We start from the raw sequence: 72,089 nt of genomic DNA on the forward strand, positions 1-72,089 counted from the left end.
GACCAAGGCACCCTGAAAGCCCCTTCCTATAATTGGACAACCCTTTTATAGAGTGGCAATAGATTTGGTGGGCCCTTTTTCCAAACCCACAAGGCATGGCAAGAAATATCTATTGGTGGTGGTGGATTTTGCCACCAGGTACCCAGACGCAGAAGCACTGAGATCTGTAGAAGCCCCTGTAGTGGCAGAGGCTTTATTAAAAATCTTTATGAGGCTGGGTTTCCCTCATGAAGTGCTGACAGATCAAGGCAGTGTATTCATGGGAGAAGTGATGCAATGTATGTGGAAATGTTGTGGTCTAAAACATCTAAAGACCACTACTTACCATCCTGCCACTAATGGGTTAACAGAGAGATTCAATGGAGTTTTGAAGGGCATGATAAGAAGCTATGTTCAAGATCACCCACAAGACTGGGATGAACGTTTGGGATCCTTCTTATTTGCATACAGAGAAGTCCCTCAAGAGTCAACAGGCTTCTCACCCTTTGAACTAATGTTTACTAGAAAAGTGAGGGGACCTTTGGAACTGCTAAAAAATTCATGGGAAGGAACTCTGGGAGAGTACAAAACTTCTGTAGTAGATATTGTATTGGAATTCCGCAATAAATTAACATCAATGATGGAAGTAGTGAAAGAGAATTTGAGTCATGCACAGGAGAAGCAAAGTTACTGGTATGACAGAACAGCCAGAGAATGTGTGTATGATGTGGGAGATATGGTTATGGTGTTCATACCCAGGAAACATGACAAATTACAGGCTAACTGGGAAGGACCATATACCATCAGAGAAAGGCTTGACACAGTGACATATGTAATCACCACAGACCAATTAAACAAAAGCAAAGTGGTTTATGTAAATATGTTGAAGCCTTACCATACCAGGGATGCACAGGTGTTGCAAGTTACCTTATTCCCTGAGGGAAGTGGGCCTGAACTTCCAGATTTGGTACAGGAAAGCAAAGACAAAGGAGGGGTAGATCAAGTGGAATGGTCAGAGGAGGCAGAGGAGGAAGTAAAAGAAGAGATTCTGAGAGTTTTGAAAACCTATAGGAATCTCTTTAGCAACAAACCTGGCCGAACCAGTATAGTTATACATTCCATTGATACTGGAGATCATGCCCCAATCAGATCTGTTCCGTACCGTGTGAATGGGAAAGTTTTGAATGAGATCAAAAAGGAGGTGGAAGATATGCTGGAATTAGGAGTGATCAGGGAATCCATCAGTCCCTGGGCCTCAAGTATTGTCCTTGTTCCGAAAAAAGATGGAACGACAAGGTTTTGCATTGATTATTGGCTAATCAATAAAATTACTGTCCCAGATGCGTATCCTATGCCTAGGGTAGACGCAATGTTAGAGTTATTGGGGGCAGCAACCATTATCTGTACACTAGATCTCTGTAAAGGATTTTGGCAAATGGAACTAGACGAGCAATCCAGAGCCAAAACTGCCTTCAGTACACCAGATGGGTTATATGAGTTTGTGACCTTACCCATGGGACTAAGGAACTCACCAAGTTCATTTCAGAGGCTAATCAATAGTGTGTTGCGAGGCATGTCAGATTTTGCAGTGGCCTATATCTTTTTTTTTTTACAATAATTTTTATTCAAATTTTCATAAAACATACAAAACAAAATCATAAAACATTCAAAGACAAAAAACAAAACAAAACAAAAATGATTAAACAAAAAAATAAAATGTTGACTTCCCATTTGTCGCAGATCAAATCAGTTGTAGGTCTACAATATATAACAATCCTGTCTCTTAAATTATATTATAAAATCACTTTCCTCCAGTAGTTATCTTAATTAATCATCAAATCTCATAAACATTACTTTATTCTTTCCACAAAAAGTCAAAGAGAGGTTTCAATTCTTTAAGAAATATATCTATCAATTTTTCTCCAAATAAACATGTTGATTAATCCATCTCGTTAATAATAATAATAATCTTATTGTCATAACCATAGTCCAAATAAACATATCGATTAATCCATCTCATCAAAATATGTTAGGTCCAATAATTTCAATAGCCATTATTCCATTATCCATATTAATTCCATCTTCCATCTTCAATAGTCCTGTTAAGTCCAGTAATTTCAGTGTCCAATCTTCCATTATCAGTATTCCATAATAATCTTGCTGTCATAGCCATAGTCATATAATAAGAGTCTGATGGGAATTTCCTCTATCCCAAATATTTTCTTGCCATCAATTCTGAATAAGTTGCTGAAATATTGTTGTAAAGTCATATCTGTGTTCTTCTTTTTTACAAAATGCACTGGCTCATCTCTTGAGAGTTTTTCCATTGTCACATGGCTGCAGTTAATTCCATAGATTTTCTCTATATCAAGCTCCATCACGTCATTCCAGTCCAGAAGATTATCCAAGCCATTGATAACTTTATCTCTAATATCTTCATTAATTTCTTCAGAGATAACGTTAAATTCCAAACAGTAGATTTTATTTCTAATATCCATAAACTCCAGATCTTTTTCCAATTCCACATTTGTTCCAATCTCCAGGGCTTGTATCTTCCCTTTATTTTTTCTTTTCTCATCTCTGATCTCATTCTCCTCTCTCACAGGATCCCCTATTTCTTTAAGCTCCTGCGTCATTTTGCTCAGTTCAATTTTCAGCTCCTTACTGCCCTGTCGCAGGGTTTGTTTCGTTATCTCAATCTCATCCATTATTTTCTGAAACACAATTACTTCCAGATTCTCAGCCACTTTCTTGATTGCCATTTTTAAAACCACGAAAACAAAACAAAACAAAAATAAAGAAGAACCACTTCTTATTTCAGCAACAATTGGGTTAATATTCCAGGCTTGATGACATCACAGTATAAACAGAGCAGCCTGCCTTATCTCTCTATGTTCAAGAACACAAAACAAATTTAGTTCCCAGCATCAAAACAGTTAGTGGCGTCGTGAAGAAGCAGATTCGTCAAAATAAAATAGACCAAAAAGAGAATAGTCCCAGACAATATAATGTTCCTCGGAATAGAAATCCCTCTTCTGTTTATATCTTTAGAATGCACTTCCAGGACAGCTTTTTGCAATAGAAACAGAGATAAGCTGTTAATTTCGTGAATAACAGAGAAGAGTTATAGCTCACCCAGAAGTTCTTTAAAGCTGATTCATTTGACAAATCTCTTTTTGCTGCAACAATTTAAACCAAGTAAAAAAAATAATAGAAAGAAGGGTGCTTGCCTGTTAGTCCGTTTTCTCTTTGAAGAAAAGATAAACGTATCGCATTAATCAGATAGAGCTTGTTCGGAAGTCCGTCCGGCATTGCTGGCTGGACCTTTTCTCGTAAATTAATGAAATCCAGTCCTCCCAACAAAAACAGGCTTTTGAGGTTGATCTCTACGTTTCTCCCTGCCCGGGAGAAATTTCATCAGTCAAAAAAAAATGTTCTGACTGATTTATATCTGAATAAGCTTCTTTTGAGGCGGGAGCCTGTCTCAAAAGCAGGCACAAGCAAAGTCACCCTTCCCGGAAGTGAGATTTTGCAGTGGCCTATATCGATGACGTGGCCATTTTTAGCAAGTCGGTGCCTGAGCATGTCCAACACCTGACAACAGTATTGGAGGCCTTAAGAAAAGCAGGCCTCACAATAAAAGCAAAGAAATGCCAGTTTGGACTAAAGGAAGTAATCTATTTAGGACATAAGGTGGGGAGGGGGAAAATCACCCCCTTATGGAGCAAGGTGGAGGCAATACAAGCGTGGCCGATCCCCTTAACCAAAAAACAAGTAAGGGCATTTCTGGGTGTGGCTGGTTTTTATAGGAAGTTTGTGAGAAATTTTGGGGAAATAGCAACCCCCTTGCATGAATTGACCAAGAAGAAGTGTTCTGAGCGTGTGGTATGGACGGATGAATGTCAGAAGGCTTTTGATCTGCTGAAGCAAGCCTTGTGCCAAGGACCCATATTAATAGCACCAGACTATGAGCAACCATTCATCGTGGCTACAGATGCGTCAGACCTCGCGCTGGGAGTCGTCTTGCTGCAGGAGAGAGAAGGCACCAGACATCCAGTGGCGTATCTGAGTCGCAAGCTGACGCCGAGGGAGAAAAACTGTTCGTCGGTCCAGAAGGAGTGCCTAGCGGTCGTGTGGGGACTGAACAAGTTGCGCCCATACGTGTGGGGACGAAGATTCACAGTGACTACGGATCATCGGGCCTTGTTATGGTTGCAGACTATGAAAAACCATAACACTATGCTGCAGAGGTAATCCTGGGCCCTACAGGACTATCAAGTGGACTTCCAGTTCATCAAAGGCAAGGACAATGTACTGGCCGATGGACTTTCCAGGCAAGTGGCTGGGACTGCAGTGACGTGACCAGACAGAGGAACAAAGAAAGACATTTTCCCCATAGAGACTTTTATTTGTTAACGCGACGTATAAATCCTGGAACAGGAATAATACTCTGCAGTTGTTTAAGGGGGGGGAAATGTGATGTTCCTATATATTAGTGTATATATGGTAAGTGCTGGTTGTTTAGAGTATACATGGTAAGTAGTGAAAGAGGAGGGGGAGTGAATGGGCAATAGAATGCTTGATGATTGGCTGAATGTTTAAAATGGCTGACAGTATAAATGAAAGGATGACAGGTAAATCTGGGGGAATGTGAGGTGGTGAATTGTGGAATCTGGGGGGGAGAAGAGAAAGAGTGAATTGCTTGGTGGGGTTTGAGAGAGTTGTTTGCCAGGAGAGAGTGAAGAAGGAGGGAGGTGGAGTTCGGATTAGTATTGAGTAAAACCATATGCTTATGTGCCTTAAGAAGAAATCTTGTTAATCTTGTTAGCTTTGTTATCTGTAATAAATACTTAATTTGGTTTACCAAAGGCCTGATCCTTGGCTGGGGTTTCACAGACCAGAAGGGAGGGTAAGGTAATGACCAAGGCTGAAGGGGAACTGTAACAAATATTCAGGGTCTCTGGGAATACTAGTATTGGGACGTTACTGGTGGTTGCCTAGCAGGGGGATCTGTTGAGATCTGTGCTAGAGCGGGGAGAGAAATCATAAGAGAGAGCGGTCCGGACTGGTGGAGTCCCTGGTGGTGCCTAGAGACAGGCAGTAACCACAAGCAGGTAGGAACCTGACAGGGAGAGCTAGGGAAGGACGCCTCACAAGTGGTGTCAGTAGCGGTGGGATACGAACAACAGAGAATCCAGATACGAACCAAAGAGAGTCCCAAAGACACGTGGTGACAAAGGAGACTACGTCACAGGTGTTGGCTGTAGCAGTGAGATACGAATACTAGACAATCCCTAATAGTTGTGTGGCAAACAGAAATAACAAAACAAGATTTCTTGTGAGAGTGACTGGCAAAGAGTGTGTGGCAAAGAGTGAGTGAACTCAAACACCATGGCTCTCCCAGCTGTGCCCACCGGGGTACTTGGTCCAGCATCAGGGTAGATCTGAGGGTCGGGGAGGGGGGGGTTGCTGTGGAGTTCCATCTCCCTCTCCAAGCACCCTGTCCATATGACTACTGGTCTGGAGTGTTTGCATCTTGTGTTGGGTCAGTGGGACAGATTAGGGATTCTGTTGGTGTACCACCCACCCTGCTGCCCAACGGACTCCCTAACTGAGCTGACAGAGGTGGTTTCGGATGTACTGTTGAGATCTCCCAGACTGTTGGTACTGGGGGATGTCAACATTCATGCCGAGGCCGCCTTGTCTGGAGCGGCTCAGGACTTCATGGTTTCCATGACAACCATGGGGCTGTCCCAATATGCTATTGGCCCGACGCATGTAGCAGGCCATACTCTGGATTTGGTTTTCGCAACTGGACATGGATATGATGATCTGAAGGTAGGGAGCCTTACATCAGTCCCTCTGTCATGGACAGATCATCGCTTGTTGAGGTTTAGGGTGGGGGATCTGTTAAGATGGTCCGCCCCCAGAAACTAATGACTTCTGATGATTTTCAAAGGGCTCTGGGGAGCTTTCCGGCTGATAGGGCTGGCTCTCCTGTCGAAACCCTGGTCGAACTGTGGAATGCAGAAATGACCCGGGCAGTTGACATGATCGCCCCTGCGCGCCCTCTCCTGTGTAGAGCTCATACAGCCCCATGGTATACTCTGGAGCTGAGAGCGATGAAACAGTATAGGAGACGGCTGGAGTGCAAATGGAGGCGAACTCCTGATAGATGCAATCATGCACTGGTAAGTGCCTACACTAAGTTGTACTTAGGGGCAGTGAGGGCAGCAAAAAAGCAATATTTTGCTGCCACTATTAAATCATCCATCTGCCGTCCAGTGGAGCTTTTTAAAATTGTCCAAGGGCTATTGCTTTCTGGCCCTAGGGACACAGTGGAATCATCTGAGGCCCGCTGTAATGAATTTTCTAGGCACTTCCAGGATAAAATCTTTTGCATCCGCCAGGACTTGGACTCCAATGTTGTAGCAGTTGAATCAAATGAGGTGTCCAGAGCACGGTCTTGCCTTGATTTTTTGGATGAGTTTCAGTTGGTACAGCTTGAGGACGTTGACAAGGTGCTTGGAATGGTCCGTGCAACCACTTCTAGATTGGATCCTTGCCCCCTTGGCTAATAAAAGCTAGCAGGGCTGGAACTGTTGGCTGGGCCAGGGAAGTGATTAATGCCTCATTGCGAGAGGAAGTGGTCCCTAGCTGCCTGAAAGAGGCTGTAGTAAGACCTCTTCTGAAGAAATCGTCCCTGTACCCAGAAAACCTTAATAATTACAGGCAGGTAGCAAATGTCCCATTTCTGGGCAAGGTCCTAGAACGAGTGGTTGCTGGCCAGCTCCAGACACTCTTGGATGAAACCGATTATCTGGATCCATTTCAGTCGGGTTTTAGGCCCGGTTTTGGCATGGAGACAGCCTTGGTCGCCCTGTATGATGACCTTTGTCGGGAAAAAGACAGGGGGAGTGTGACTCTGTTGATTCTCCTTGATCTCTCAGCGGCTTTTGATACCATTGACCATGGTATCCTTCTGGGGAGACTCGCTGATCTGGGAGTTGGCGGTAGTGCTTGGCAGTGGTTCTGCTCCTACTTGGCGGGTCGTCTCCAGAGGGTAGCACTTGGGGAGCATTGCTCGGTACCCTGGGTCCTCCAGTATGGAGTTCCGCAGGAGTCAGTTCTGTCCCCCATGCTTTTTAACATCTATATGAAGCCCCTGGGTGCGGTCATCAGGAATTTTGGAGTGCGTTGCCATCAGTATGCTGATGACACGCAGCTCTACTTCTCCTTTACATCTTTTTCAGGCTGAGGCTGTCAATGTGCTGAACCGTTGCCTAGCTGCGACAATGGACTGGATGAGAGCTAATAAACTGAGGCTCAATCCAGACAAGACTGAGATGCTGTTAGTGGGTGGTTCTCCCGACCGGATGGTGGATGTTCAACCTGTTCTGGATGGGGTTACACTCCCCCTGAAGGAGCAGGTTCGTAGTTTGGGAGTTCTTTTAGAACCATCCCTGTCACTTGAGGCTCAGGTAGCCTCGGTGGCACGGAGTGCCTTTTACCAACTTCGTTTGGTGGCCCAACTACGCCCCTATCTGGATAGGGAGAACCTCGCTTCAGTTGTCCATGCACTGGTAACCTCTAAATTAGATTACTGCAATGTGCTCTATGTGGGGCTGCCTTTGAAGACGGTTCGGAAACTGCAGCTCGTGCAAAATGCAGCGGCCAGACTGATAACGGGGACCAGGCGGTCCGAACATATAACACCGATTCTGGCCCGTTTGCATTGGCTGCCTATATGTTTCCGGGCCTGGTTCAAGGTGCTGGTTTTAACCTATAAAGCCTTACACGGCACGGGACCACAATATCTGGTGTAACGCATCTCCCGATACGAACCTACCCGTACGCTATGCTCAACATCGAAGACCCTCCTCCGGGTGCCTACTCAAAGGGAAGCTGGGAGGGTGGCAACAAGAAAAAGGGCCTTCTCAGTGGTGGCCCCCGAATTGTGGAATAGTCTTCCTGATGAGGTACGCCTGGCGCCAACATTGCTATCTTTTCGGCGCCAGGTCAAAACCTTCCTCTTCTCCAAGGCATTTTAATAAGTGTTTTAATATGTGTTTAATATGTGTTATAAATGTTTTAAATTTAAAATTTTTTAAGGAAGCCCATTCTTAATGTTGTTTGAATTGTTTTAAATATGTGTTTTATTGTATTTTGATATTGTCTGTTGTGAACCGCCCAGGGAGCTTCAGCTATGGGGCGGTATATAAATTTAATAAATAAATAAATAAATAAACTATGCCCCGCTTATCCATGCTGTGCAGGTAAGTGGGGCTTCATTTGCGAGTGAAGGGGCAAAATAAGACAAGGACACATCAACTTGGGTTGAACAAGGGCCACTTTATTAAACTATACAAAAACACCTTTTAAAGAGACCTGCAGAGGGAAACCTAGGTGCAGAACTATCTATAAGCAAGCATCTTGCCATACAGCTCACGGGCGACCAGCCCCTGCTTGAGACAAGGGCAAGCCCCATCTGCTTACCCCTTCCGCCAGCCACACCCAGTAGGTGAGTAGGGGGGCCTTCTCAGGTCACCCCCCCCAGGGCCGCACAACCCTCGGGTGGATGAGTTAAGTTGGCCCCAAAAGCAGCCCATATCCTGCCCTCAAGCCGCAAAGCTCTGACAGACAGGCCTCTGGAACCGCCAATCACCTCCAAAGGTGCCTAAGGGGGCCACCGAGCTGTCCTTACCTATTTCCCTTTCCGCACCTTCCCGCCACAAAAAGGGGACAAATCTCTATTTAGTCCCCTTTTACCCACTGCCGAGAAGCACCTCTTGCAGACACCTCTGTAGGTCTGGCAAAAAGACGTTACCTGCGTCAGACAGGTGAACGCCATCGGCCCTGTACAGTTCACCCATCCAATGCTGAATGCAGGGTGTGAAATAGCCAACCCCCCCTGCCCCAGAATAGCCAACCGAATTTGCCGGTTGACCTTCTTTCGCGCTTGGTCCATCCCTATCGGGCTCCAGACACCACGCCAAACCCTTCACGGGAGTATGTCTGACCAAAGCAGACGTACCCAAGCCAGACATTGCCTTATTAACTGCATGCCATGCATGCCTGCCAAACTGAGGGCCATGCCCTTTCATTGCAACTGAGGGCCATGCCCTTAAGTTACTGAGGCCATCGTTGCCTCCTGAACTGCATGTCCACACATGCCTGCCAAACTGAGGGCCATGCCCTTCCGTTGCCTCCTGAACTGCATGTCCGCACATGCCTGCCAAACTGAGGGCCATGCCCTTCCGTTGCCTCACCAACTGCATGTCCGCACATGCCTGCCAAACTGAGGGCCATGCCCTTAAGTAACCGAGGCCATTGTTGCCTCCTGAACTGCACGTCCGCACATGCCTGCCAAACTGAGGGCCATGCCCTTCCGTTGCCTCCTGAACTGCATGTCCGCACATGCCTGCCAAACTGAGGGCCATGCCCTTCCGTTGCCTCCTGAACTGCATGTCCGCACATGCCTGCCAAACTGAGGACCATGCCCTTAGGTAACCGAGGCCATCGTTGCATCCCAAACTGCATGTCTGCACATGCCCGCCACCTGAGGGCCTTGCCTCAAATACTGAGTTGGGAATGACCACCACATATGGAGATGTCTGCACTGAACCAAGCTGGGACAAAGTGGGTAGGAGCCTGTCCCAAAGTATTCCTCGCCAGCCAAGCCACCACACTGCAGCCCATTTACTGAGGCCTAACTGTAAGCCCAGGATAGGGTGCGCAGCTGCTCCATCCCTGTCCAGCAACATTGCCGGTCCATCAATGTTATACAGGTACAACTCCCTTCCATGGAGACATCTGATTGCTGGAGGGCCCGTCGAGACAAATCTCCCTTGGATCCGGCCACCACCTCACCTATCCTAAAAGCTCCAAAAACCAGCATAAGGGCTGCTGCCTGGAATAGTCTGGCTTCATAGCTTGAGGAGCATACTGTTTTTCACTGGCCCACCATACTCAATAAAATGTCCCGTGAGAAAGGTCAACGGGGATCAAGGGTGGCAGGGTGTTCTCTAGCCCACCCAGCTAACATACGGCGGACTCTGAAGTCCCTGGAATAAGTGGGAAAATCATCAGCTTTTACCTCGAAGTGCTTGGACTGAGAGGCCCAGTCTCCAGCCATTCACTAGGCAATCCCAGGAGGTGACTCACTGAATAGGCCACTCTGGTGCATAGCCCTTGCCAGCCCAGAAGTCCTGGGAAAAACCCCTCCTGCATTCTGATAGCTGTTGAGCATGCTGGGGTGACAGACCAGCTTATGGCCATCTTTGACTCTGCTCCCCAATCTCCCAATGTGCAGTTGCACAACACAGCTGAACCGCTCCACCTGAGTCTACCTTACCATGCCCCAAAAGAAAACATTAAAATCTGGGCACTAGAGAACAAAGGAACAGACAAGGGCCATAACCCTACCTAAAATGGACGGGAGAGTTCCCAAGCCTCACTGCCTATAAGTCCAAGCCTGCAGCCAGCACAAAACCCCCGATGCATCCACAGACTTCCAGTTCTACCTCCCAGCCCTACCTAGAGATGCTATGGACCTTCAGCCTGCAGTTCAGAGGCTCTAGCCCTGAGCTATGTCACGTAATTCTACAGCAAGTTAGTTAGTTCTTCCCCAGGAGTGTGGGAAAACTAGACCAAATGTTTTGGGCAAGAATATAAAATGTAACCTGCAGTTTGGCTCTAATTTCTTGATCAATATTTGATCACAACAAGCATTAAATTATTATACAGCCACAAAGCTGAACCTGTAGTAAGGCTGTGGAAGCCCTGCTACGACCTCATAAACCACCGGAAAAGACCTCTAATACCTGGAGGGCAGACAAGAAACACTTTCTTGGCCTAACTGTCATGAAACCCTTACTGACTGACCACATGAGTATGATTGGTGGTGAATTAGGTGGTATGCCCAGGAAGGTTAACACCGGGCAGGATGGTCCATTGACACAGCCATTAAGATGAACCAGTTACATAGCCATTCCATAATCTGTGACATCAGGTGTTAACATGCATCCAAATTTTTTTTTTACCCTCTCATCCCAACAGCCCCTTCAAGGAAGGAGCTGAAGCGCTCCATGCGAGAATAGAGCAGCCTATATGTAATGCTGTACCTCATAGAATGTAGGCTTCTGGACAGTGAAGTGTTTCCAGAAAGACAAGTAATGGGTTAAAACTGTGCAGCTGTCCAAGGACAAACTGCAGCTGGCACTGAACCAAAAGTGTATAAAGCCTTGGGAGACAAATCTCAAGGTGTGGGGGATGTTAGTTGGAGTAAGAGAATTGTATTATCGAGTAACCTTTGTCTTAGGGATCAATAAAGATCCATCTATACATAACTGCTGTTGTCCATCATTATTCTACGTTCGAGGGCATTCTGGATTGTTTGGCGCCTTATTCTTTGGGCATATCGCTTCAGCATTTCATCACTGCACAACAAGGGTTATGGGGATATAGCCCAGATTATCCAAAGACATAACCCAGACTGTCCAAGGAAATAACCCAGAGAGCTCGGAGAGAACAGCAATCAAAGTACAGTGTGTGCGGAGTCGTGGAAAGCAGCTGCAGACAGGATGGCAGTTTCACTTTCGGCTGGCATCCCTCTGGAACGGCTGACAGAAACAAATTACTTAAGTTGGTATTTGAAGATGCAAGCATTTCTGACAAAGGAGGATCTATGGCAAGTGGTTATACATGAACCCCCAACCGTGCCGCCACCGGAGCAGTGGATTCATATGGATGAAAAGGCAAGGTCGTTTCTCATATTGGCAGTTGATGATTCACAGTTGCTGCATATTCAAGATAGGCCGACAGCCAGGCTTATATGGACTGCTCTTAACGAGGTGCACGTAAGAAAAACAGCAAGCAGCAAAATACATTTGGCAAGAAAACTATACCAAATGAGACTGAATGATGACGTAAAAATGTCTACACATCTTCTGGAGATTAAGAAGCTGTTTGCTGAATTGCAAGAAAGGAATGTAGTTCATATGCAATTGCAACAGGTATATATCATTCTCTCTTCATTGAATAGTTCCTGGGACTCTGTAGTATGTTCATTGGAAGCAATGCCAGACGAAGGGCTGACTGTCCAGTATGTTTCAGGAAAGCTGATCCAGGAATGGGAAAGGCGAAAGGAAGCAGAGGAAAGAGAGAGAGGATCGGAAACAAAAGAAAGAAGAACTGAAAGAACTGACATAAGTACGAGAACTTTTGGACTGAAAGCCTGTTATATATGTGGTTCACATACGCATCTACAAAAGGACTGTGAGGTGAAAAGAAAAGGACGAGGGAGAAAGCCGTTGTACGTGCAGCTGGTGAGTGCTGACAAGTGCAAAACTGAAAGCTGCAGAAACAAAGACAATATTGAGTGGATAGTAGACTCAGGGGCTACTCACAGTATGATCACAGACAGAACATTGTTTAAAACTATGGTTCCCACGACTGAGGATGTGGTACTTGCTGATGGTATGCACAGAAAGGTACTGGGGAGGGGAACTGTAAAGTTATGTATACTTAACACTGTCATGACTGATTTTTATATGTACCAGGATTAGAAAACAACATCTTATCTGTCACAAAGCTAAATAGCATGGGTTATGAGGTACTGTTTAGTCACGGAATGTGTAAAATAAGCAAAGGTCATGGGATATGTGCACAAGGAAAGCTAAAGAATGCACTGTTTTATATAACACAGAAACCAACAGAACACATATCAATGATTGCGAATGAAAAGCCTCATGATAGGTGCATTCACCTGTGGCATAGGAAACTAGGACATGCTTGTTTTGGCACTACTAGTAAGACGCCAGAACATAGCAAAGACATAACGTTCAAGGAGTGCAACAAGCATACAGATTGTGAGATATGCAACCAAACTAAGGCCACAGTAGCTCCCATACCAAAAGAAGCTAAAAGTGAAACGAACGGACCATATCAAACAATACACATCGATCTGGCAGGACCCTTTCAGAGATCACAGGGTGGAGCGAAATATTATCTTGTAATAGTCGATTATTATACCAGATTCTGTACTGTTTATTTGTTGAAATCTAAGGATGAAGCAGAAAGTAAACTGAAACAGTTCATAAAGAAAATTGAAGTACAGCATGGCAAACACATACGACAAATACGCTCAGACCAAGGTGGGGAATTCACTGGGAAATCATTTGAACAGTACCTAGTACAGAAAGGAATAGAACATGCATTAACAGCCCCATTTTCCCCGTTTCAGAACAGCATAGCAGAGAGAAAAAATAGGACTCTGCAGGATATCATGAGAGCCATGTTAAAAGACTCAGAGCTACAGAAAGCATTTTGGAGAGAATGTGTGTTATACACAAACTATATACAAAATAGGTTGTTTCATAGAGTACTCCACATGTCACCATATGAACGTCTACATGGGAAGAAACCCAAATTACAACACATTGTGAGGTTTGGAGCAAAATGCTGGGTGCATATTCCAAAGGGGAAACGCAATGGGAAATTGGCTCACAGAGCAGACAAAGGATATATGGTAGGGTTCCAGAATGCACATTATTGAGTCTGGTTACCGAAACAAAGCAGGGTTGTGCTAAGTAGGAGTGTCAAAGCCCAAGAACAAGAATGGGATAAAACTGTGTATGTTGAACTAGAAAACACTCAGAGCGATAACGAAAACACAGAAATGGAGACAGAAATAGAGACAGGAATAAAACAAGAGGAGATAGAACAAACTCTTGCTAGTCCTACCGCAAATAGCACACCAGAGACAGAAACTCACATGACACTAAGAAGATCAACAAGGGAAAACTTAGGTAAACCACCTGAAAGATTTCACGTTAGTTCAATACAAGCCCAAAACGAAATAAAGGTTGAAGAAGGAACTGCATATTTCACTTGTAATAAACCTAACCAAAATGAACAAATGTAACATGAATGTAACAAATGAGAATTATGTTTGAAAACTGTGTATTAAACTGTATCTTGTCTTTATGGAAAGGTGGGAGCTGTAGGCTTCTGGACAGTGAAGTGTTTCCAGAAAGACAAGTAATGGGTTAAAACTGTGCAGCTGTCCAAGGACAAACTGCAGCTGGCACTGAACCGAAAGTGTATAAAGCCTTGGGAGACAAATCTCAAGGTGTGGGGGATGTTAGTCGGAGTAAGAGAATTGTATTATCAAGTAACCTTTGTCTTAGGGATCAGTAAAGATCCATCTATACATAACTGCTGTTGTCCATCATTATTCTACGTTTGAGGGCATTCTGGATTGTTTGGCGTCTTATTCTTTGGGCATATCGCTTCAGCATTTCATCTCTGCACAACATAGAATTGACTGAAAAGGCAAAACCCCAGCAGCTATAAATCCCCTTGTATCCCCACAGTAGATGAAAAAACAGATTAGATGTCATACTTTCCCATAGGCAGTGCATTAACTAACTGGTAGGAAGCCATTACTGATTGCCATAGCGTCTATGCCCAAGACAAATTTAAGAGTGCAGTCCCTTAAGGCAAGCCCTGAGACTACAATATGGGATCTAGAAACTGAAAGAAAACCCCATAACAAAACAAACCTCCCCAGGAACTGGGCAGTCTGCAAGCAAGGTCCCAGTACCTCACGCTTAACAGGGGAGGAACGCTTTCCTTGAGCAGCTACTGCTGGGTGCTTCTCCTCACTGCTGTGAGGGCCACTGGCCTCATATTTCCTGCTTCACATAAAGAAAGGAAATAATTTATGAGTAAGCACACTTTCCCAGCTACCATTTTAGTGCAGCTAACCCAGTTCCCCAAAGCACAGATACTGGAGATATGGTGCTGCCACCCATATCTGGCCAACTGCAGCGGCCTCCCCCTTGTAGGCTTCCAAACACCTATTATAATAGATGTCCAAAATGCAAAATTAATATCCTATATCCCTTTCTAGTAAATGGTATCATAAATCCAAGAGCAGCAGATGCTGAGGATGTGTTGCTGTCACCAATATGTGGCTGCACTATAGCAGGTTTTCCAACACATATCTAAATAGATGAGCCAATGCAATAGTTGCACGCTATATGTAATTCCAGGTAATGATATCAGAAGTCCTAACTAAAATGTAATTTCAGGTAATGATGTTTAGGTGTTGGTGCCACAATCCTCAGTAAAGGGGGGAAGAGTCTGCCTGGACCTTAAAAGGCAGCCCTATGTCAATAAGAGTCTAAGATCCTGCAATATGAGGGATCTCTATTAGGCAAATCGGGCTTTCCTCTTTATTCCTATTCCCCAATCAATATGATTACCATCTGCTAAACTTTCCATTCCTAACTAAATTCAGGTAAATGCCTCTTCTGTCTCAGAGTGAACAAATAGCCTGAAATTAACACTTGGAATGCAAAAGGACCGCTCACTTAAGTTAGAGCGATTTAGACATTTTCTAGCAAACTGTTATCTCCGCCCTTATTATCATATAACTATGAAAGGCACAAAGGCTAAAAAGGCTCACTAGGCCCCACCAATATACTAGTATGTAGTATAATAATCATATAATTAAGTACTTCAAACCTCATACATGCCCGGGCCTAGCAAGAAGTTGTACCTATGCCTGGGCCTAGCAAGAAGTCATAAGCCTCACAAAAGGGCTCTGCCATCACATCATGCATCCACCCTGTAATAATATAATAAAGAACCAACCTGTGTATATCATCAGGGGGGGCTAAGCTGAACCTGTTGGGGGGAGAGTGCTCAGAGGGAACTTAAACTAGAAGGATTAGACACAATTTCTTTTGTTCGTCCCTTTTATTCTGATTTATTTTTAATTTCCCTTTATGTGCATGAGTCTGTCTTTAACCAGTGTATTAGCATGACTATATTTAATTTTGTTTGTATATCCAGTATAGTCTCATTTATTTTTAAACTTCCTGTGTCTTTCTTTTAACCAGCAGCAGCATTAACGTCGCGCTGCTCAATAAAAAGCCTCAATCAACCCCTCCACAACTGCTAGGTGGGGGGGGTATTGGACGTGCCGCTGCTAGGCCCCACTACGAGGCCCACTGGTCAGGCCCTTTTACGAGGCCTGCCCCAGTCGCAGCCATGCCGCAACACTACCACCCACAGCTGTTGGGGCTCCCAAAACCCCCTCTGGGGGTAACCAATTAGGCCTAATAGGCCCAACCAATGCCGACTGTCCTGCAGCTTTCTCTGCTATGTCCCTCATCGTCCTCTCGTCGCTCGTTGAAAGAGGAGGTAGGAGGTGCGGCCTGGCCTTAAATAGGCCCATGGCCCCTCCCCTCCCTGCTGCACCTCACGCACACATAACGCTGTGACACACGACATTGCCCTTAACGAAGATAGCCGCGGCAGCATCGCTCCCTCCTCGCAACTATCCATGCTGCGCAGGTAAGTGGGGCTTCATATCTAATCACGTCCACCCACTCTACATATAAGAGAGGTGGGTGGGCACATTACTTGTCCGAGCATTCTCTAGTACTTTCCAGTTTTTGCTGCAAGGTGAAGGTTCTAGGAGCAGAGAGCATTTCTTTAACTGAAGCTATCTCTTTTCTGATCTGTATGACCATGGCAAAAGTGTAAACTCAGGCTCAGAAAAAATAATCCTCATTATTGTTTCTCTAGCCATTTCACTAGAGTCTGTCTGTTCCAAAGCTAGGTCTGGGCTGGGTGCCAGTGAGGAATCCTCATCAGTCAGGGATAATGGGGGGTGATGGGCAACATTAACCTCACTAAACTTGGAGTTGCCAGAGGCTTCTAGAAGTATCTCACCCAGGATTTCCCCAGCACCTTCCCCAATATATGCAACCCACTCTCCTTCCTCCCAGTCTTGCCAAAAGTTCTCCTTGGGGTCCATGACAACCATCTACCCTCTTCCCACAAGTCCCTCAGAATGCATGCTCAAACTGTTTCCACTATACACAAAATGTTACATCTGGGCGGAAACACACCATACATTTAAAGCACATGGCTTCCCCCAAAGAATCATGAGAAGTGTAGTTTGTTAAGGCTGCTGGGAATTTGTAGCTCTCTGAGGGGAAAACCACAGTTCCCAGGATTCCTTGGGGGAGGTAATGTGATTTAAATGTTCATTGAATGTATGGTGTGAATCTGCCCTCTGTCATTAGCCATTGAGTGTGTTGAGGAGGGAAGCAGAAACAGCAATGCATGCATTGTCTTCTCTCTATACCTGAGCCCACCTTAGCCAGGCAAAGGTCTTGGGGGACAGAACGATGGGGCACTTCCCTCCCTCACTTTCATTATTATCTGGCCTACAAAGTGTTTATTCTCTTGATGCGGAAGAGCAATGAAGAGATTGAAAGAGAAGAGCCAGTAACAGGTGGGGGAAGAGCAGGTATGATTGATTATGTATATTGTCCAATGCTCCAAAGAGGAAGAGCTTCTGATAATATCCCTTTCAAAGCAACAGAGCTTTTCTTTCCCTGCAGCCTATGGTACTTGTTGATGGTGCCAGGCTGCAGGAAGAAGGCAGGGACAGGACATGATGGAATCCTGGAATCCATCCATGTGTAATACACTTGCTACGCTTTGATCACAGAAACACTCTCTCTCTCCACACACACACACACACACACACACACACACACACACACACACACACACACGGTTCCATGTTTAATGTAGCAAATCCTGAGGGAAATACTGTGGCAGTTATAGCTTTGGGGGTTAATCATTAATGGTCCCTCCTGACTCTTCGAAATCAAAGAATGTGAGTTTGTGGTTCCTCAGGGAATTGTAGCTTGATCGTGAGTTAACCCCCTACACACTCATCATGGTGGCCAAATGTTAGCCAGACTCTTGCACTCCTATGCCCCTGGTTATCTCTGGGACTGGAAACAAAGCCCTGTGAGGAGAGACTGAAAGAACTGGTCATGTTTAGCCTTGAGAAGAGAAGACTGATGAGAGGTATGATAGCACTCTTCAAGTACTTGAAAGGTTGCCTCACAGAGGAGGGCCAGGATCTCTTCTCAATCATCCCAGAGTGCAGGACACAGAATAATGGGCTCAAGTTGCAGGAAGCCAGATTTCGACTGAACATCAGGAAAAATGTCCTTACTGTTAGAGTGGTACAACAATGGAACCAATGTTGTAGGGAGGTGGTGGCCTCTCCAACACTGGAGGCTGTCAAGAGGCAGGTGGACATCCACCTGCCAGGTATGCTTTAATTTGGATTCCTGCATTGAGCAGGGGGGTGGACTCGACAGCCTTAGAGGCCCCTTCCAACTCTACTATTCTATGATCTCTTCCCTTCCTCCTATCTGGCTTTTCTCAGGCAAACCCATTTCCCACCCAATTCAGCTGATGGGAGAAATTGTGGTCTTTTTTGTTTGTTGATTTTCAAAGGTAGTTCTGTGCAAGTCTCTGTGTGGCTTTCTTTTTTAAAAAAACTGAAAGAAGAAACCCTGCAAATCTAATAACACATCAGTTTACCCAACCATCCCAAGCCACCGGGTATCTTAAGAGGCTGGCAGACAAGCAAAACTCTTGCAGACATCACATAGGAAGAAAATAGGACTGAAGAAAGCTGGGGCATCTTAGCCTACTGTTATGTAAACATGAACTCTTGTTTATAATTGAGATGCAGCTTGAAAAGTGGACCATCAGCTGCAAAGTGGCATGCATGTTTTCACTAATGTGAACAAAAATCAAAACTAGGAAGATCTAGATTTTTGGTAGTCAGGATTAAAAAGGGGACTTCCTTGCCCACCAGTTATTTTTTTTTAATAATTTTTTATTCAAATTTTCATAAAACAAACAAAACAAAATCAAAAACATAACACAATAAAAATAAAAATAATAAAAAAAATAATTTTGACTTCCGACTTGTCACAGATCAGCTATAAATATATAATATATATCAAACCTGTCCCTTAATACATACAAAATCACTGTTCTCCATAGTCTATCTTAATTAATCGTCAAATCCCATTATCATCATTTCATTTTTATCTTTCAACAAAAAGTCTAAGAGAGGCTTCCATTCCTTAAGAAATGTATCTGTCGATTTTTCTCTAAGTAGACATGTCAATTTATCCATCTCTACTAAGTCCATTAATTTCAATAGCCATTCTTCCGTTGTTGGTGTTGATTCCATTTTCCACTTTTGTGCATATAATAATCTTGCTGCCATAATCATATATAATATTATTCTTCCATATTTCTTTTCTATTTGTTTATCCATAAAACCCAATAAAAAAAATTCTGGTTTTGACTGTATATTTATCTTTAGAATTTTTTGCATCATCCTACCTATGTGTGCCCAAAATAATTTTGCCTGTTTACACAACCACCACATATGATAAAATGATCCTTCTTGTTGTTTACATTTCCAACAAACATTAGAAACATTACTATACATTTTTGACAACTTTTCTGGAGTCATGTACCAATGATACATCATTTTATAGAAATTTTCTTTAAGATTATAGCATAATGTAAATCTCAAGCCTTTTTTCCACATATTTTCCCATTGATCCATTTGTATATTATAACCAAAGTTTTTTGCCCACTATCATACACTCTTTTACTTGTTCTTCTTCCATATCCATTTTCAGCAAGAGCTTATACATTTTCGCAATTATATTTTCATCATTTGTACACAAACCTATTTCAAAATCAGATTTACTTATTTCAAACCCATACATTTTCTTATCCATTTTATATCTCTCTAACAATTGTAAATAGGCAAACCATTGAGAACTATATCCTTCCTTTATCAGTTGTTCTCTCTCTTTCATTATATATTCTCCATGTACATTTTCTAAAAGTTCTTGATAAGTTAACCATTTCTCTTTTCCAGCCATTTCTCTTCTATAAAATGCTTCTTGACTTGAGACACATAATGGTATTTTCGAGTAAAACCTTGGTTTATATCTATTCCATATTTTCAACAGAGGACGTCTTATAAAATGATTATTAAAATCCACATTAACTTTTACTTTATCATACCATAGATATCCATGCCATCCCCACTTCAGATTATGGCCCTCCAAATCCAATAGTCTTTTATTCCTCAATAAAATCCATTCCTTTATCCAGACTAAACAACAGGCAGCATAATAAAGTCTCAAATTTGGTAATCCCAGTCCTCCTCTTTCTTTGGCGTCTTGTAATAATTTAAATTTAACTCTTGGTTTTTTTCCCTACCAAACAAATTTAGAAATATCTTTTTGCCATTGTTTAAAAGGTAAATCAGAGGATATTACAGGTATTGTTTGAAACAAAAACATCATTCTCGGCAATACATTCATTTTTATCACGGATATTCTGCCCATTAATGACAATTGTAATTTATCCCATTTTAACAAGTCTTTCTTAATCTCTGTCCATAGTTTTTCATAATTGTTATGAAACAACTTTGAATTTTTATTTGTCATAATAATACCTAAATATTTCAACTTTTCCTCTATTTTAAAATCTGTCTTATCCATCAACTCTTTTTGTTCCCTTGAAGATAAATTTTTCACCAACATCTTTGTTTTTTGATTGTTGATCTTAAATCCTGCTAACGGTCCAAATTCTTTTAATTTGTCCATCAATACATTAATTCCTTCCAAAGGGTTTTCTAATACGATTATCAAATCATCAGCAAATGCTCTCAATTTGTATTCCTCTTTTTTTATCTTTATTCCCGAGATCCTTTTATCTTGCCTTATATCTCTAAGCAGCACTTCCAAGACCAAGATAAATAAAAGAGGAGATAATGGACATCCCTGTCTTGTACCCTTTTGTATTTTACATGAGTCCGTTAACCCCCCATTAACAATTATCTGTGCCTTCTGAGATGTATAAATAGATCTAATCCATTTTATAAAATTATCTCCAAAATCCATTTGTTCCAAGACCTTAAACAAAAATTTCCAATTCAAATTGTCAAATGCTTTCTCAGCATCTAAAAAGATCAAAGCTGCTTGTTTATCATTTCATTGTTCTAAGTATTCCAACACATTCAAAACATTCCTGACATTGTCACGTAATTGTCTTTTAGGTAGAAACCCCGCTTGATCTTCCTGAATAAATTGTTGCAATATTATTTTCATTCTTTCTGCCAAAATCGTTGTAAAAATTTTATAGTCATTATTCAATAAAGATATCGGCCGATAATTTTTTGTTTTGGTTAGGTCCTGCTCCTCTTTAGGTATTAATGTTATATTGGCATTTTTCCAACTGTCCGGTATCTTCCCCTCTTGCAAAATAGAATTCATTGTATACTGTAAAGGTAATAAGAGTTCCTCCTCCAAACATTTGTAATACACTGCTGATAGTCCATCCAGTCCTGGCGCCTTTCCTAATTTAATTTTACTTATAGCTTCAGATATTTCTCTTGACGTAATAGGACCATTAATAGCTTGTCTCTGAAAATCTGTAATTTTAGGCAAATTCTGTTTAAATATATACTCTTCTATTTTTTCAGATGGAATTTCCTGACACTTGTACAAAGTTGAATAATATTGATGAAAAACCCTTTGGATTTTTACATTGTCTGTCAACATCTCATCTCCTTCTTGTATCTTTAAAATAAGATTTTTTTGTCATTCTTTTCTTAATTTATATGCTAACCATTTCCCCAGTTTATTTGCAAATTCAAAAGTGCTTTGTTTAGCAAAATTTAATTTCCTTTCAATTTCTCTGTCAACATTGACACTTGTTTCTGTAACATTTTAATTTGATTTACAATAGAAACTTTAGTTGGATTCTTTTTCAATTCTTCCTCTTTTTGTTTTGTTTCTTCCAAGATTAATTGCATTTTCTGTTGTTTCTTCTTTTTTAATTCAGAATTACATTTAATAAAATATCCCCTCATAAACGCTTTACTTGTATCCCAAACAATATTTTCATCTGTTCCTTTATGTAAATTGTGTTCAAAAAACTCTTTTAATTTCTTCTTACATTCTTGGACTATTTTATCATTCTGTAATAAAGATTCATTTAGTCTCCATCTAAATCCAAGATTTTTTTTTTTGAAAGTCAATATCGCTGGATTGTGATCCGAAAAGGTTTTTGGTAATATATCCATTTTGGAAATGTCTTTCACTAGGTTTTTAGACATCCAAATCATATCAATCCTTGAGAATGTTTTATGTCTTTCTGAAAAATAAGTAAATTCCTTTGCATTGTCATTTATATATCTCCAAGCATCCACCAATTCTAGATTTCCCATCAATTCAAAACAAATCTTCGGTAATTTACCCTGTGTTTCTTTAATATTTTTCTCAGAAAGTCTGTCCATTTTTGGTAAAATTACTCCATTCCAATCACCCATAACACACCAATGATCATATGAAAACTCTGACAATTTTTCCATAAGTCTTGTGTAAAACCTTGTTTTATCTTCATTGGGGGCATAAATGCCCATTATCAAAATTTTTGTACCCTGTAAAGTAATTTCAGCCCCCACAAATCTACCACTATCGTCCAATAATATCAATTTAGGAAACAATTGTGGATTAATATCAAGAACAACACCATTTTTTTTTTATCCAGCCGAAATAAATTCTTCACCCAAATTTTTACAAATCAAATATTTGGAATCTTTCTTCTTGATATGAGTTTCTTGTAAACAAATTATATCCAATTTTAATTTTTTCAAATAATGAAACACTTTCTTTCTCTTCTGCGACGTATTGGCTCCATTTATATTCCAAGTTAGATATTTGTAATCCATCTTTAAGCATATATTTTAAAAAGTACCTGATGCTCCCTTTAATCCATCATCTTCCTTTCCCTCCTCTTCATGTTCCTGTTGACTTTGTTTCTCAGGAATTATATCCATGTCTTTGAATTTATCTTCTTCCATGTCTTTTGATGCTTTTCTCAGAAAGTCCCTTGCTTTTTGAACAGTATTCAATCGATATTTTTGTTGTCTGAATGTAAAAATCACTCCTTCTGGAACATCCCACCTAAATTGAATTTTACATTGTTTAAGTTTTTCTGTAAAGAAAGCATATTCTTTTCTCTTGCGTAAAAGTCTAATAGGGATTTCTTTCATCACCAGTATTTCCTTGCCATCAATTTTAAAGATATTATTGAAGTGTTGTTGTAATACCATATCTCTGGTTCTCTTTTTTACAAAATGCACAAGCACATCTCGTGGGATTTTTTTCATTGTTGCATATCTTCAATTAATTCTATAAACTTTATCTATTTCAAATTCCATCAGATCTTCATTCCAATCCAAAAATTTTACCAGAGCATTAACCATTTTATCTCTGATATCTTCACCTGTTTCTTCAGGAATTGCATGAAATCTCAAACAATATTCTTTATCTCTCAATTCCATCACAGCGATATGGTCCAAGTTTTTGTCCAATTCCAGATTTAATATATCTGTTCTATTCTCCAAGATTTGCACCTTTCCCTTAACATTTTTTACCTCCTGTGTTACTTGCCCAATTGTGCCTTTAATCTCATCCAATTCTGTTTTGATATAATCTTTTGTATCTTTCAATTCCATCTTCATTTTATCAAATTCATCTTTAATTTCTTTATCCTGTTTCATCTCTTGTTTGAGATCTTGTTTAAGATCATTAATCCCATCCATTATTTTCTGGAACATGTCTGGGGAGACAGCCCCTTCCTGTGCATCAGTTGAACCTCTTCGCTCCAGGGCCTTAGCTGCTTTCCTAGTTGTCATTCTTGGAAAAAAAAAACTTTAGTTTCTGCTATTAACCAATGTTCCCAAACCTAGAGGCAGTCTGTTTCTTTTTTTTCCCCAACAACAAAAGAGTTAATATTCCAGGCCTGTTAATATGATCTAGCCAGCAACAGTTCTTATCTCCTGCACGTCCAGGAATGCAAAACAAGTTTGGTTCACAGCGTCCAGCCGTCAGTAACATACACAAACAGCAGATTCGTCCAAAGAGAATAGTCCAAAAAAAAGAAAAAAAATAGTCCCAGATATATTTCCTTCAAATAATCAAATCGTCTTATCGGATAAGTTGCCTCTCATCCGTTGTAATCTTTATAATTCCAAATTCAAGCCAGCTTTTTGTCATTGAGCTAAAAATTAAGTTCTTTACATTTTCTTTCTTCTTTAATTTTATACAAAAGGAAAAAAGTGTGACTCACCCAGGTTTCTCAATTGCTGATTCGTAGACAAGTCTCTTTTACTGTAGTAATTTAAACCAAATGATAAGATTTAGACAGAAGGAGGCTTGCTCGTTATAGAATGTTTTTGAGAAAAAAAAGTATCGCTTTTTTTCAGCACAGCTTGCTGGAAGTCCTGACTTCGTCTTCCGCTGCTAGATAAGCCTTCTTATCTCAGGGGATTCCTGATCAATTCCAGCTATCTACAGCTCAACGAAGTTCCGTGGATAATCTCTTCAGTTCACCTTTGTCTTGGAGAACATTTACGCCAGTCAAAAATTCCTCTTGACTGGTTTTTAACTGAAAAAAGCTTCCTCTGAGACAGAGCTCACTCAGAGGCAACACCAGCAGAGCACTCACTTTCAGGAAGTCCTTGCCCACCAGTTCTGATGACAGCTGAAAGAGGTTAATCCCAAGTTGGCTACCTGCTTACCAGCTTTCCCATGCAAATGTCTTTTCCATTACTACATCCTGGTGCCCTCCAGATATTTTTGAGTATAGACCCCATCACCTCAAAAAGGATATTGCACATCTGAAAAAGGTTCATAAAAGGGCAACCAAAATGCCAAGTGGCTAGAGAACACCCCCTCCCCGAGGAAAGGTTACAACATTTGGGGCTTTTTAATGTAGAACAAAAAGGTGGGTAAGGGGGACAAATCACTTGCCATAGCAGATCCTTGTCTAGTAAGCTAGTGCAGTTTGCAAGAGATAGTTATGCCATTCATTTAAAGAAAGGCTTTTTAGTTTAGAGAAAAGGTGAGTAAGAGGTGACATGATTGAAGTGTATAAAATTATGAATGGCATGGAAAAAATGGACAGAGAGCCTTTTCTCCTTCTGTCATAACACTAGAATTCATGGAGATCCAATGAAGCTGAATGTTGGAAGATTGAGGACAGACAACAGAAAGTAGTAGTACTTCATGCAGCACATAGTTGAACTATGGAATTTGCTCCCAGAGGAGGCAGTGATGGCCACCAACTTGAATGGCTTTAAAAGAGGATTATATATTTATTTATTAAATGTAGATTCCGACCTTCCTCCCAAAGGAGCCCAAATTAGACCAATTCTTGGAGGATAGGTCTATCAATGGCTATGGCTGGTTATGCTCTGCCTCCATGGTTGGAGATAGTGATTGAATCCCAATTGCTGGGAGACACAAGTGGGCAGAATGCTGTTGCATTCATGTCCTGCATATGGACTTCCCAGTGGGCTGGCCACTTTGAGAACAGAATGCTGGACTGGATAGGCCCTTGGCCTGATCAAGCAGAGCTCTTCATAGGTTCTTATGAGAGTTGCAGCCCAGAACATCAGGTGGGGAAAGTTACTTTAGTATCTCCTCACTTAATTTATCTCATGAGAATCAGAACTGGAAGGGAGATGTGCTATACAGAACAAGGGGTGAGGATGTGCAGCTGGATGATGGTTTGGTTCTCAGTAGCTCCTGCTGAATTCCATGTGACAAAGGAATTGGGCTCCAGCCTGGAATGCAGCTGAGAGGACATTACTAAGGCTGGGTCTTCCACATGCACGTTTAGCCTTGAGAACAGATGACTGACAAGAGATATGATAGCACTCTTCAAGTACTTGAAAGGTTGCCACACAGAGGAGGGTCAGAATGTCTCCTCAATTGTCCCAGAGTGCAGGACACGGAATAATGGGCTCAAGTAATAGAAAGCCAGATTTCAGCTGAACATCAGAAAAAACTTCCTAACTGTTAGAGCCATGCAACAATGGAACCAATTACCTAGAGAGGTGATGGGCTCTCTATCACTGGAGGCATTCAAGAGACAGCTGGACAGCTACCTGTCGGGTATGCTTTAACTTGGATTCCTGCACTGAGCAGGGGTTTGGACTCGATGGCCTTAGAAGCCGCTTCCAACTCCATGATTCTATGAATGAGGCAACAGAATTCTGAGGTGGCAAAATGGACTGCACCACTTCAGACTACAGGCAGGGGATTCCAGTGTTGAATGTCCCCAACATAAAAACACCCCCACCAATAAACACATCTCTGTAAGTAGAAATCTAGCACAACAGGGACAGAGCTAAGGTAGAATCTTTCTCTCTGATGTGTTAGCTCTCTACTTCTAGGAACTTTTTATATAGAACAGTGACCAAAAAGTGGTGTCTCCGACCTGCACTCTGAGGTGGTACAATCTGTTCTACCTAGGGATCTTGAGAAATTTGATCTTTGTGAATTATGATACAAACTGACCAAATCTGTACCTTCCAAACTAATGGGCAGATCAGAACATAATTATCCTTCTGATCTTGCAATTCTCTGCATTTTCCAATGCAATTCTCAGTTGAAAAACCTATCAATCAAGAGGCTTTTACAAAAGAATATTTTGAGATAAAATGTGTTTAGATAGACATATTTGGAGAGAAAATTAATTTAGAATTTTGTTTGAGAAAATATTATCAGCGTATTTAAAAATGGGTTTCCATGCATCTTCTTCTACTTCGTTATTATTATTATTATTATTATTATTATTATTATTATTATTATTATTATTAACAACAACAACAACAACAACAACAACATTTTCACAGGTTAATGAGGAAATTGGATGAAACAGGCTTATGAACGAACACATGAACTTGTCAGATGCTGCATACACAACAAACTTTTAAAGCACATGCAAAAGCATCCTCCCCCCCCCCAAAAATCCTGGAAACTGTAGTTTACCCCTCACAGAGCTACAATATCCAGCACCCTTAACAAACTAATTTTCCTAGGATTCTTGGGAGGAGGGGATGTGATTTAAATGTACTTTAAAGTTATGGTGCATAAGCAGCCCTAGACTCGAACTAGATTAATCCATCCACAAATAAGTAAGCAAGCAAGTAAATAAATAAATAAATAAATAAATAAATAACATATCTAATTCCACCATCTCTTTCTGCTGAGATAACAACCAGGGCACACTTTGAATACTCAAAACCAGTGCTATGTAAATAATAAATATTATTACTAAAGTTGTAATATGGATCAAACGACTGAATGGCACCTCTCCCTATAAAGAACACTCCATCAATGAAGGGTGTTTCTTTCCCCCCTCTTTTTCTTGGCTCCCTGCATTGCCTGTGACTAATCCCAGGACCTACCTTAATACTCTCCGTTCTTCTGCCATTTTTCCTTGTAGGATAACAAGTATCTTGACTGTAATCTATTAATTGAATAATTGAATAAACTTGTTTCCCTAGCAGTGAGAGCATATTGTTTGCACACACGGTGTCATCCCCAAGCCCTTCAGCTATCGAAAGATTGCCAGATATGTTTATTAAACCCCCTGTGCTTGGAAAGAACACAGAAATCTGTCATCTGGGGTAATACGAAAGTGCCGATCTCAGCTGGAGATCGAGCTGTTATGAATAAAAGAAGAGTTTGCGTTACAGTTTGGAGATGCAAAGAGAAAAGGCTTCCCTATGGTGCAAATGTGTTGTAAACCTCAGGCAAGGAAGAAGGGGAAAAAATAATATTGACTCCTTGCTGGCAGTACAATGTAATAATTGAGTTTTCAGTAGCTCGGTCAGTGTGCTTCTGAAGAAAAAATCCTGGTGAATTTGGTTTTTAGAAGAAGTGGGCAAACTCCAGCATGTAAATATTTTGCATTCAGTGCGTTGAACATTAGGAACAGGCCAGATGATCTGGCAACTTTCAGCATGGTTTGATCCAATGTTTGGTAAGATTTAACAAACCTCACTGGGAAGTTTGATGATTCCAAGACATGCCCAGGCCAATTGCAATAGAGGCTGCCATATTGTTTGCAGTCATTCATGAGCAGTCTCACACAAATATGGCAATTTCATGAGCACTACCATCTTGAGTGTGTCTGTGTGCACTTAGTGTTTTTACGTCTGTCTGGCTGTATCTATATAATGTATTAGCCAGCTTTTCATTAAATGATCTAAAATCATGCAGGATGATAAAACCCAAAAGAATGCAGCAAAATACTAAAAACAATTAAAGAATTAATGAGCTTTGGGAAGGGGGAACTCAGGAAGAAGGGAGTAAGGGTGGAAATTAAAAGAATTTGTGAAAACTTTAATAAACTATTAATCTTCATAGAGACCCGGCAAAAATCACACTGGCCATATCTGGGGTATATTTGTACCCCAATGAGATTTCCAATGGAAGGCTGGGGTAACATTGTCCCCCACAGACCATTTTTGTGGTCACCCAGAGATTGTTGCCCCCACAAGTGTGCTTGCAGATACCAAAGCACCTTGAGCCAAAAAAACACTTATTCAGAGGAGGTAGAATTTTTCTGAGCAGTAAATGCTGGCCCCTTGACCATGTATATTGAGTAAACAACACAATTTGCCCCGATGACTTTTTGCTGGGGTATATTTGGACTCCAGTAAGTTTTTGTTTCCAGAAGGAAAATGGTAAGAGGTAACTGGCTGAAATTTGGGGATTTTGTACAGGTTACAATTTGTGACAATGTCCTTGAAGGACATCCCTGTAGGTCTACTTATGTGTAAATTACACAGTGAGAAGTGCACCTGGGGTCCAAATGTACCCGAGAAGTCCTCATGAAGACTTGCAGAACAAAAAAGTTTTAATATTTGGCTAGAAGTAAAAGCTAAATAGTAATGATGCTTGGTGGGCCTTTCTGAAGATCATGTTCCATAATTATGGTTTCCCCCCCCTAAAAAAGATGTTTTTAAGATGTTTTATTTTTAAGATGTTTAAGATGTTTTTAGACTTTTGTCCCCTTTTTGCTACCCTGGGCTCCTTCTGGTAGGAAGGGCGGGATAGAAATAATAAAAAAACCCACAATATCCTTTCTAGCACTTTTATCTCCTTTCAACTCATTATTCGGGATTCACTGCCACAACCAGACCTGGGCTTCTAGCCACTGTGAACTGCAACCTCTAGCTCAGTAATGGGGAACCTGGTGCCCTCACATCCTACTTACTTATTTTATTTTTATTTATTATTTATTTATTGTTCTTTATTTTATTTCTACTTATTTATTATTTAATCCTACTTGTGGTATTCTAGTAGACATTTTGTTGGCCTACACAGAAAACAAGATGTTGGGAAAAATAGGCCTTTATCCAGTGGTGGCCGGTGGCTCCATGTTAGTGGGGCAGTGGAATCTGCTCTGTGTTTTAGTCTGAATTTTTAAGGAGCTGCCCAAAGTACTGAAGCAAAAGGTGTAAAACCAAAAGATGTGAGACAAACAAAATAGTTTATGCTACAAAATAAGAGGTTAAAAACTAGTGTGGAGCTTATTTTCTGAAAAAAAATCAGTTTTAATTTTGTATCACACCACCACCAATACCAAAAAAAATTCATTTAGAAACAGAGTAAGAGCACATTACAATGCAACCACAGTCAAGCATTTAGGGAGAGTGATGCTGAGGACAATATGCCTAACTTTTTTGTTAAAGTCAATAAGACTGAGTCCTTAACTTAATATTTACTGTTTAATAGACTTCCTTTCATAAACTTATAACAATGCTTTATAAACATGTAAAAAAGCTTATGAATGGTAGGTTCAGAATACACCTTTTCAGAGAGAGAGAAAAGGAATAGCCTCCAAAAATCATACTTTAGAACAGTTGCAGCTTTCATTTCTTCCTTGAATTAAAGTAATGTAAAAAATTGTCAAAATTAAGGTTAGCTATTCTTTCTTTTTCAAATGCAAGAAAATCAAATTTGCTAAATGCTTGTGATTCATCGAAAGTTTCTGCAGCTGATTAGTCTGAGTTAGAACCAAAAATAGGAAAATCAGAAATTAGGCCTGAGTAACAGTTTTGGTGGCTGGCAAGCCAGCCAACCAGCCAGCTAACTGGAGTGTGCACAGCAGTATTTCTATTCCTCTAGGGATGTCCTTATCCTTTGCCATCAATAATAAATAATAATAAAATAATAATAAAATTTTATTTATTAGTCGCCCATCTGTCCAACTTAATGGACACTCTGGGCAACGTACACAATATAAGATACAATATCAACATATTCATAACAATCACAGTATTAATATCATATCATCTAAAAAACCATCCTACACTGATACAATAAAACCTAACCCACCCCAGAGATCCCATAGGCCTGCCTGAAAAGCCAGGTTTTTAAGGCGTGGTGAAAGGTCATCAGGGAGGGGGCATGCCGAAGGTCAAAGGGAAGCAAGTTCCAGAGGGTGGGGGCCACGATCGAAAAAGCCCTCTCCCTGGTCCGCACCAGCCTAGCTGTTTTCACCGGTGGGACCGAGAGAAGGTCTTGTGAGGCTGATCTCGTTTGGCGGCATATTTGGTGATACTGGAGGCGTTCCTTCAGATAAACTGGGCCGGAACCATATAGGGTTTTAAAGGTTAATACCAACACCTTGAATTGGGCCCGGTAAACAACTGGCAACCAGTGTAACTCAATCAACACTGGGGTGATATGGTCCCGGCGACGGGTCTGCTTTATTAAGCGTGCCGCCGCATTTTGTACCAGCTGGAGTTTCCGGACCGTCTTCAAGGATAACCCCACGTAGAGCGCATTACAGTAGTCTAATCGAGAGGAGACCAGGGCATGTATTACTCATGGGAGCAGATGTATAGGAAGATAGGGTCGCAGCCTCTGTACCAGATGAAGTTGGTACCAGGCTGCCTGGCTCACTGCAGAAATCTGCGCCTCCATAGACAGCTGGCAGTCCAAAATGACCCCGAGACTGCGGACCTGGTCCTTCAGGGGCAATCTCACCCCATTAAGCACCAGGTCTAAATTTCCCAACTTTCTCTTATCCCCCACCAGTAACACCTCAGTTTTGTCAGGGTTCAGCTTCAGCCTGTTCTCTCCCATCCATCCACTTACGGACTCCAGGCAATTGGACAAGGTATCCACAGCCAACTCTGGTGAGGATTTAAATGAGAGATAGAGCTGCGTGTCATCCACATATTGGTGACACTGCAGCCCAAAACTCCTGATGATAGCTCCCAGCAGTTTCATATAGAACCCTGTGGCACACCACAATTGAGGGGCCAAGGGTCTGAAACCTCATCCCCCAATGCTACCTGTTGATATCTACTGGAGAGATAGGAACGGAACCACCGTAAAACAGTGCCTCCTATTCCCAGTCCCTCCAGGTGACTCAACAAGATACCGTGGTCGACGGTATCGAAAGCCGCTGAGAGGTCCAGGAGGACGAGGAAAGTATGTTCTCCCCTATCCATCGCCCTCCTCATATCATCCACCAGAGCGACCAAGGCTGTTTCAGTTCCGTGTCCAGTCCTGAAGCCCGATTGGAAAGGATCTAAATAATCAAGTACTTGGAGAAGAAGAAGAAATAGCGACTATGATTATGAGTATAGTGAGTGCTTTAAAAGAATAAAGAGTAACTTAGGGTAGTTTTTTTTTCCAGATCACTTTAAATTAACTCTTTATTTCACCCTTTAGCAATAAGCACCCAATCCTGCTGTACTCATCATGATAACTGCCGAATAAACAGTACTTCTTACTGCAGGCAAACAAACATGCTTCTTTATTGTGCATCTGGCAACATCATTGTACCGTTTTAGGCCCCACTCTTTTGTGATTTTAGGTTGTTTTTAATCATTTTAATGCTTTATTTTAAAAGTGATGTAACCTTCCCTGAGACCTTTGGGTGAAGGGTAGGAAATAAATGTATAACAACAACAACAACAACAAAACAACAACAACAACAACAACGCTATCTCAGTAGAGAACACAACAGAAACTGAAACAAAAAAGCAGAGCAAAGAAAAATGCCGGGGTGGAAGTTCTAACATTTAACTCTTCAAGGGTCATGTTACTATACATGCTGTTTTTTTTCAGGATCACTTACATAATTATAGGATGTTTGTAATAATGAAAAATCCACCCTCAGTCAGGGAATGTCTTGAGTAAGCAGACTTTTGGGAGATCCCAGATGAGGCTTTTGTTGTGCCCTCACCTTGTCTTATTCACTGAATTTTTCACAGGGTCCTATTCATAAATTGCTCCTGTTCTTTAAACAAGCTGTCATTCTTTAAATGGAGGCTGCAATTGTCTGTCATGCCACAAATAAAAAAAGTCAATTTCCCCCCAAAAATACAGGGGGGGGGAAGTACAGTTTTGCCCCTACCCTGGCTACAGGGTTGCCTCTCACCCAAGGCTGCTACTTGCCCCACTGGGGAAAACATATAAGTACCAAGAAGTAATGGGGGAGAAATTCGGTTAAGTTCGTATTTTAATGTAAGCCTTTCCAATTTGCACATTCCAAAACAATATGTGAACTGAAACACATCTAACCTTAGAAATTCATGCTTCTCCCAATTTTGCTATATTTCCAGCCCAAAAATGTGTACAAAAATCTCTATATTAGGGGGAAATGTACGTAAAGTGCATATATTTTAATGAAAATAACATGCAAAAATGCATTATATTAGGCCAGGGAGATTGCTTGCAAAAATGTGTATATTAGGCAAGATTGGAAACAAAATGTTGGAGAAATGCATACTATAATGCTGACAAATTCTCATGAGAGCTTTTAAAAACAAACAAATCTCCACACAGAGGTGGAAATGCGGTGAACTAAACTTAGGATTGGAAGAATGAGAAACCAACATTGATAGATATGTGCATCCCTAGCACCCATTGTTCTGATTTTATTGAAGCTTATTTCCACCTACGTGTCCTGAGTATTGCCACTTGAGGCTCAGATGATTGGGGATGGGAGTGGTATCTATTACAGGAAAGAATTAAAAAATGAAATTAAGCTAATGACAATTCAGTCCTATCTTAGTTTTCCCTTCCAGGCTTTCAAGGTTCCATAGATATATCAAGAGAAGTTTCTCATCAATATGCCATTAAGTCTTTTGGGGGAGGGGCTGAAAAGAGGCTCATGGTGTTTGTTTTAAAACAACCTCTACACACTAATATGATCCTGTTTACGTGATAAGACTCATGCTCTGCACCGCACTTTTTTCTGTACTTAATTTTTTTAATACAGGAGATGCCTCAGGTACCTGCATTTTGGCAGCTCTCAGAGTGCATTACAGATTATTGTCCTTAATATTTCATGAAGGGAAGACATGGAAAAAACATCCCATTGCAATAGATCGCCCTTGGCACTGCTCTTGAGGACTGCAGCAGAGGTCATAGGAAGGGCAGTCCCTGTCCTACATAAGGCAAGTTCCTGGCAAACCCTTGGATACAGTCAGGTTCATACCAGTTTGCTCCGGTATAAAAGCTGAGGAGCCAGAGGTTACTCTTAGAAAGTAGCCATATTGGTTAAGACTGATGTTAGTCATCATGATAGCTCTATGCAACCACCAGTTTCAGGGTTAGTTTACTACTGAGGACTTACCAGTTGCTGGGGAACAACCAGAGCTTGGAAAAGTTACTTTTTTGAACTACAACTCCCATCAGCCCAATCCAGTGGCCATGCTGGCTGGGGCTGATGGGAGTTGTAGTTTTAAAAAGTAACTTTTCCAAGCTCTGGACAACCAAAGGAGAGGACTATTTGCCTTCCTGTTCTGGTTGTGGGCAACTGGTTGGCTACTGTGTGAAACAGGATGCATGACTTAAGATTGTTTGATTTTGGGTCTTATAGCACAACCCTTCTTGTGTTCTTACTCAAGAAGAGCCACCGAAGCTATTCCAGAAGAATGAAAATAGGGCAACTGAAAGAATAGCCCAAGCATTTTTGGACACATTGTAGAGGTGTTTAGAATTATACATGGTGTCCAATGGCAGCTGATAGCTCCACGTCAGTGGGGCAGTGGAGTCCACTCTGGGTTTTAGTCCATAGGTTCAGACTAAAACCCAGAGCGGATTTCACTGCCCCACTGACATGGCACCACCATCCACCACTGCATGTGTCACAAAAGTGGACAGGGAGAATTGGATAGCTCAATGAAATTGTCAAGCCAGTGTGTGGCAGCTGTGAAAAAGGTAAATTCCATGCAAGGAATCATTAGGAAAGAAACTGAAAATAAAACTGCCGATATCATAATGCCAACTGCTGCTTGGCTATTCACATGCTCATGGGGTCTGAAGTGGCGGTGGCTGACCAAGAATGAAACCTGAGGGTCACAGTGGATAGCTTGATGAAGGTGTCGACCCTGTTTGTGGCAGCTGTGAAAAAAGACAAATTCCATGCTAGGGATCATTAGGAAAGGTATTGAAAACAAAACTGCTCATTTCATAATGCCGTTGTATAAATTTTTGGTGCAGCCACAGTTGGAATATTGTGTATAGTTCTGGTTGCTTCATCTCAAAAAGGATATTGTAGAGCTGGAAAAGGTTCAGAAAAGAGCAACCAGAATGATCAAGGGGATGGAGAAACTTCCCTATGAGGGAAGGTTGCAGCATTTGGGGCTTTTTAATTTAGAGAAAAGGAGAGTCACAGGCGACATGTTAGAAAAGTATAAAATTATGCATGGCATAACATAACTCTCATAACACTAGAACTCGTGGGCATTCAATGAAGCTGAATGTTGGAAGATTCAGGACAGATAAAAGATAGTACTTTTTCACGCAGGTCATAGTTAAACTGTGGAATTTGCTCCTACAAGAGCTTGTGATGGCCACCAACTTTGATGGCTTTATGAAGATTAGACAAATTCATGGAAGATAAGGCTGTTGATGGCTGCTAGCCATGATGGCTGTGCTCTGCCACCATAGTCAGAGGTGATATGCTTCTGAAAACCAGTTGCCGGTAGCAACAGGAAGGGAGAATGCTGTTGCACTCAGGTCCTGCTAGTGGGCTTCCCATGTGTATCCGGTTGGTCACTGTGAAAACAGGATGCTGGACTAGATGGGCAACTGACCTGATCAAGCAGGCTCTTCTTATGTTCTTAACAACTCCCATATGAGGAAAAGTTGCAGCATTTAGGGCTTTTTAGTTTAGAGAAAAGGAGAGTAAGAGGTGACACGATAGAGGTGTATAAAATTATGCGTCGTATGGAGAAAGTGCATAGAGAAAGGTTTTTCTCCTCTTAACACTAGAACTCGTGGACATTCAATGAAGCTGAATATTGGAAGATTCAGGAGAGACAAAAGAAAGCAGTTCTTCACACAGCGCCTAGTTAAACTATGGAAGTGGCTCACCCAAGAGGTTGTGATGGCCACCAAATTGGATGGCTTTAAAAGAGTATTACACAAATTCATGTAGGATAAGTTTATCAGTGGGTACTAGCCATGATGGCTATGTACCACCTCCAGGTTCAGGCAAGATGTCTCAGAATATCATTTGCTGGGGAACAACAGTGAGAGAGGTCTATTGACCCCATGCCCTGTTTGTGGGCTTGCTGGAGGCATCTAGTTTATTTATTTATGGGAAGGGGGGAGAAATGCAATTCAGTTCACATTTAAACCTGAATTTATCAAATTTGCACTTTCCCAAACAATGTGAGAACCAAAACATAGCCATCCTTTGAAATTCACATTTATCTGAATTTTGTGATGCAGTTCTCCAACCGAGCAATGTTTACAAAAATGCATATATTAGAGGAAAGTGCACAAAATAAATATACTGGTGAAAATAACTTATAAAATGCACTGTATTAGGATGAATTGCTTGCAAAAATGTGTACATTAGTCAAAGCTGCATACAAAAATGTATTAGGAGAAATTCGCACCACAATTTTCATGAGGTTTTTTTTTTAAATGCAAATTCCTGCAGAAATGTGGAAAACCACATTTAAGATTAGAAAAATGAGAAACCAAGAGAACCAAAATTGACAGATCATTCTATACCTATTTATTTATTATGATTTTATTCATTAAATGTATATCCCTGCCCCTTCCTCACAAAGGAACCCAGAGTGGCAAACAACAAGCAATTAAAACAATCAAAACATCTTTGAAACATTATTAAAATAATTCTTATACAGATATATACTGAGAATAATCTCTGCTTATAAAGGGTTGTTAGAAGAGAACAGTCTTCAGTAAGCCTGACCAATATTTAAGGGGAGGGAATTCCAAAGAGTAGGTGCCTCCACATTAAAGGCCCGATTCCTATTATCATATGGAACTAGGAGGCTGGGACTGGCAACCAAGAGGACTTCTGTATCTTTAAAAGTTGTGCATGGGGAAGGGAGAATTCCACCTTGTAGTTTTTCCCATCACAGAGTTGCAAGAACACCTGCACTTGGCTGACTTTCTCTTCTCCTAAAGATACAGGATCAGTCTCAGGCCATGGACCTGGCAACCCTATATGGAACAGACCTCCTAATAAGGTGGTAGCCGCAGAAGGCCCTCACCTGCAAAGCACAGTGACTGATTAGGTATATAAGGGGTGAGACAATTGGCTGGCTGCTGTCAGAACTCAATGCTGTGCTTTGTATAAGCCTTTGGTCTGATCCAGCAGGCCTCTTTCCTGTGCCTTGGACTTCAAGCACCACTTTCTCAAAAGCAATTTTCCCCCTATCTCAAATGAATTTTTGTTTTTAAAAATTGCCACATTTTCATTGGGGATTTCCCCCCTCCCTCATCAGTACAAATTTAGGCAGCTCATTAAACAAACTAGGAAGCCAGAATTGTAAGGAGCTTAAAGAAACCAAAGAACACCTACCACCCAGTGTTTCAAAACAAACAAGGCCTTTCATGAGGAGGTGTGTGCAGAGGGCCTGTGTTGCAAATTTGTACCAGCCTCAAGAAATGACACGTGGGCCCTGCTCACATCTGTAGAACTCCCTCCCACTGGACACCTAAGCCCTCTTGAGTCTCTTTTGGAAATGTGTTTTGGGGATCAGTGCCTGTTAAAGCATGATTAGACTATCTGGTATGGTTTTGCTGTAGAAATGGAACTTTAATGGGACATTGGGTATTTACTTTGAATATATTATGACCTATCCTGAACTGTCAGGATGGCACCAGGGTGGAACCATGCATTAAAATAAATGAATGCATTTTGATCAAATACATACTCTGCAGCCACTCACACTCTTTCTTTCTTTCTTTCTTTCTTTCTTTCTTTCTTTCTTTCTTTCTTTCTTTCTTTCTTTCTTTCTTTCCATATTATGTTAGTTGCTTTGTTCCCAGTGCTCTCCCAGAGCTGACAAACTGTGTTCCCCATTAGCCTTTTACACAATATTCAGTTGTTATGATATCGTATATATGCATTAACAAATAAAAGAATGCATTCACAACAATTATGGTCCCCTTCTGCTCGATTTACTTGTCAGCATGCATTCACAGCTGTGTAAAGGATCTCCTCTGCAGGCTCTCATCAAGCGTACAGTTTCCTCCTGGTAACGTCAACTTAATATGGCAGACAAGGCAGACCAGGTGAAGTTGGCTCACTTTCAGGTTGTCTGTCTCCCCACGCCCCCTACAAACACCCCCAGCCCTTTAACTGCTGGTACTGCCAATGTGTGTATGGCTGGGGAGGGGGGGAGGGGGAGAGTGAAGGGGCTCAGAAAGTAATTGCCATAAATTACACACTGTCTCTGGTAAATTGCAATGAGAACACAAGCGAAACATGAGCCAAGCAAGACTTCCTGAATCAAAGCAGCAAGAACAAGAAAAATGCCAATTACGGATTGACCTAAAAACAATCACAGCCAACTTTGAGGCCTTGGAGGTTAGGGTTGCCAACTAATCAGAAAAGTTCCCGGAAAAGCAAGGAGGTAAGGACAGATTTTGCTCTCCCAACCAGTACCACCACCAGGAGATGGGCGGGGCGGGGCGGGGCGGGGCGGGGGGAGAGAGGTGATTGACAATATCAGAGGCACAGCAAAGTGGCAAATTGCAGGGACCACATCTTCTGCTCTTCATGGCTGTTGGGATGTGTTGAAGAGGCAGAAGGTTTCTTGGCATTCATTGAAGTTCATTGTTTTGAGTATTTATTTATTATTACTATATTTATATCCCACCTTTCCTGCAAGGAGCTCAAGGTGGCATACATGGTTCTCCTCCGTCTTCATTTTATCCTCACAACAACCCTGTGAGGTGGGTTAGGCTGAGAAAGTGACTGACCCAAGGTTACCCAGTGAGCTTCATGAGTCGGGATTTTAACCCTGGTTTCCCAGGTCCTAATCTAACACTCTAGCCACTGCAGCACACTGGCTCTCTGCCATGCCCTGCTGACTAGGAGAGGGAAAGCAGATGTAGGAGTAACAGACAAATTTTTGGACCATTTTGGTGGTGGTGGTGTGGTGATGGAGTAGAAGCAAGGCTGAAAATCTGCACACCTAAGACAGTGGAGCCAGATGGGTGAGAAGTATGGAGCTTCATAATCTTCTACTGTCTACCAGGTGACTAAAGATTGCACCCTGGTATACACCACACTTACGGGGTCTGAGGCAGGACGTGAGATGACTAGAGTGCCGGTAGCGGAAATCTCGCTCCGAAGATGATCAGACACTGGTTAGAGCAGCAATAGCTGCCTATCAAGTGGCAACAAAGGCAACAAAGAGGGATTTCTTTGCTGCCTCTATTGCATCCGCAGAGTGTTGTCCCAGGAGGTTGTTCCAAGTGGTCCGAAGCCTGGTCGGTCCGGTTGCACAGGAACCCTTGGAACATTCTAAAGCCTCCTGTGACTCATTTGCCAAACACTTTGCTGATAAAATCGAGCGCCTGAAGAACACGATTCCGTACGCCGTGGATACAGGAAGTGGGCCAGAGTCGGCCAGTTGCATCCCGGTCTGGTGGGATCGGTTCCAGCCTCTTCCCTCTGAGGAAGTGGACAAGGTGCTCTCTACTGAGAGGCCGACCACCTGTCTGTTTGACCCTTGCCCTACGTGACTCATTATGGGCTGCAAAGAGAGACTGAGCGAAGGGATCAGGGCAGTGGTAAATGCTTCCTTGGAAGAGGGTGCAATGCCATTAGCCCTTAAGGAGGCGGTAATAAAGCCCATTCTGAAAAAGTCCTCCTTGGATCCCCAAGAGTTGAACAACTTTTGCCCAGTCTCTAATCTACCATTTTTGGGCAAGGTGATCGAGTGAGTGGTGGCCACACAGTTACAGACACACTTGGATGAAGCAGATTATTTAGATCCATTCTAATTGGGCTTCAGGACTGGACATGGAACTGAAACAGCCTTGGTCGCTCTGGTGGATGATTTGAGGAGGGCGTTGGATAGGGGAGAACATGCATTCCTCGTCCTCCTGGATCTCTCAGCGGCTTTCGATACCGTTGACCACGGTATCCTCTTGGATCGCCTGGAGGGAATGAGAATAGGGGGCACTGTTTTACGGTGGTTCCGTTCCTATCTCTCGGACAGGCACCAATGGGTGGCATTGGGAGATGAGGTTTCAGACCCTTGGCCTCTCAATTGCGGTGTGCCACAGGGTTCTATCCTCTCTCCCATGCTATTTAACATCTATGTAAAGCCGCTGGGGGCCATCATCAGGAGATTTGGGTTGCAGTGCCACCAATATGCGGATGACACTCAGCTCTATCTCTCATTTAAGTCCTCACCAGAGTTGGCTGTGGATACCATTTCCAAGTGCCTGGAGTCCGTAAGTGAATGGATGGGAGGCAATAGGCTGAAACTGAACCCCGACAAGACCGAGGTACTGCTTGTGGGAGACAAGAGAAGGTTGGGAAATATTGACCTGGTGTTGAATGGGGTAAGATTGCCCCTGAAGGACCAGGTTCGCAGCCTTGGGGTCATTCTTGACTCCCAGCTGTCCATGGAGGCTCAGGTTTTGGCAGTGAGCCAGGCAGCTTGGTATCAATTACATCTAATACAGAGGCTGCAACCCTACCTTCCTGTCCATCTGCTCCCACGGGTGGTACATGCCCTGGTCTCCTCTCGCTTAGACTACTGTAATGCGCTCTACGTTGGGTTACCCTTGAAGACGGACCAGAAACTATAGCTGGTTCAGAATGCGGCGGCACGTTTGATTAAGAACAGCCGCCGCCGTGATCATATCACTCCAGTGCTAGAAGATCTGCACTGGTTACCAGTTGTTTACCGGGCCCAATTCAAGGTGTTGGTATTAACCTTTAAAGCCCTACACGGTTTCGGTCCAGTTTATCTAAAGGAGCACCTCCAGCATCATCAAATATGCCGCCTGACGAGATCAGCCTCACAAGACCTTCTCTCGGTCCCGCCAGTTAAAACAGCTAGGCTGGTGCAGACCAGAGAGAGGGCATTTTCGATTGTGGCCCCCACCCTCTGGAATTCTCTGCCCTATGACATCCGCCATGCCTCCTCCCTGGCAGGTTTCCGCCGAGAATTGAAAACCTGACTGTTTCGGCGGGCCTATGGGACTTTTGGGTAATCTCGTTTTATTCTGTAAAGATGTGGGTGGGTTTTGATTATGTAGAGTTGCTGTTCATTTGTATTTATATGTTATTTTATTCTTTTGTACGTCGCCTAGAGTGGCCGTTCATACGGCCAGATAGGCGACTTAGAAATAAAATTTATTATTATTATTATTAAAGAGATCCACAAGATGATTGCTTTGAGCCAACTGGGGAGAAATCTCAGGCTGCATTCACAGCATATATTTAAAGCACATTTAATATATTTAAAGCACATGGTTCCCCCTGCCAAAGACTCCCAGGAAATGTAGTTCATGCTTCATAGAGCTACAGTTCCCAGCATCCTTAAGAAACTGCAGTTCCCAGGATTCTTTGAGGGAAGCCATGGGCTTTCAAGAGCTTTAAATGTATAGCGTGGATGTTACTCCACGCAATTATGGTGCAATTTCACATCCTGCTCCTGTGGAGGGTCAGTCCATCAGGTCATCTAAGAGAAATTACAGGCCTCCCAACATTATGTCTCTAGTTTTGGCAGTCCAGGTTATGAATCCTTCCTCTTTTGGGGGAGACAGGATTCCTGCATACAAACTCCTCACCCGCTCTGGTTCACATCGGCCTACGCCATTAGCTCTGCTGAGAGACCAGCTCTATCAGACTCCTTAGCTATCACCTGGCAACAGAGGAAGAGATGGGAAGCTGGGCCACTCCGTTGGCACTGCTGAGAGACCAATTGCACTGGGCACCTCCTCTCCCTGAACTGTTTCCATCATTGTAAGAAGAACTGCTATGGAACGTTAAGAATTTGTCTGAATTTATGTCTGAATGGGCAAGTGAACGGGCATTGGGGGGGTGAGTAGGTGTTGGTGGTGGGAAAGCAAGTGGGCGGCAGCGACAACAACACAGGAGGCAGGTAAGTGGTTGAGGCAGGGTAAGGGCGGGGCCGGCAGCCTGGACAGGTGGGATGCTGGTCAATGGTCTAAACGGGGCAGCAACAAGGGCCTGGGAGTTGCCCATGGGCAGAGGATGTTTGTGGAGTTGCTTGTGTGTGTGTGTGTGTGTGTCTGTGTCTGTGTCTGTGTCTGTGTAGGTGGCGTTGGCACACAAAGCGAAGCCCCTAGCAATAAATAAAAAGTTTAGGTCATAGGCCCCTAACCCCTACTTTTTGTGATTTCCAGAGAGATACAGGTAAGAAACAGGGAATGCCACATGGGAGCTCAATGTGACAGGACTCTGGGAGGGTAGATGAGCATTCTCACATGCACGCCTCCATGTTTGAGACCACACATCATCATTCCCAGGAGCACCTCTGTCCCAAGCCAGCCCACTGGATCTGCGGTGTACACCATGAAATGGGACTGTGTATTATGGGTAAATCCCAAAGACACAACCCTTTTCTTTTTCTTTGTTGATAGCTTGAACTTTGTCGATAGCATTGCTATAGTTATTAAGGAAGTAATCACAACAAACTGTTTGAAATCACATTTCCAATTTTCACTGAATCGAAGAACAAGTGTTTGGACTTCGTTGGGTCTTGTCCCAATCCCCTACTCTTTGCTTCCCCTTTAATGGGCTCTGAAATGACATCCCTGATCCTTGTGTGTGCCACTTAAGCATCTCCAAAGAAGAGAACACAGATATAGTCCTTGAACGTTCAGACTAAAACCTGGAGAAGATTCCACTGCTCCCACTGACATGGAGCCACCAGCGGCTACTGAACATTAAATACACGCATACTAATGCATATGCTTATATGCAAATGTATGAAACAATAGCTATAATTTAAATAGAAATATAACATATCTCACCTTCGTGGGGAAGATTGTGACCACATGTTCTGCCTGCCTGCTTCATCTGCTGTGCAGGTGCTAATGTTTGATGGGCAACTTCAAGGCTCCTGCTGATCTCCCTTTTTAGAGTTCTTTATCTTTAAACTGGATTTGGTCCAGAAAGCCCTTCAAATAGTGGACTGTCATCTGAAAAATAGGACACATGACCACCCTAGAGTGAGTGTGTGTACATGTGTGTATGCCATACCTTATTTGTTCATGCAAAGTGTTTATATTTCTCCTTTGAGGGCATAGTCTTCACAAGGCAGCATTCAACTATAGGAGATGTAACTGAAATGCATTTAATTGGTCAAAAACATCAGAATCCAGAATCTTAAGGAAATACCGAGTTTCAGGAATCAATAGCAAAAAAAAAAAAAAGTAAAAGATGACAAATGATTTTTCAAAGCACGTTTGAAGACCTGTACTGAAGGTCCTGCTCTGTACAGAAGAGGTGTTTTATGGTTCTGTAGGAAGAGAGTTCCACCAACTCTGGGGCCATCAGCAAGAAGGCCCTGTCCCTTGTAACTTGACAGCTCTCATTTTAGAAATGAACTACTGGTTCTAAGACAGATTTCCCTGGTATTCAGTAGCAGCCAGTGTGGTGTGGGCAGAGTCCCAGAGCAGCCCTCTTGATGCCATTGCCACTCCAGCTTACCTGAGTGGATGGGGAGGGATAGGGTGGGGATGAATTTGGGGCTACACAGATGCATTGGCAGGAGTGCTGGATTGGCTTTGTTGGTGCATCCACATAGCCCCAAATTTGCTGCCCTTCTGCCCTGCCCCAGACCTGTCCAGGTAAGCTACAGCTTGGAAGGCAGCTTTGCAGCTCTGCCTCACCACATCAGCTGCTGCTACTGCTGATGTCTTGTTGCATATGGCATTCTACATGGTATTCAGAGGAGGGGAGACCAAACTGATTCCCAGACAAGACAAGGATTCTAGCTGCTGTACTGCACGCGGGAGAGGACTTTTTCAGCTGTGGCCCCCAAGCTCTGGAATACCCTACCCCAAGAAGCCCACTCTGCTCCCTCCCTGTTGGTTTTCCGGAGACTTCTGAAAACAATCTTGTTCCGGAGAGCCTTTGGGAGAGACTGAAGGTAGAGCCTGACACTGATTTTATGTCTTCTATGTTAAAGTTTACCTATGTAGTCCCTTTAGTACCAATCCCTATATATATATGTATATGTGTGTGCATATATATAGTATTTTATGTATTTTAATTGTATTTTATGTATTTTAATTTATTTTAATGTTTTTGTGATTTTACTGCTTACAATTTTATTATGTATGTGTCTGATTTTATTTTTGTAAGCCTCCCTGAGTGCCCTATCATAGGGTAGAAGGGCGGGATAGAAATATTTTAAATAAATAAATACTGGAAAATAGGAAGATTATAGCCTTTTGTTTCAGTAAACCAAATGATTTTTGAGAGCAGACAATCCTGAGCATGATCTGCTGAAAGCAACACAAAGTAAAAGCCACATTTGTATCACCTAGCCTGCAAAACAAACGTATTTCCATGGCAAATTCTTGCAAGGATTTACTCAGCCACCAGCAATCACTTAATTCCTACCCATCTACCCCTTTAAAAGGAGATGTCAATTTATCAACAATTAACATGATCTGAACAGGGTGGTTTATAACAGATGCTATTGGAGGTCACTGATTCATAGGGTCACCATAAGTCATAATCGACTTGAAAGTACATAACAACAAAACATGGATGGCCTTTTGGACAGGACTATAAATCAAGTAATAAGCATCATTGCTGGAGAAGAAATGGTAAGCAAAGGACCAGAGAAGGTGAAGCATTCTCTGTTTGCAAATAAGATTGGGAAAGGAATCTGACCTCTCCGGGTCCTCTTACCAAATCTAAGCCAGTTGTGTAGTGCCAACGTGTAACCTAACACTTGTTAATAAAAATATATCAAAGCAAACAAGAAAGAACTGACTGCCACAGAGGGCAAATAAAAGGCAGGCACGCACTCTCTGAAGCCTTACACACACACACACACACACACACACACAAATAAAAAGTGCTAAAACTCAGATACAGACACTCCAATCTTCTGTCTCCTTCCCACATTCATGTTATTTCATTTATTTAACAAAATTTATATACTGCTTGGCTATAAATAAAAACCCTAAGCAGTTTAAAAACACACACATAAAAATATCAGTAAAAACAGTAAAAAACAAGAAATTTTAAAAGCTATCATGCAGTTTTCCCCTTGTAAATCTGTACTAACCTAATCTGCTGATAATACGAAAAGGGAAGGAAAAAAGTCTTCACTCTGTACCTCTAGTGCTTACAGATGCTTTGCTCCAATGCTTTTAGGTTGGCATGTCAATCGTTCCCCTCTCCACACCCACTATCTCTTCCTCTCTTTGTTCATGTTATTTCCCGTAGGCTAACATGCAGCTTCTGGCTGCTCTCCCCCATTGTGCTGGCCTTTCTAATGTTGCTGCAAATGTTGCCTTTATTTTCTTTTCCCCCTAACTTGTTTGCAAAAGCATAACACTGCTCAAACAAAGCACCCACTGCCGTGCAGGCCTGCAATAGCCACCTGCAGCATGCTCTGCCTACCTTTCTCTTGATCGCCAGGGCTGGCACTAGGCATGCCAGGGCTTGTTGCACTGCGGGCGCAAGCCTGCCATCAACCAAGATGGTGGCTGAGGTTTCCCTAAGGGTCTGATGGCAGCCCTGCTCGCGCAGCACGAGAGCAAGGTAGGTGGAATGAGCAAATGGGAGCGCAATCTGGAAGCTCCCTCCCTGTGATCCGCAGCAGCAAGCCTGTCGTTCATTGTGGAATTGCAGCGCTACTCTCCTGCCCTAACAAGGGGCCCTTCAGGGGCCCCTGTGGGCCATGGGCCATGGGCCCCTCATCCAGGGCCCAACCTGGCTGCCCTTTGGCACTGGCCCTGAGTGAAGGGCTTCTCCCTGTTCAGGATTCCAGTCATTCCATTCAGTTCCTCCTTTCCCCAGTTTTCCGTTTTCACCCCCAATGGTCAGTTAACCTGACATGCCCGCTGAGTATGCTGAGTCCTCATTGCAGTGGTTTTTAGATTTTTTCCTGTTTTAGGGTAGAGACACACTTACTGTTCTGTCAGCTCCAATACATCTCCACCTCTGTTTTCTGAAAACGTGGGCACATGACGCTAGTCAAACCCCACCCCTTTTTACTAAAATCTGATGGGATCCATTCAAGTGCATTCTTGTATAAATTCAGATTCAAAGAGATTTTGCAATTGATAGGAAGATCAACCTGTTGCCCCTCCAGGTGTGGCCAATGGAAACACTTTGCTGTAGGTGACTAGTGTACTCACAGCCTTAGATTTACACACACACACACACACACTTCTGCAAGCCTCAAGATTCCTCTGAACATGCTGACACCTTGCTCTTGTGTGGGGGTGATGCTATTTTGGCTACATAAGTAAGAGCATTCTCTGCTGGGAACATCAGAAATAGAGATAATGGATACCTCTGAAATCCCATAGAGGGAGAAGTTAAGGCTGCAGTAGGGTTGCCAGGTCGGAACCATTCAAAAACCTGAGAAAATGGGGGCGGGCCCTGGTGATGTCACGGGGCGGGCCCTGGTGATGTCATGGGGCGGGCCCTGGTGATGTCATTAAACATGATACATTGTATCAACCACAGTTGCTTGGAGCATACCATTCAAAAAAAAATTCTCTGATTGGAGATTAAAATAGAAATCTTACCTAAAATAGGGTGTTCCTAAGTCCATCTGAAGTGACAAGGTCATTCTTTCTCACAAGCTTAGGGTGATGCAAAATGGAGATGGACTGCCTTCAAGTTGATCCCAGATAGGGTCTTCATGGTAAGCAGTATTCAGACAGAGGTGGTTTACTATTGCCTTCCTCTGAGTCTGAGAGGCAGTGACTGGCCCAAGGTCACCCAGGGAGCTTCATGGCTGTGTGGGGATTCAAACCCTGGTCTCCCAGGTTTTAGTCCAATACTCTAACCACTACACCATACTGGCTCTCAACCCATAATACAAAGTTCTAATATTTAATTCCTCAATGGCCATGTTACTATATAAGCTTTTTTTCAGGATCCCTTAATTATAGGGTGATTGTGATAATGAAAAATCCACCCTCAGTCAGGGAAAAGTCTTGAATGAGCATAGTTTGGGGGGCTCTTCTAGATGAAGCTTTTGTTGTGCACTCGCTCTACCTTATTCACTGAATTTTTCAGAGGGTCCTATTCTTAAATTGCTCCAGTTCTTAAAACAAGCTGTCATTATTTAAATGGAGACTGTCATGTCACAAATTAAAAACACATTTTTTTAAAAAAATGGGGTGGGGGTGGGGAGAAAAACACAGCTCTAGGGGAGGGCAGTGCACCCATTTGCCCCACGCTAGCTACAGGGCAGGACCAAGTGGGCAGAAAGTAGATTGGGATAAATCTCTTGGGTGCTTTGCTGAAGTTTCTGGCTCTGTAGTTGGATGCAAGGAGGCAATCTCTGCCACACTGTAAATTGCCAGGTGACATTCACCGGCTCCAATGAGTTCAAGGACCAGTGGCAAAAGATCAGCTAAGAATCAGGTTTCCATAATAAACTCAGTTTTGCAAAAGCTGTTGTGTATCCTTACACAAGTTGATCCCAGATAGGGTTTTCATGGTAAGCGGTATTCAGAGGGAGTTTACCATTGCCTTCCTCTGAGGCTGAGAGGCAGTGACTGGCCCAAGGTCACCCAGTGAGCTTCATGGCTGTGTGGGGATTCAAACCCTGGTCTGCCAGGTTGTAGTCCAACACTTTAACCACTACACCACACTGGCTGTCCACCTACTAGTACTACCTGAATAATTTTAACTGGTGGAGACTGAAGTTGGGACTATCGGCATTCAAAGCATATGCTGTACCACTGAGTTATGGCTCTTCCCTATGCAGCCTTTTGGATTTGACCATGGGAGACTCGCTTAACATGTTGACCAATGATTTCTGACCCTAGCTGGGCACTGCAACAGTATTCTGTTAGCTGAACAACCATGCCTCCCCCGTCCTGCTCAATTTGTAAAGGAAAGCCTTTCACTCTCATTGACTCCATGAAGGCTGCACCCAGACTAAAGAACAACATGCTTCATATTGGTCCGTCAGTTTAGTCTAGAAAGCTTCTGTTCATGGGCACTATCAGGTAACCAGGAAGTCAACACTCTTCACGTATTAACTCAATAAAGTATTATTACATGACAATGTGATATGTGGTGTCTGAATATGCATACTCTTAAACAGGTTTACTTATGAAATGGGCAAGCTGTTTGAGTCTTCGTGGGTCAAGCTTTATGATCACACACACTGTGAGGAAGGAAGGCCCCTCCCTACTGGGAGGAAGGGCGAGATATAAATCAAATAAATAAATATAAATGCATATATTAGTGAAAATTACAAAAATACCCATGCCAATTATTAGGGGAAATTGCTTTGCAAAAATGAGTATATTAGGAAAAATTGCATACAAAAATGTGTATATTTGGAGAAATTCACACTAACATGCTGATGAACTTTCATGAGGACTGTTTAACGTGGACTGATGTGGAAATGTGGAGAACCGAAATTAAGACTGGAAAAGTGAGAAACTGAAATTGACACATTTACCCATCCCTGTCTTCAGAGTAGACATTTATAGGTTTGTGCTGTAAATCACATTGATGTTATGGGACTGTATTTGCATTTGCAGGGACATTTCTTTACTGACATTTCTTTAAAGACAAGCAAACATCAACAGCACTAAATCCCACATTTTCCACATAAAATAAGACCTAACTTGGAAAGCACATAAGCATCTATCTTTCTTAATACCTTTAGTTTCTGGATAGACACTCTGCTGCCCCATCACAAGGACATTAAAATTCTGTCTTTCTACTTTTTTAACCTCCCCAAAAAACAAATAATAATTAACATTTCCAATGAAATCTATCTTAGAAATCAATTATGTTTGTGATTCAATAATCAATTTATTAAATATCAAATCATGACTGAATAATCAATAAATATGCATAATTATAAATAATTGAATTTCCTACATTCATATGAGCAACATGAGTAACAAACAATAAATGGACATCACTCAATAAAACAAACAACCATAATATTACTTATAAAAAGGAGAAAGGCTTTGCAGGTATTCCATCCAGTTTTGAATGCCAAAAAACCTCCTAAAACGTTTTTCCTCAAAACAATTTATACTCATTTTACTTTGTCTTGCATGTCTAAATAAAGTAATTTTATTCAGTAAACCAGCACTAGAAGCTAAAATGATGAAACTGAGATGATCATACTTTGGACACATCATGAGAAGACATGATTCACTAGAAAAGACCATAATGCTGGGAAGAACAGAAGAGAGTAGAAAAAGAGGAAGGCCAAACAAGAGATGGATTGATTCCATAAAGGAAGCCACAGACCTGAACTTACAAGATCTGAACAGGGTGATTTATAACAGATGCTAGCGGAGGTCCCTATTCCATAGGGTCACCATAAGTCGTGACTCATTATCGACTTGAAGGCACATAACACACGCAGTTAAATCACAGAGTTTAATGTACCACTCTCTGAGTTGAGGCCCCTCTTGCCTTTTCCAATGTTTCAGACATGTTTTTCTTGTTGCCAGTAACATATGGAAGAGAAGTGTCACCTTCTGGTTTGGAACTACCCTCTTCAAGAATGTTAGGAAAGATATTTGGGGATCTAAGGAAAGATTACAATTTAAAATTCTTTGGGCTGCTTTTAAACTAAACACACAAAATCACTTTCCTTAAACAATTCTGCCAACAGACTGCAGAAAGTCAATAAGGTTCTTGGTTACACTTCCAACAACTGTTTGAAGTATTGCCAGTCCTCCCCCCCCCCATTTCTATGGAATTAAGTACTGTATTGTCTTTATTTTAAAACAGTTACATTCACCCAAGGGGAGACAAAAAAAACGGCTTCAAAAGAATCCAGAAAGATCTATATCCAGAAAGTGAGTGTGTCACTCTATTTTTTATCTCCATATTGTACATGCAAACAAACAAACAAACAAAAAACAAAGCAGGATGTCATTGCCATAGCTGTGACATCCTTCGTTGGCTAGAACCGTGGAAGACGGAAGCATGGCTTCTTTCTCCCTGAAATGATTGGACTAATACAGCCTGCGCATTTTCCTGCATCCTTGTGACAACATAGAAAACTGCCTCATACTGAGTCAGACCACTGATCCATCTAGCTCAGCACTGTCAACACTGACTGGCAGCAGCTTTCCAGAATTTCACACATCACCCAAAAGGAGAAAATACATCACATGAAAATGACCCAGAAGGGCCAGCCCAAGGCATGACCCTTGTGAACCAGATTGTCCCGGACCCGCATCATCATGCTCCCCATCACCCCCTTCCAATGCAGGCGGTGCAGGCTTAAATAGGCCTGCCCGCCCCACTTGCCTCCCATGTCACATCGTCAGCCCCTTAGGGATGTTCCTGCTGCCATCTTGGGTGACAGTAGGCATGCACACGCATTGTATGCACATACATAGTATGTGGGCTGTATGTTAATTCAATGGTTCATTTCCTTCTATCTGCCTCCTGCAGATAGTATCTTATCAGAAGGTCTGTTCTGCACAACATCATGTGTGGTTAGTATGGTATTGCATTTAGGAAATCATCACTGACTTTTCTTTTTCTTTTTGCATTTCATTTACCTTTAACTTAACTCCTGTACATCCATAGAAGCAATACAGTGTTTCCATGTGCTCAGCTCAACCCCCTTAAACCCACTGATGATGCACTTTGTTGTTTGCATGACAGTTTATTTCTTGCCCAATAGTGGTAAAAGAGAATTCACCTAATGGGAAGTGTGGCTGCAGTTGTTGTTGTTCCAGAGCTGCTGCCTGTGAAAGTAGACCAAACCATGTGTGTTTTCTCTCTGTCAAGTATTACTCACTGGAATTGAATTTGCTGTCAAAGTGAGTTTATAGCAGCCCACGGGAAGGCAGGGAAGGGTAGAGAATCTTCTTACTCATTTCTCAGACCTCTTTCTGAAGTGAAGGATCAAGTCTGTAAAGAAATTTGGTGCAGCCATGTTAAAAGGCAGAGGCAGGGGATTCCAGGCAGGGGGTTGCCAACCCTGCTTGGATATGGATATCTTTGCAGAGGATCCCTAGTCAAGGTTTACCAACAGCACAATCCAAACCATACCTACTCAGAAGTCGTATTGAGTTGTATGGAGCTTAGTCCTTAGTAAGTGTGTTTGGAATTGCAGCTGTTAGGGGCATCCATCTTTACTCATGAGTGCTCCCATCCAACATCTCCACAACACTAGGCTCCTTTCTTCCTACAATGGCCTTCTGGTGGACTGGACTGGCTTGAGGGCACTTAAACCATTCTTGCTGGAAGCAAGTAGGCTAGATTAAATGTTGGCTACCCAAGCTCCGTACAGTAGGGCCCCGCTTTACAGCGTTCCACTAATACAGCGGTTGTGAATTGTAGAAAGTCCCCACTTTACAGCGCTTGTTCCGCTTTTACAGCGGTTTTCTGCCGCTGGGCGCCATTTTGGGTCAATGTAAATCAATGGGATCCGCTTTACAGCGGTTTTCGCTTTACAGTGGGGGTCCGGAACGTAACCCGCTGTATGAGCGGGGCCCTACTGTATTTTAGCTATGATTTCTATCTTAATTTCCAATCAGATAAATATTTTTGTTTGAATCGTATGCTCCAAGCAACTGTGGTTGATGCTTGATGTATCATGCTTAATGATATCACTTGGGCCCGCCCCTGAAATCTCAGGGTTTGAGATGCTTCTGACCTGGCAACCCTAAGGTCAACTGTAGCAGTTTGGGATTACCCCTTTGGGGTCTCGCCTTCTGGTACACCATTAGGACGCAAGGACTACACCCCCAAGAAAGTGACAGATAGATAGTGGAAGGACCCTGCGTAAGACAACAGGGAGGGCCTACCATTTTCTGTGGGGGTGGGGAGATTCTGTTTCTGCCCTTCAGATATATCCTGCAGCTGATTTTCCCCTGCCTTCATTTTCAGGAGATATGTATTATGTGTTATAGTTGCACCTGAGATAAACAGGTGATAACTTATGTTATGGGACTTTTTATTTTATTTTATGTGGAGTTTATTGATGAGATGATATTGGATATAATCTGACGTTGTTGTTTAGTATGTATTCATTATGTTCATTGTCCATTGTGTATGATTTATTATTCTGTATTGCTTATGATAATGAATTGTATTTATACAATAGCTTTAATTTTTTTTGTATTGTATGGCTACTACATTATATATTGGCACATAGGGTAGTACTCGGTGCTTGTCCTATTCAGAGTGGACCTATTGAAGTTAACAGACATGGCTAGCTTAGGTTCATTCATTTCAGTGGGTCTATGCTGAGTATGGGTTGTATTCGTTGGATAGAATCCATATTGTTCTATGTTGTAAACCACCCAGTGGTCTTTTGACAAAGGCTGGTATATAAATTTAAACAAACAAATAAAAAGAAAATCAGGGAGGGGAAATGGACATCCTTCACAGTGCAATGTTTTGTTGCAGGTCCCACTGGTTGACTCTAAAAGGGGGGAGCCAGCATGCTTTGGTAAGTGGAGTGTTCATTTTGGATGTGGAGAAAAATCCCAGTGCAGCCATGAATCCACTGGGTTGCCTCTGATACGCCACCTACAGTTGCCTGTGTCTAAAATGGGTTGTGGTGAAGGCCAACAAGATAATCACCTTGACAGAGTGGTTTCAGGGAGCACGTAGGGGACTTAGATGCACACATAAAGGTCTGCATGAGCAATGACTTCTTTGCTCTTTCCTGGCAAGTAATTGGGATTACTGTTGTGTGCACAGTGGATTCCTTGATATTGGATGGAGCTGTTGTTAAACTGGGGATTGTGGCCAAAACATGCAATTTAGCATTCTACAAACATCCCTTAAGGATTAGCATCCATATGAAAACTACCTTGTGCCAGGTTACAACAAAATGTGACCATGACACATGTGGAATCTCCTCTATATGTTCCTGAATTTTCTGGTACCCTCCACTATGCCTATATAGGACAATGGACCTCCACATTTCATATATCCCAAATTTGTTTCCCCCCCAAAAAACTCACAATGGAATCTCTTCTATATGATCTTGAATATTGGATACCTTTGTGAGACAGTGGACCTAGGCATTTTATATATTTATTTTATTTGCAGAATGTATGTACTGCTTAATATAATAATAAGGGGAATAGGAGCACTTTGGATCCAGCAGATCCAAAGCCACCCCTGATCTGCCCTGAATGCCCTCAGAACATCCTCAGAACTTTTTTGCCCTCTCCCCCATTGGAACTCTGAAGATGGAGAAATGCCAGTCACAGAGATTTCTTTGGCTGCAATGAGGAGGCCTTCATGTGCAGACCTATTCATCCACCCATGGAGAGGGAGATCTGCAAAATGCCATTGCCCCCAGGACCTCCTCCCAAGGACCAAAGGATTGTGCCTTAAGTGCACTTCATTTTGTGTTGGATTGTGAACAAGAGAGGGGTAAAAATATTATATATGTCAAGGCGATACTTAACATTATTGCCTTAAAATGAATCTGCAAATATCCTTCATGGTTTTATTTGCTTATTGTATTTGCCCTTCTTCACAAAAACCCAGCTGAATTTCCAGAACAAACTTTGAAAATATTCAGCATCTGAAAAAGTTACATTTGAGTTCTGAAACTCAAATTTCAGTGAAATTTCAGTGTGGGTATAGTCTGAATCACACAACCACCAGCCATCTCCTTAAATTGTGGTCCTAGACTAGCCTGCCCGAACCTGGTGCCTTCCCTATCTTGGAATGGTAGGCACCCATGATTATTTGAGGACCATCTTGGCCGGAGCTGATGGAAGGTGTAGTCCAAAGCTTCTGGAGGGCACCAGGTTGGGGAAGACTGCCATAGATTGTAAAATATTTTCTACATTGCATGTTGAACTTAAATGATAAATGACTGTGCCTCCACAGCTTATCTTGCTGTTTCCTGTAGTTAATTTGGGGCGGGGGAGCAGAGGAGGCATGGAAGAACCCCAATCTAACATGATGAGGGATGTGTAAGAAGAATGGGTAGCGAGTTTACAAGTGGAAAGTAGCACACAATTAAGACAGTCAATCTTATGGGTTCTGCTGGTGCTCGCTATTATTTAATCAGCTGCAATTAACATGAGATGAATGTTTACTCTTCATCCTTCTTCAAAACATATTTAGAATTCTGACCACAACACAAAAATGTCATTTATTTATGCGTCCTGATTTGGTCCTAAGACTAAACCATGTGTTCAGTGTGGAGGCATTTTGAAAAGGAATGTTCTAACTCAAATTATCAAGTTCAGCAAGGAAGCAAAAGAGGCACTTTGCAAGTTCCACGCAGGGTCCGTGATGTGAAGAGTTCAATCGCTAATGGGAAGGAAAGGAGTAAAACATGCAATGTGGAGGCTGAATGGAGAAAAATGGTAGTTAATTGGAGAAAGGCTAAAAAAGACAGCCACGCCATTCTTAACTTTGAAGCAGGATTGCTATCCAGTTAAGATAGCCAAATCCAGTGACAGATAGTTTAAGAATAAAACAGCACACACACATACACAAATTTGGTGTTAGGTTTCTGGGTCTCCATCTGTTTGAAACTAAGGAGGTTGTCTGGTGCATAGACTGTTGCATATTCCTGGCACCAGTCCATGGTGGCCCCATAGAGTCATCCAAAGGAGGGTGGGGGCAATGTGGAGTAGTATGTTCACAGATATCCTCAATGCTATTATTTCATGTGTGTGAAAGCATCCCTGGTTGCACTATGCATAGGAGCAAGAGGGCTCCAATGAGATCTCCTGATCAACACTGTCAGTTTTCAGAGGCCTGAAGGGAAGCTTCAAAGAAAACCAAAGAATCTGCCTGAAATCAATAAGGAATTTTCGTGAGTTTTCTCACCTCAATGTGAGACTCTTCTAAAAATTCCGCTGCAGGGACCACCTAATGCACAAATGCATTTTCAAGGATTTGCTCCTCACAGTTTTAGTACCTTGTTGTCAGGCCCAGGATGTGACTCAGGAACCAGACCAACGATTGTAGTTAATTCGTGTTTTATTAGGGTAATGTCCAAACAAAGACTGCGTTTTCTCATGAATCAATACAGGGATACAGGTCCTGCGGCATTGGGAGAAAGTTGACAGAGCAAGGGACTTCTTCCCGCCTGTTCTTTAAGAAGGGGCCAAACGGGCGCGCAATCTTTCGCTCCTCCTTAACTGCCCCTCAGGTACTGCCCGCCTTCCCCCCTTCTCTCCTGTCTTTTCAGCTGTCTGCGTGTGCGCGGTGAGGGGGGAAGCATCACCCCCTCCTCTTCTGAAGTTTCCGATTCCAGGATGGGGGATAGGGGAGGAGATGATGGTAAACTGCCTCCCTGCTTTTCGGCTGTGAGCAGCCCTCCCTCTTCCCCCTCTTGCTCTGAGCCTGAAAGAGGGGGAGGCGTGAGAATGTCCAGGGAGGGCTCAGGCTCCCCGTTGCTAAGCGACCTTATCACTGGCAGTTCCTCTGCTTCGTCTTCGCTCCAAAGGGGGGAAGTTCCTCCCCCTTCCCTCTGCCATCCATCCGAATACTCTTCTCCCAACTCTCTGGGATCCAGCTCCCCGGGATTGGGACCCCAGCTCTGCCTTCCGACACTTGTCACATAGGCATCTGGATTTCCTTCTGTTGCTTTAGACAATCTGAACTGACCTGTCCTCTCTCTCTCTCAGATGGCCATCCTCATCATTTCCTGTTGCTGCTTGGCCCTCCTCTTTCAGAAAGGAACCACAGGTCACTGGTAGATCACAAGGTCCCTGGCATCTCCTGTTAGAAAGATCAGGTAGCAGTTGGGTGAGAAAGAGCCACTGCCTGAGATCTTGCTGCCAGTCAGAGGTAGCCAACATGATGCCCTCCAGATGTTGTTGGACTACAGTTCCCATCATCCCTAATCACTGGGCATGCTGGAAGGGGCTGATGCGAGTTGGAGTCCAACATCATCTGGAGGTCACCACGGTGGCTACCCTTGACATATACAATGCTAGGTTAAAGGGACAAAGCAGTTTCCATTATCTTCATCATGTTGTTACAATTTTAGCAAAGAAGAAAAAAGAAGAAAATGAAGAAAATACCTAGTATGAGCTCATATTAAGAATAAAATAGCCATCAATACATCCAGCTTAATTTAATAAACTGACATAAGCTGTTCAAATGTCCAGATGAGTATCCACACAAAATTGATGTTTATAAGAAATATGTTCATATGTAGCAAGGCATATTCCTCGCTTATCATAGTATTGGAGGTGGTGGTGGTGATGCAAGGCAAGGCTACTTCTTCCACCACTATACCACCTCAATTCAAGAATCCTTTCTCTTTTTGTAGGGGGGAGTATGTTCATTGCCTCCTCTCTAGCACCCCCACCCTCCCCAAGCAAGGCTTGTGTGAATGACTAGGGCTAGAGACAGTCAGTATTAGGTGAACAGACACTCGTATTTTTTCCTGATGATTAGTTGTGGGAGTGTCTTCCGACAAAGCAAGACCCCGTTTCCCTAGGACATCTTGGTGCTCACTGTTGCAAACCAGCTATGCAGAGTGGTACATAGCTCTGCCCCAGTCACTTTTAACATCAAGGACTAAAACCAGACACCTTGTCATGCAAACAACAAGGTGCATCATCAGTGGGTTTAAGGGGGTTGAGCTGAGCACATGGAAACACTGTTGTTGCTTCTATGGATGTAAGGGAGTGAAGTTAAAGGTAAATGAAATGCAAATAGAAAAAGAAAAGACAATGATGATTTCCTAAATGCAATACCATACCAACCATGCACGATGTTGTGCGGAATGGACCTCCTGATAAGATGGTATCTGCAGGAGGCCATCACCTGCAGAGTGCAGTGATCGACTGGGTATATAAGGGATAAGACAGTCTTTTAGGTATCCTAAGGCTTTGTACACCAAGACTAGAACCTTGAACTTGGCCTGGTAGCAAATGGGCAGCCAGTCTAAAGCTGGGGCCTAACTGCGTTAGCTGCTGTGGTGGTGCTTGAGCCTCAGGGCCCTCTCCTGAGGTGGAAAGCAAAAGGGGTGTGCAACATCAGCCCTTCTGGGTCAGTAGAGCACCTCTCAACTAGCCAAGCTTGGAGATGTGGCCTCCTGCCTTGGCTGGCTCAACAAAGTAGTACCTTCCACCTAATGCTCTTTAGGCTCCAGCCTCCCACTTCAGTGACTAATCTCCTCAGGGGTTTTGAGAATGCCCTCTCCAAGCATAGATTCTGGGCAGTGAAGCAGCCTGTGCATGCAAACAACACATCTAGTCTCCAAAGCTAAATGGTACCTGGATAGGCAACATCAGATGAACTCTTTGTGTAGGAATAAGCAAGCTTTTTGAGCTATACAGAACTCTTCATTTAGCAGACTGCTGGGGCAAAATGCAAAGGGACCCAGCTGATCTGTGCAGAAGCAACAAGGCTATATTGTCCACTAGCTGAACTCTTTGTAGAAGTGCTTTGGCATCATCATCCCCCGCCCCTGGTCCTGCACACGTGGGGGTCTTTGCCTGTGGAACAATGGCATAAATATAATGACCTCTGCAAAACAAACAGGAAAGCCAGAGAGGACGTAGCAAGCAAGTGTGATGCTTAAAAGACCACCGAGGTTAATGCTGAGAAAATGCAAACTGCTATATCAAGAGGTTATAAGGTCAGATGTCAAACACCTTTTGTCTAGCACTTAAAAGGGTGATTAATAGCTATCAGGGGTAAAGCAGAAGTGGGCAATTGAATTATTCTGTGAAGAAGCTTTAAACTCAGCCCTGTGCATATGCAGAAAAAGGAAATTTGTCTAGTGGTTCAATCAGATCACCCTGAGCTAAAAGGGATCAGCTCTGAAGAGGCTAATATCCATGTTTGAACAGAAAAAGGAAAAGGTAAATATATTTGCTCCTAGATAAAGTCTGTGCCACAATGACTGCCCGAGTGTAGGGAAGGTTGTAGCAGAGTAGCAGAGTAGCAGAGCGCATGCTTTGCATGAAGAAGGTTCCTGGTTCAAAGCCTGGCATCTCCAGGTTGGGATGGAAAACACTCCTGTCTGAAATCCTAAAGAACTGCTGTCAGCCAGTGTAATGCTGAGCTAGACAGACTAATGATCTTACGCAGTGTAAGGCAGCTTTGTATATTCCTAGCCATTTGATGCTTTAGGGGGGGAAAGTTGAAGTATAGGCAGATATGTCATCCTTCTCCTGCTTCAAATGCCTACCTTAATGATATCTGCAGTTCCTGAGCCCTCGTGTTCTTTGAGAAGGGCTATGCCTCAGTTAGAGGGGCATGGTTTGCACAAAAGGTCCCAGACACAATAGATTAAAATATCTCAGGTAGCTAGGGTGGGGGATATTTTTGCTTTGCACCTCTGCCAGGCTCAGGGCCTGAGAATGATTCTGTATCTTTAAGAGAAGAGAAAATTCATCCAAGTGCAGGTGTCCTTGCAACACTGTAATGGGAAAAACTACAAGATGGAATTCTCTCTTCCCCCTAGTTGTCAATCAGGGTAGACCATGCTGAGCCAGATGGTCCAACTGGCTTACCCTTATGTGGTTTCCTTACTTATTTAATTGATATCCCCACCCTTCCTCCCAAAGGAGCCCAGCGCGGCAAACACACAAACGATAGAAAAATCTAAAACACAATTCCAACATAGATGCAGACTGGGAAAGGTCTCCTACTTCTTGTTGGAAGAGGAAGGTCTTCAGCAGGTACCAAACAGACAACAGAGACAGTGCCTGTTTAATATTTAAGGGGAGAGAATTCCAAAGGGGAGGTGCCACCACACTAAAGGCCCAATTTCTATGTTGCGCAGAACGGACCTCCTGATAAGATGGAATCTACAGGAGGCTCTCACCTGCACAGTTCAGTGATCAATTGGGTATATCAGGAGTGAGATGATCTTTCAGGTGTGAAAGTATATGTGAATGAAGTGCACTCTGAATAGGGTAGTAATGTGTCCTACTTTACAGAGAACAACAACAACAACATAGACTGCCTTCAAGTCAATCCCGACTTATGGCGACCCTACCAATAGGGCTTTCATGGTAAGCGGTATTCAGAGGTGGTTTACCATTGCCTTCCTCTGAGGCTGAGAGGCAGTGACTGGCCCAAGGTCACCCAGTGAGCTTCATGGCTGTGTGGGGATTTGAACCCTGGTCTCCCAGGTCGTAGTCCAGCACTCTAACCACTATGCCACACTCACTCTCTCACAGAGAACAGACCTCTGTTGAGGGCAGTCTTGTACAAGTCTAGTGTTGTGATAAAGAACTCTAAGAAGAGAGACCAAGAGGGGACTTGAAGTTGCCCATCAACAGTTACCATAGTGACAGCAGACAGAGGAGGCACACAGGTCACCTGGCCACAGTTTTCCTCACTATGTTGAGATGTACTGCATTTATTTTTAAATTAAAGGGTTGTATCCAGCTAAGTCATATTCAGAGTAGACCCACTGAAATCATAGAATCATAGACTAGTGGAGTTGGAAGGCCACTGATTCCAACCCCCTGCTCAAGGCAGGAATCCAAATCAAAGCATACCCGACAGGTACCTGTCCAGCTGCCTCTTCGATGCCTCCAGCGTTGGAGAGCCCACCATCTCCCTAGGCAATGGGCTCCATTGTCGTACAGCTCTAAAAGTTAGGAGGATTCCATTGTGCAGGGTGCTGCTCTTTTGTGAGTGCCTTTAGCTACAGGGAAGGTGCTCGCGAAGGTGCAGCACCCCACAGGATCAAAGCCTCCTGCTCTGATTCAGGATGGGGGGAGGGAATGCACTGTGCCTTGCCCCTCTCCTCATTGTATGTTTCATTTGGGTGTTTCAAAACCCTAATTAAACATTAGCCCCCCTCCCAAAAAACTGATATGGGAGCAGATATGGGGCAGGGTGGATGGTTCCCAGGTTGGCACGAGGTGGGTTCGCCCAGTCTTGGAGCCCCCTGGATCAGAGCCACAAGGAGAATGGGGAGGGGATCTGCACAGTCCTGTTCCTGCCTGCCATTGGAAATCCACTTCTCTGGAGTAAGGATTGTTAGTTCATGAAAGAACTCCCACAGCCCTTTGTTTCGCGGTGCATCTGACATGGGCCCTTTTATGTTCCAGGCTGCTGCCCCTCAAATCTCCCCTTCCCCATTCCAGAAACGGGTTTGAGGGTTTGGAGACGCATCTCCTACAACTCTCGCTACCATCATGTGTGTGGCTTGTAGCTTGTGGCTGGGACCAGGATCACCTTCCACCCTCTATACCTGCCTGTTCACTGCACTCATCTGTGAGCCCCCCCCCCCTTGGTGGTGCTGCATGTGCAGAGGGTTCAGGCTCAGTCCTTCAGCACAGCAGCACCTGCCTGGCGGAACACATTGCCCATTAGACAGGCTCCAGCATTGTATACACCACAGCAGATGCTAAAAACTTTATTTTAATAGACTTTCCCAGATGGATGAGTTTACTTGCAGGCAGTTTTTTTTTAATTGTTATTGTCATTTTTACTTTTGTTTTTTACTGTATAACCCCCTGATGTTTATAGCAGTTTATAAATATCCCTGATAAATAAATAAAAGAAATATACTGGCCAGATGCAAAGCAGAACAAGGTCTCTACTATAGTTGTTCAGAAGAGGGAATTTTGACAGGTGCACCTTGCAATTCAGGAGAGAGAGGGGGGGGGGAGAGGATACACCTGTTATGTCAGGGTTTGTTTTTAGGCTGTCATTTATTATTCTGTGTGTGCGTTTCGGCCAAGGACCTTCCACAGCGTAAAACTGCCAATATAATGCCTCTAGCCCTCTATACAAATCTCTGGTGCGGCCACACTGGGAAGTCTGCTTGCTGCACCTCAGAAAGGATATTGTAGAAAAGTACAACCGGAATAATCAAGGGGATGGAGCAACTTCCTCACCAGAAACGGTTGCACCATTTGGTACTATTTAATTCGGGGGGGGGGGATGAATAAAGGGGAACCTGACAGAGCTGTATAAAGTTATGCAGGGCAAAGAGATAACATTGGGGTGTGTGGCTTAAACTTGCCTTCCACACCTGAGACAGATTTTGCATTGTCTCAGCTTTGCTCCAGATTGCAGCCTGTTTACATTGCCCCATAGAAGCTGATGGGAGCCATTAAGAGCTGCATCAGCTGCTATTTGCTACTTGCACAGCCACAGCCCTTCATTTGCATTGCCCCATCCTGGCTTCCATTTCTATACTGCTACAGAATGTGGGAACTGCTTCAGGCTAGTCCTTGCTGTTCTCACTCCGGCATGCATGCAAGCGTTTTAATCCTGCAAACACTCATGTACAACCGTAACTTGAAGCAGCAGTTTAAATCATTCTGACATCAGTCGGCTTTCTAGTGTCCTTTATGCTTAGCCAGCGAATAAAGTATCATCAAGCCCCGTGGCTTAAATATTCAGAGCCGGCAAGAATAAAAGCCAGGCCATCGGTTCATCTTTATTCCTTTCCTTTTGAATCCACAAGCTTTGCACTTTGGGCACAGAAAGATGAATGTAAGTCTCCAGTTTTGAACTTTGTTAAAAATAAAGAGTAACAATTAGTTAAAATACATGTATCTTTTTTTAAATATGGAAATGACAGGAGGAATCAGCCCTGAGATCAGTTATCCTTAAAAAGAAAAACGCTTTTGTTCTTTCTTTCTGTGAGATTATATGAATGAAACCAGTAAGGGATATTAGCAGAACATAAAGTTTAATCCTTCGAGAAAAGGAAGGGGGCTGAAATAGAAAAGAACCTCCCACATAGCACATCACACGTTAACCCCCCCCCCAAAGTAGAACCACATATGTAAACGCAGATTTATTATTTCTGGAAAATTTTAGTCAGTGTTTCTATTGTAAAAATGCTCAACACTCCTAACCAAATTCATGGCACATAATATATTGAACAGCAAAACCAAATAATACAGGAGAGCAATTCACCACCACCAGGTACAGTCAAAACTCTGCTTCTCAATGTGCCTTTATAAAACACAGTATTCAGTAGGTCAAAAAGATAACCCCAAACCCTGATGTAATAAACGTGTTTTCAATGCCCACTGAAACATGAACAAAGATGAGGCCAGGCAGAACTTCTTTGGAAGGATCTTCTGTAGTGTATAACACTACTCCCCACCCACATTTTCATGTTTTTAACCAAGACAAGATTTTCCTTTAATTCAGCCTTTTCCAACCCGGAGCCCTCCAAATGCTGGCTGGGACTGATGGGAGTTGTAGTCCAAAACATCTGGAGGGCACCAGTTTGTAAAAGGCTGGTTTAGCGCCTGCAGAAGTAGTGACTCATTTGATAAGCAAAGAGGTGTGACCTCTGGACAGGGACAAGTAGTTCTGGTTTTGTCCCTATCCTTTTCCCCACTGACTTCTACAAAAGCAAAACTAAGGCTGAGGAGGAAAAAGTTGGTAGGCAGTGCCACCCCCAGGAGTGGTTGTAAGAATAGCCTGACCACTGTCGTCCATGCACTGGTCATGGTAATGTGGGGCTGCCCTTGAGGTTGGTCCAGAAGCTGCAGCTGGTGCAAAATGCGGTGCCAAGACTACTCACTGGGGCAGGGTATTGCCAACATGTCACCCTGCTGCTGAAATTGCACTGGCTGCCCATTAGCTACCGGGTCAAGTTCAAGGTGCTGGTTTTGGTGTACAAAGCCTTTTACAGCATGGCCCCAGGATATCTGAAAGATCGTCTTATATATCATCATATATCATACCCAGTTGATCACTGCTAGGGATGGAAAGTTCTGTCAATTTCACTTCCTCAGTTTCTTATTTTTCCAGTCTTAAATTCAGTTTTCCACATTTCTGCAGCAATTTGTGGAAAATCCTCATGAAAATTCTTCAACAGTTTAGTATGATTTCTTGTAATAAACAAATTTTCAGGCAGTTTTGACTAATGTACGCATTCTTGCAAGCAATTTCTCGTCATATAATGCATTTAGTATGTTATTTTCACTCTTATATTCATTTTTCTGCACGCTTTTCCCTAACATATGCATTTTTGTAAACATTGTTTGGTTGGTGAACTGCATTGCAAAATTCAAATAAGTTCAAATTTCAAAGGATGGCTGTGTTTTGGTTCTCATATTTGTTTCAGATTTGATAAATTCAGCTTGAAATGCATACTGAATTGAGTTTCTTACCCAACACTAGTCACTGCACTCTACAGGTGAAGGCTTCCTGCAGACACCATCTTATCCGGAGGTCCATTCTGCACAACATAGGAAGCAGATCTTTAGTGATGTGTTACCCACCCTTTGGAATTTCCTCCCCTTAAATATTAGGCACAAAGCTGTTATAGCAAGTGGGGAGGAGAGCCTGGCTGGGAGTCCAGAGTCTGTGAGTTCAAATTCCTGCTTGTGTCTCCTGGGTGTAAAATGCTGGCTAAAGATCACCCCCACAATGAGTGGCTCAGGGGTTACGTGTCCGGCCACCTGTGCAGCCGTGGGCAAGCTGCATAGTCCCAAGGAGCCCAGTTGCCCCCCAGCTGGCAGTTGCGGACAAGAAAGGGGCTGGCTTGTGCAGCTGTGGCAAGCTGAGCAAGCCCTAGTCAGCTGAGGAGGACTAGCCTCAGAGGGAGGCAATGGTAAACCCCCTCTGAATACCGCTTACCATGAAATCCCTATTCATAGGGTCGCCATAAGTCGGGATCAACTTGAAGGCAGTCCATTTCCAAACATTAGGCAGGCACCATCTCTGTTGTCTTTTCAGTGCCTACTGAAGATTTTCCTCTTTCAACAACCCTTTTAATTAGAGTCCTTATTCCAGTCTGAGTCTGTTTTGGAATTGCTTTTGCAAGATGTTTTCAAGATGTTTTATTTTAAGATGGTTTTAAGATGTTTGTTTTTGAGGTGTTTTAAGATGTTTCTTAGTGTTTTATGCTTCATTTGCTGTTCCTTTTGTGGGGAAGGGCAGGATAGAAATTTAATAAATAATAACAAATTCTTTTATGGCAAAGTGGGGGAGCTTTATTACGTACGCTAATGTAGCAAACAATAAAAACAAGGTTTCCAAGACTTTTCAAAATGTATGGAATTTATAAAGGTGATAAAATAATAATTACTGATTATTTGCTTGTATATTAAGTGGATGAAATCTTATTTTACATATATGTTGTTTACCCCTTACTCTCGATGGATGTATAATTTATTTTTCTGAAAATTAATTAAATTATTTAAAATTTAAAAAATAACAAGTAAAGAGGCAGGCAGGTGGAAGCAGGCTGAGGGCAGACTGAGCATGTGTCGTCATTTATTTATTTATCTGCAAAAGTATTTCTTATACTACCATATCATAAGATATCAGGGCGGTTTACAATGGTAAAAAATAAAACACCATTAAAAAATACAGATAATCTTGAAGTTGATTGGCTAATCAGGATAAAAATGAAAAAAACTGTAGATTTAGATATTCTTCTCCTTTGATCCAGGAAACCTTCCATCGTGTAACCAAACCCTTAAGAGGGGATCCAAACTTTAAAACGTTGCTACGTCCTTTAAGATTGTAGTCAGGTTAGTTAGCCTTGCTCCCCAGGCCTACTTCCCCACCTCTGTTTGCATTATTTTATATTCAGCCAGTTGGGGTTCCAGGAGGACATTTCTGTATTCTTAGGTTAATACTAAATTTGCTTCATTCAGTAATAAACCTGACTCAGAATTAAGGCAGGGAAGCACACAGATGGTCCACTTGTTGCTAGGCTAGGCACTTGCAGGTCAGTGGAGGCGGACCCATTAGGGTGAAGGAGGCCCTGCTCCACCAACCTCAGCCAGCCCGCAACTTCCCTACATTCTTACTTACATTCAGTCCAGCGGGTGGCTCTGGCAGCAAGTTTCCTCCTCCGTTGTCTCAGTGTTGCCCTTGTAGAACTGAGCAAGGAGGGGCACAGCTGGAATGAGTTGGCTTTGCTTTTGGGTGGCTCTGGCTCCACCTACTGTTGGCCTTCCTGGCTTTTCCCCCACCAGTCCCCATGAGCACCAGCCACCACTGGTGCAGACATCCCGTAGGTGCAGCTCTCTGTTTGTGGGGGAGGGCTGCCAATGGGGTGAGGGATTTTGGGGAAAGGTGGGGGTGAGTTTGAAGGTTGGCCAGATCATGTCCTAGGTTCTCCTCCTCCCTGTCAAGCAGAGGAAAACATGTTTCTTGGAAATATGTTCTCTCTCTCTCTCTCTCTCTCTCTCTCTCTCTCTCTCTCAATAACTCATTCTATAATTGATTTAAGGAAGAGATGGGTTGTTCTCAAAATGCATTTAACAGCCCTAGCAATAGGGACATCATTTAATATTTGTACACTTCTGAAAATGATTAAAGTATGTCAGAAACTGTCGAGAATCACCTGTGTAATTTGCAGCAAATCTGACCAATTTGAAAATGGATAGGGGCTTGATGGCTTATATGGGAAAGGGGAGGGCTTCTTTTTGGTGAAAGCTATGATTATTCAAAAGGCATCAAGAATGGGGCACTTCTGAACCATAACAGAATAACTAACTATGCCTTATATATATATAGGTTTATATTTAGCTTCTTCATCTTCTTTTTTCTTTCTTTTTTAAAAAGGGGCTTCAGAAAAACAGTTTACATAAGAGAAAACTCTGCTTTCCCCTTTCATTCTAAAACAATTAACCCAACTTTATGAATATTCTACGGATAACCTTCATTTGTGTAGATGAATATCTAAACCATCAGGGGAGCCCACGTAGTAAGTTATATTGAAAGAAATAACTTAGTTATCAATATTAGGAGACTTATTTAATATTTTTTTAAAAATCCTAGTATGAAATATTGAAATTGATTTTTATTTCTTCCTTTGTAGTTAGACACATAATATATTTCAATCCTTACTCCTCTAGTATTTTCTCCCTGAGTAGTGGATTTGCTGATGAAAATTATATGTGTATGATATAATCCTTTATAATCATTTCCCCTTGATAAATTTCCAGATTTTGTATACATGCAAAATTACATCTCCTCAAAGACTGCAATGTTTTATGAATTCTACCTGGACTTGTCATTGCGAGGAGCTCAAATGAACCCAAAAAAGTTTATTTGGGTGGCTGATGTCTAGCAAGAAGTTAGTTTAAGTATAGCCACTCTGCCTGTGGGCTTCCTGTAGGGGTCTGCTTGACTGCTGTGGGAAGCAGGGTGCTTGATAACTAGATGGACCTGTGGTCTGATCCACTGGGCTCCCACTGGGAGGAAGGGTGGGATGATGATGATGATGATAATGATGATTCACCATCACCATCCACTAGGGCTGTAATGAATTGAGGGAGAGTTGGGTGCTGAGGCAGTTCCAGCTTGAATCTGAGAGTCAGATCCAAGGTCACCTCCATGCCAAACAAAAGCACAACCTTTTAAGATGTGCCATAAGAAATCAGTCCTCCCATGCAGCAAAAGACCACGGGGGCACAAACCAACTGTTGGGACTAGTGAAGCAATGAAAAAAGGGAGCTCCTTTGGGGTAGGTTCCTGGAGCAACCCTCATGGACAGCTTCCTTATTCCTGGGGTTGTCCCTGCCTCTGCTGTGGCCGCGCCTCACCTTCTTCTGTGTTCCTCTCCCATATTTAAATTGAGATGTGCCACAGGTGGAGCAAGATCTCTGGCCATCACCATATTTTCCCTACTTTCCTCTGAAAATCTTCTTCTTCTTCTTCTTTGAGGGGTGGTGGTGTTGCCCCCAGTTTGGGAGATGAAACCCAAAACTGGGCAAAGTTGTGCTAGGCTTAGCTTTGACCCTCTGTATCATCTTATGGAGAACTTTACTACATTTTTGATGCAGATGTATGGTCCAAAGCTGGCTAAAGACTGACCCACGGTCTAGTGAATGGCCCTACCATTAGGCAACTGGTTGGTGCTGGTAGGTAGTGGGATGGTTCACCCCAGGCATTCTTCTGGAACTCCCCCAGCTATTCCCACCCTCCTGAGCTGGCACGGCAATAACTTGTTGCTGGCCTGACTGGCTGTCCCAATATGCCACAGACAACAACATTGAGAAAGGTCCATGATCAAGGGCTCAGGCAGAGAAGGGCCAGACAAGGCTGCACCCTCCAGTAGGCATCAGATGTAGTGGATGAGTCAAGAAGAGGTATGGGAGGTCAGAGCTGTATGTGCCACACAGCCTGCCAAGGAGCCACCTAAATTAGACTGCTGTCTTTCATATGTGGTAGGAGAACTTGCAATAGTCCTGTAGCATTCAGAAGCTGTAGCTAATCCAGTTGGCTTCTGTGGAATGACAGAGGGGAGGCATTTTGCCCCTCACTGCAAGCAGCAAAATGTCTTAGGCCAGTCCTCAGTGGGCTGCTATAGCATTATTTAGACAGATTCCCATGGAAGCTATCACTGGCTGGATGGAAGTGTATTGGTAGCTTCTCATAAGCCACTTTGAACCTTCCAAATGGAGAACAGATAGAAAATGTAATAAATATAGTAGAGCAGAAGGCAGAGCGAGTTAGGAATTTTATTTATTAATGTATTATTTGATTTATATCCCACCCTTCCTCCCAGCAGGAGCCCAGGGCAGCAAACAAAAGTACTAAAACACTTTAAAACATCATAAAAACAGAATTTAAAATATAGTAAAACAAAACATCTTTAATAACATCTTTTTAAAAAACAGCTTTAAAAACATCTTTTTTAAAAAAAAAAGGTTCAAAAACATATTAAAAGCAATTCTGACACAGACGCAGACTGGAATAAGGTCTCAACTTAAAAGGCTTGTTGAAAGAGGAAGGTCTTCAGTAGGTGCCAAAAAGATAACAGAGATGGCGCCTGCCTAATATTTGTTGTTGTTATGTGCCTCCAACACCACATTTCAATGATGTCTAATATTTAAGGGGAGGGAATTCCAAAGGGTAGGTGCCACCACACTAAAGGTCTGCTTCCTATGTTGTTCAGAATGGACCTCCTGATAAGATAGTATCTGCAGGAGGCCCTCACCTGCAGAGCACAGTGATTGACTGGGTCTATAAGGGATAAGATGGACTTTCAGGTATCTTGGTCCCAAGCTGTATAGGGCTCTGTACACCAAAACTAGAACCTTGAACTTAGCCTGGTAGCTGATATGTAGCCAGTGCAATTCTTTCAGCAGCGGGGTGACATGTTGGCATTACCCTGCCCTAGTGAGCATTTTGCACCAGCTGCAGCTTCTGGACCAACCTCAAAGGCAGACCCACATAGAGTGCATTACAGTAATCCAGACTGGAGGTTATGGGAATGGAACGTAGTGATCAAATGCCAATAGGGATTCGCCATAATATACTTGATGTGATTTGTGAACATATTTACACCTGCTTTTTCCCCTCCCCTTCCTATAATCTGGCAGCCACACGGCACAAAATGACATCATAGGGAAAACCTAGATATTTTGTTTAAGGGAAGGGGGGAAGGGAAGCCGAGAAAGGGGGAAGGAGGAACCTAGCAGAAAGTGCTGGAGGTGGAGGTGGGGGTGGAGGGAAATCCCTGTGAAATGTGGCAGACATAAAAGAAAGTGAAGGAAAGTTGTTGTTTTTTTTAAAAAAATTACCATAGAGGTAACAGACAGGACACCTGCTAAAGAACCTTCTTCTGCCAGTCACAGCTGGAAGGGAGAATGAAAGGGATGCAAACAAAGTCTCCCAGAAGCATGAAATCAGGGTTTTGTGTTTTTTGCTTCTCCCTCACCCCTTCTTTCCCTTTTATGAACAGTTACAGTATGCAAAAAAGGGGGGATTCGAACACAGGGAGGGGGGCAGGCGGGAGGAAATTCACCAGGCTCTACATATAAATGCAGAGGCTCAGGAAGCGTGCCTCTTTGAAAACAGAGCCATGTTTGGGAGCTTCCTGGCGAACCGCAGAAAGCAGTCATTAATGCATAGTGAATGGCTCCGAATGGAGCTTGAATAGGAACCTAACAATGGGAAGAGGGTTCTTTCTCCTTCCCCCACCTTCTCCCCCTCCTTCCCCCTTCTCTTTTGGTTTTTAAAATGTTGAAGAAAGGAGGCAGTTAAGAGATGGACCACTGTGAAGCGACAACTTCAATGTGTGTGTCCTCTCTCTCTGCCCTTTCGAGGCTGCGGTGGGGTTTGTTTTTTGCAGGTCTCTAAATGCAATTGAGTTAAGTTTTGGAGCAATTTCATTTTGTGTATGTGCTGAGTATTTTTTTTTAAAAAAAGAAGGGGTGTTTGGCTCTTTGATGGTACTTTTGAACCAATGGTTTGCCCAAAGTTCAGATGATGTTAGCACCACTAGCCCCCTCTCCCCACACACATTTGTACAACATCAAGAGGATTACAGAGAATCACTGTGTTGCCCAACATCAAGGATCTACCTTCAGGCTACTAGAAAGGTACCTCTCAGAAAGTGTGTCTGTCTTCTAATATTTTAGAACCTCCATGGGCTTTAGATAAAGCAAGTATTAAATACAAAAAGCCTGCAAGGATCCTGAAGAAGGTTACACTCAGAGCCTCTGTGTCAAAAACCTGAAATGTTGTGTGTGTGTGTGTTGCAAAAATGGCTTGAGTGTTATCTTAGTGATGCGAGCTGTCAGATGAGCAATGGCCGGGGGGGTGGGTGCATTGTCACTTTGTTTAATAGCAGGTGATTTTTTTTTAATGGTGAGGAATATGCATTTAAAAAGGAGGCTCTGTCATGGACAGGGGGAAGAATATATTTTTGCATTTTTCCTTCTTTTTCCTTTCCTTCCGTTCTTTCCTCTCTGCATCTCTGCACTGACGCAAAAATACTTTTCTGTTTTGACCCATGAAACAAAATAAAGTAGCTATCATGTCTCATCTTTTTCAGCTCCACAAACGAGGTAATTTGAGTCTGGGATCAGAGCTTGGCTTTCAAGGACGTGCTTAGCATACAGGTGGTCCCAGGCTGAGTTCTTGGCAAGGATTCCGCCCAATTTAGATTTGGTACTGAATTTTCCATTAATTCGCTTATTCTCAATCACTGATTTTAGTTTAGGAAATTTCCACTGCTGTTTTTGGAAACAGACCTTTTTTAAAAAAAAAAATCTGCCTCTAAAACATGGATTGTAAAAATGACAATTTATCAATATTTCCTTTAAAAAAATAAAATTATCAATATTTCCTTCAAAATATTGATTTTAAAGGAAATATTAATATTTGAAGGAAAATTATTGATTTTTCCTTTAAAAATAATGATATGAATATCAGGTTTTTTTCTGAGTAAAAAACTCATGGATTGGTAAAAGAATCAGCTGGTGGATACAGAATGAACTTGCATTGATACCAGCCTGTTAGGTTGATGGTATGCTTTCATATCAGCACTGGCCAATGTATCCCATCCCTAGTTCTTGGTATCTTCAGTTAAAAGGATTTCAGTCAGTGGAGGTTGTCCTATTAGGGCAAATGGGGCACTGCCCCACCACAGTCAGTCTGCCTTCATCTACTACCTCTGGTGGTTCCCTGCAGAAAAAGTCCGGTCAGACTAGCAAGCATGGCCAATGGCCAGGGTTGATGGGACTTGTACTTCTGGAGGGCCAAATGTTCCCCACTCTTGCTATAATGGGAAACTTTATCTACAACAATAACAATAGCCAGTGTGGTATAGTGGTTAGAGTGTTGGACTGGGACCTGAGAGACCAGGGTTCAAATCCCTGCTCAGCCATGAAGCTCACTGGGTGACCCTGGGCCAGTCGCTGTCTCTTAGACTAACCTACCTCACAGGGTTGTTGTGAGGATAAAATCAGGAGAGGGAAAACCATGTTTGTATGCCATCTTGAGCTCCTTGGAGGAAATTATTGGAGCAATAATAGACAAATAAATAAAATACCTGAAACTTCAAAAATGTTCCTTACTTCTTTTCTCTTTTTTTACCACAATAGCAAAGCTAGATTAGGCCTGATAGAATTTCATTGTGATTTTTTCCATTGTATTTTAAAATTTTCAAGTTTCTTGCCCATTTTGAGCATCTGGTGTAATATTTTTAGGGTGCCACAGAACTCCTTGTCATTTTCTGCTGCAATAAACTTCATGAAACTGTTCTTCTGGATATCTTTTTTGGGGGATTAGCAGCCCAGCACATGGAAGCCGCCTTGAGTTCCAGCTTGGAAAAAGGGTGGGGTACAAATAAAGATTAATAATAATAATAATAATAATAATAATAATAATAATAATAAAATAATAATAATAATAATAATAATTTGAATTCACCCAATTGAATAAAAAAATGTACTCCATTGTTAGCCATAATGACCCAGAGTTTTAAAAAACACACAAATGCACTGTGAAAATTGTTGTTGTTGTTATGTGCCTCCATGTTGACTACGACTTATGGTGACCCTATGAATCAGTGACCGCCAGTAGCATCTGTCAAGAACCACCCTGTTCAGATCTTGTAAGTTCAGGTCTGTGGCTTCCTTTATGATATCAATCCATCTCTTGTTTGGCCTTCCTCTTTTTCTACTCCCTTCTGTTTTCCCCAGCATTATTGTCTTTTCTAGTGAATCAGGTCTTCTCATTATGTGTCCAAAGTATGATAATCTCCGTTTCACACAAAACAACTTTCTGTACCAGGCCAACAGCCCATCTAGTCCAGCATCCTGTCCTCAAAGTGGCCAACCCGATTCCTATGGGAAGGCCGCATGCAGGACCTGAGCGCAACAGCAGTCTCCCCTCATGAAGTTTTCAGCATCTGGTATTGAGAAGATATTGCCTCTGACTGTAGAGGTAGAGCATAGCCATCATGGCTAGTTCTTCATAGGGCAAGGACTTCTGCTTATCAGATATCTCCTCACTATGATTTTTTATTATTATAAATCAATGCCCTTTTCCTTCCCTCTGTAATTAATATGTGCAAATGATAACAGGCAGATACCACACATTAAGCTGAAAGGGTGTACCAGTATTTGAAATGCTGTCCATTATTTCGTAGACTAATGTCACTTACAAAATTCCTAGTGTTTTATTGCTGCTGAAACCTATTATTTGGGGGGGGGGGTCTGGTAAAGAGAGACAATTTAAGTCATCCTTTTGCTGTCTGCAAACAGATCAGTTTGAATTTAACCTCAAGTGTTTTAAATATTTCCTGCAAAGCGTTAGCACTGTCAGCTCTGCCCAGCTGTTGGTTTTCAGTGTGCTTGAAATGCTGGATAGCGACTATCAGTCAAATGAGATAGTTTTAAGGTCAATGAACCAATGGTCCTTTCAGTTCAAGGCGGCTTCTGATGCTCAGAAGGGAATTATCGCAGATGCAGGGGGGAGAAAAGGTTATAAAAAACCTTTCCCCTTTTCAAAGCGCAACCCCCATGAATGGATTGGATCAGCCTTCATAGGGACAAAGTCACTTATTGGAAAGCTGGACGGCAGGAGCTTGTTTTGCTGGGACCAGATTTTGGGGCTCTTATCTCTTGTTTAACAGGGATGGGGAACATGTAGCCCTCCAGATATTCCTGGACTCCAGCTTCCATCAGCCTCTACCAGCATGATCACTGGTCAGGGATGATGGGAGTTATAGTCCAACAGCATCTGAAGGCCACCAGATTCCCCATACCTGTTGTGCAAGGTAAATTGAATCTATGTATACATGTAGTTAATAAACAAGGGGATGGGATAGCAGGGCAGGAGCTTCAGAGCCACCCACCATTCCCCCGCTTCACCTACCTGTCTCTCTGTTGTTTTTTGTGGCTGTGCATGCTGGTTTGCCATCAATCAAGATGGTGGCTGAGGTTTCCCTAAGGGGCTGAAGCCTCTGCCTCCATCTTGGTTGATGGCAGCAATGCGCGCTACTGAAAAAAAAGCACAGAGAAAGGTAAGTAGAATGGGGGAATGGCGGGCAGCTTGGGATCTCCTGCCCTGTGATCCGCGGTACCAATCCTGCTGCAAATCGCAGAAGGGAGTTCCAGGCCCAGGGCAGGCTGGTGCCCAAGGGCCCCGGCACGCAAGCTGCAATTTATACATTTGCCATTCGCTGTGGTTGTCCTGTCACTTTAGGATAGGAAATCTGTTTGCAAAGAAGCAGCTCTGATAAGTCCAGCACC

This window comes from Rhineura floridana, chromosome 7 (genome assembly GCF_030035675.1).
Source record: "Rhineura floridana isolate rRhiFlo1 chromosome 7, rRhiFlo1.hap2, whole genome shotgun sequence".
NCBI classification, from domain to species: Eukaryota; Metazoa; Chordata; class Lepidosauria; order Squamata; family Rhineuridae; genus Rhineura; species Rhineura floridana.